The sequence below is a fragment of the Gossypium hirsutum genome, chromosome A13 (assembly GCF_007990345.1).
Source record: "Gossypium hirsutum isolate 1008001.06 chromosome A13, Gossypium_hirsutum_v2.1, whole genome shotgun sequence".
Lineage (NCBI taxonomy): Eukaryota > Viridiplantae > Streptophyta > Magnoliopsida > Malvales > Malvaceae > Gossypium > Gossypium hirsutum.
Genome location: NC_053436.1, coordinates 37,107,606 through 37,179,694, shown reverse-complemented (window position 1 = coordinate 37,179,694; position 72,089 = coordinate 37,107,606). Strand labels below are relative to the sequence as shown.

The following is a 72,089-nucleotide window of genomic DNA, read 5'->3' as shown; positions in this document are numbered from 1 at the left end:
GACAATAATATTCTTGGATTTTTTTTACTATCATTTTAAAAACTTTTTACATTTTAATGTTAAGAATAAGGCAATGTACCGATTTTAACATTAAGTCATCGATTTCATTGCTATGTTGGGTGAAATTAATCGGCTCGTGTTAAAAACGGGACGTCCTTCTAAAAAAACAAAAAAACTTGCAACTTCTCATTTCATTCAATCGTATCACACTTAAATGTCAAATTGAATTCGTATTTTTAAAAATCAAGACAACATGTGTTTAATAAGATACCAATTTTGGACGTCGCGAGGGTGCTAATACCTTCCTTGCGCGTAACCGACTCCCGAACCCTAAATTTTCTCTGGATTTTAACGTAGACCTAAACTCAGCCTTTTATTCGTTTTAATAAGAGATCTAATAGGTGTCCGATCACACCTAGGAAAAAGGATCGGTGGCGACTCCCTGTTTTTTTCAAAAATCAAACGTCAAATTTCAAACTTTTTTCAATAAATCGCCACAATTAGCGACCAAGCTAAGCTAAATTTTTACGTCGCTACATTAGACATAAGGACAGTATTGAATCGATTTGGTACCAATTTTGGGTGTAGTGAGGGTGCTAATCCTTCCTCAGGCGTAATCGACTCCCGAACCCATTTGCTCATATTTTCGTAAGACCAAAATCGTTGTTTTAATAAAAGGAAATATTTTATTAAAATAACCAAATTTCTAGGTGATCCGATCACACCTAAACAAAAAAGGATTGGTGGCGACTCCACATTTTTCATTTTTTAAAGTCGATCCCCGTTTTTCTTTAAATCTAAAAATGGTTTCAACAAGTACTTCATATTATAAAGACAATATCAATTCTGTATCTTTCACATTTAATCATTAAATTTTCATTTTACGTGATTAAGTCTTTTTAATTAAATGGACACTCAAATGATAAAATTAAAGCACAAAAATTTCACATATATAAATTCACCCATAATAAACACTGAAAATAATTTTTAAATATTTTTTTGACTCGTATTCATGGTCTCGAAACCACCATTCTGAATAGGGTCTAAATCGGGCTGTTACAACTCTCCCCCCTTAGGGATTTTCGTCCCCGAAAATCTTACTGGTGAATAAGTTCAGATAACATTCTTTCATTGCATTCTCTGACTTATCAAGCCAGAATACAAATCTGTTCTTCCTCCTACGTCATATCAGACTTAATCTCAATCTTTGGCAGATTAATCACATGTGAGAGATCAGATAGATATCTACAAAGCATCGAAACATGAAAGTCATTATGAATCTTTTTTAATTCAGGTGGCAATAATAGTCTATAAGCAACCGGCCCTATACATTCAATAATTTCATACGGCCCAATAAATCTCAGACTTAATTTGCCTTTACGACTGAATCTGAGTATTTTCTTCCATAGTGAAACTTTTAAAAATACTTTGTCTCTGATCTGAAACTTTTTATCTTTTCTTTTCAAGTCTGCATACGATTTTTGACAATCTGATGCTGTTTTCAAACTTTCACAGGTTACTTTTACTTTCTGTTCAGTTTCTCTGATCAAATCGACCCCGTGTAATTTATTTTCACTAAGCTCAGTCCAATATAATTGTAACACCCCGAAACCATGGCCGTCACCGGGATTGAACACGAGGTGTAATCTGGCTTAATTCATCACTTATACAGCTCAAACAATTTATTTTAAAACTGCTAGACAAACTGTCAATCTGCGTTATAGTCACTTAAAAATTCATATCTTGAGTTCTGAAACTTGAAATTTAATTCCGCAAATGTTTCCTGAAACTAGACTCATATATCTATCTACTAAAATATTTCCACAATTTTTGGTCCGTCCAATTAGTACAGTTTATTAGTTAAAGTCTCCCCTGTTTCAGGGTTCAACTACTCTGACATCTGTGTATTACGAACCAGATATCTCTCTGTACAGAGATTCAATGACTATGTCATTTGTCTCTAATAAAACTAGACTCAATAAGGAATCTTTACATATAAGGTATGACTTCTAATTATCTTTTTAGAAATTATGGTGAATTTCCAAATTCGGAACAGGGGATCCAGAAATCGTTCTGACCCTGTTTCACGAGATTTTAAATATCTCATACAATATAGCTCATATTCTTGTTTTACTTCTTCCATGTGAAAATAGACTCATCAAGCTTAGATTCCATAATTTATTCATTATTTAATTCCATTTATACTATTTTTAGTGATTTTTCAATTTCACATCACTACTACTGTCTGCATCTATTATTAGAGTAAATTTTTACCTATTAGAGTAATTTAACAAACATATCACCAAGTATGATCATGACTAGCCATACCAAAGGCTAATCATTACCAAGCATTTCCTTACTACTCAATAACCATATCGTGAGTGTAACACCGGAAATGATTAGCCATGACAAACGGCATAATAATCAAATAGACTTTAACTATTGCTTATAACTAAGTATCATAAGACCAAATCCAACTTAACATTTATGCCATTTTCGCATGGCTAAAAGTATACATACCAAAGTTCAAACAAAACATAATAGCCTATACATGCCGAAATGTTCTCTTAGACCAACTAAGAAGAAGATACCAAAAAGTTGCAAGCTGCTGTGATGATTTCGACGATGGTCCCGAGCACACAAAAATGGATCAAAGGAACCTAAATAAGTGACAAATAAACACACCGAATGAGTATATAACTCAGTAAGTCATAAGCATTACACTGCTGTCCATTTATAAAATATCATAAAAGAAAACAAATAATGCAAGATTAGGTACTCCATCCATACCGACTATGCTATAATTTCACGCACATTTATCATTACATGCTCTCAACTAGCCAAGCCTCCATTGACATCTCGTATGATATTCGATATGATATTTGATGCATTTCCACACATCATTTTATTTTCGTTTAGATTATACTAATAATAGCATTTCATCTATTCCACAATAATCTTATGTTCCTAACTTCAAATATAATTGTAATATCCTGATTTTGGGCCTAGTCGGAATAGTGGTTTCGTGACCACAAAATTCGAGATAGAAATAATTATTTTATGATTATTTTAAGGTTTATGATATGATTGCATGATTGTGTGAAAATTTCGTGAAGAAATTTTATGCATAAAGTGCTTAAATTGAAATTAGGGACTAAATCGAATAATTTGTAAAACTTGCATTCTAGAAGTTTCTAGTATGAAATTGTTTTGAAATATTAATTAGGATGTCTTAAATAGAATTTTACCAATTTCTAAGTCTTGGACAAAAATTGGACCTGGATGGAATTTTTGGAAAGTTTAATAGTAAGGGCATTTTTGTCATTTAGGGGTAAAATGAATTAAAATACAAAATTAAAAGCCAATTTTGCTCATCTTCAACCCCATGGCCGAATATAGCAAGGAAAAACCGTGGCTAGGGTTTTTCAAGCTTCCAAGCTCGATTGTAAGTCCGTTCTAGCCTCGTTCTTAATGATTTTTACGTTTTTGGAGTCCCAGTAGCTCGATTTAGCTTATGCTAGCAATAATTTAACCTAGGGTTTATATTTGGAAAAATACCCATAGGTGAAATTTGTGTATTTTGGTGTTTTATGATAGAATATGAGGTTTTAAATTATGTTAGACAACTTGTGCTACTCGGTTTTAAGTGAAAACGAGCAAAAGGGCTTAATCGGTAAAAATACCTAATAGTCATAAGTACATGTTAGAGTGAGAATTTGATGTTTCCATAGAAGGGAAAAATGATCAGCATGTCAAAAAACAAAAGAAAATAGGTTGAAGTTTAATTTACGAGCTTTGGGGCAAAAGTGTAAATATGCAAAAGTTTAGGGGCAAAATTGTAATTTTTCCAAAATATGATTTTGGGTCAATTTGAATAATGTGAGTCCTAATTAGACTATATTTTAAATGATAGAGCAAGGAAAACTGAAATTCGGGCTAAACTGGGGAAAATACCAAGTTGTGGACGAAATGGTAAAAGTAGCCATTTTCGCATACGAGGTAAGTTCATGTGTAAATGTAGTAACATAATTGTCATTTTAAGCAATTTAATGTTGTTTATATGATATGATGCCGATTATTATCATGAAATATTATGCTTTGTGGTTATTGTTGAATAATATGTAATTATGTGAATTACTTGATGAGTATGAACTATCACCGAAGTATCGATTTCGATATTTCGTGGAAGACGGCAAAGATGTGAGATCGAGGAAAAAATCCTGTTTGAACCTTAGGAATAGAGTAGGATACAAGTGACATGTCACTGGGATATTTGGGCGTCCGAACTCGTTGAGTTGAGCCCGAGTTCGTGAGATGTAACTAGGCATCCGAGCTCGTTGAGTTGAGTCCGAGTTCACTTATGGATGCGAACGCCCGAGCTCGTTGAGTTGAGTCCGAGTTCGCTTATGGGCGAGTTACATGGTAGCTTGACTACATATGTGGCACTTATGTGCAAACTTTCCATGTATCCGAATTATATTCCGATGTGTTCAACGGGTAAAGTTCTACTAAAATGGAGGAATACTCAAGATGAAAGGGACGTATTGGTAAGTGTTGTGAAATGGGTACTTTGAACAGGTATGTACTTAACCCTTGGGTTGAAAAATCGATATAACAACAATATGGTAAGATGATAAATGAAAATGTGATATGAATGTCTTGGTGATGATTATGCAAATGATGTTTTATGTTTGCTTATATGGTTATGTTACTTGCTTTTTGCATGTGAACTTATTAAGCATTTATGCTTACTCCCTCCTTTTCATTCCTTGTAGTTTTGACAAGCCAGCTCAGAAATCGGGAACGGTCGGAGGCTCGGTCACACTATCCATATACCATCTTGGCATAATGGCTTGTATATTTTGAGTATGGCATGTATAGCATTATAATCATTTTGTATATATGGTCTTATGATATGGTTATTGAGTGGTGTGGAAATGCTTGGTAATGATTAGCCATTGGAATGGCTAATCATGATCATATTTGGTGTTACGTATGTCAAATTACTAGCTAATCCATGGAAACCATGAAATAGGTAAAATTTACCATAAAATAGATTAAGACAGCAGCAGTGACGTGAGTTTGAAAAATCATTAAAAATAGTAGAGATATAATTAGATGATGAATAAAATATGGAACTAAATAATTATGAGTCTATTTTCATATGAATGGAACAAAACAGGTATATGATTTATATTTTATGAGATGTTTAAATTTTTGTGAAACAGGGCCAGAGCAATTTCTGGATCCCCTATTCTGATTTTGGAAATTCACCATAAATTTTACAAAGGTAATTAGAAGTCATTATTTATATGTAAAGATTCCTTATTGAGTCTAGTTTTATTAGAAACAAACGGCATAGTCATTGAAGCTCTGTACAATGAGATATCTGATTCGTAATACCCAGAGGTCAGAGTAGTCAAACCCTGAGACAGGGGAGACTTTAACTAATAAACTGTACTAATTGGCCCAACCAAAAATTCTAGAAAACAATTACTAGATAGATATATGAGTCTAGTTTTAGGAAAAATTTACAGAATTGAATTCTAAGTTTCGGAACTCGAGATATGATTTTTAAAGCGACTGTGATGCAGTTAGACAGCTTGTCTGGAAATTTTAAAATAAATTGTATGAGCTGTTTAAGTAATGAATTAAGTCCGTTAACACCTCGTGTTCGACTCCGGCAACGGTCTCGGGTACGGGGCGTTACAATAATCACCACATTGGTTCAAGACTTACCAAGCTCAGTTCCAAATATAAACATAACGTCTATTCCTTATGAACTCAAAATATCTACTCATTCCGCTGTCCATGATTTACTCGATAAAGTCGCACACTTAACGTTAATAATTATTCGAAAATATATAGTAAGTCCGCACACTTAGTGCTTAATAGTCAAACTCGCACACTTAGTGCTATAAAATTAAACTCGCACACTTAGTGCCAATCTCATTATCGTAAATGTTTATGCCCGCACACTTAGTGCCGAAATCAACAACTCAATACATCTCACTTCTTTTTACAATCGATAATTTTGTCACTACATGCATTTATATATCATCCCATTCGGATAAGTACATAAGTATTATGATTATTTAAATCAATACAAAATATATGCTTAATAACTTACCTTGTGTTGGGTAAAACGGTTCCAACTCGGCTACTCGATGTTCTTTCCTTTGCCTTTGCTTGATTCTCCTCCTTTAACTTCTTGAGCTTAATCAATAAATTAACTAGTTTAACCGTCTTGCTAAATATTTATATCAAAATATTAATGATTTCATATCATAGGAGATACATGACTAATTCTTATCTTCCTACCATATGTTTTTGAGCTATTCGGCTAATAACCATATGCTATCACCCTACTATCAATAATCCAATCACACATGCATATATATATATGGCCGAATGTGCAAAGCTTAGACTCAACATCACCTATGCTCTTAACTTGATGGCCGAATATGCATACATATATATATGATATCAACTATACTATCATCTTTAATTCACCTAAACACAAAATTTCATCTCATGAACACTTGACCGAATTTTTCCTAATCTAGCATGGCTTCACATCTATTTGTAACATCCTATAAATCCACATATACCACATTTCTACATAAATTTTCTTTTACTTTTCCACTACTTCCATTCACAACATCAAAAGCACCATACACTTAGCATTTACCTCTTCCTAACCATATGCCATCTAAGTACCCTTTTAGGTAGAAAATTAACATATGGGTTGTAATAAGACATTGGCTACTAACTAGATTTTCACAAGAATTTAGTAAAAGTAACATAAATCCTACCTTAATCAACCCCTTTTGAGTTGGCCGAATGTCTAGAGCATTTCTTCTTTCCTTCTCCTAACTCACGGCAATTGCAAGAAAAGAAAGAAGATGAATACTCCCTCTTCCTTCCTTATTTTATTCATATTTTCTTTTTAATTCCTTTCTTTAATTTATTTTAATTGCTAACTAATAAAAGAATTGCATTGAAATTCAACCTAGTGGATGGGCATCATGGCTTGGCCGGCCACTACTTGGGTTTTTGGGCAATTTGACATGCAAACCCAAGTTTCCTCACTTTGTTATTATTTGGTCCTTACATATCCCCCTATCATATTTTCTTAAGTTCTCAACTAAGTCAATCACATGAAATTCACATTCATAAGTCTAAATTAAAACATCAAATTTTCACACATGCACTAATACTCATAGAGGATATGCAACCAAATTTTTAAATCAATTTTGGGACTCGGTCTTGTGGCCTCGAAACCACATTCCGACTAGGGTCGAATTAGGACTGTCACAATAATGGTTAACTCAAAAATTTTCGTCCCCGAAAATCTTACCAGCGAATAAATTTGGATAACGTTCTTTCACCGAATCTCGAGCTCCCAAGTAGCTTCTTCGACCCCATGTTTATGCCACAGTACCTTCACTAGTGGGATTTTCTTATTTCGCAATTCTTTTACTTCACGTGTTAGAATGCAAACCGGTTCTTCCTCGTAACTCAAATCCGATTGAATTTCGATCTCAGATGGAGTAATTATGTGTGATGGATCGGACCTATATCGTCGAAGCATCGAGACATGAAAAACCTTATGAATCTTTTCAAGTTCGGGGGTAAAATCAATCTATATGCAACTAGACCAACTCGTTCGGATATTTCATACGGCCCAATGAACCTTGGACTCAATTTGCCCTTACGGCCAAATCTGAGTATCTTCTTCCAAGGCGAAACTTTTAGAAACACTTTATCTCCCACCTGATACTCAATGTCTTTTCGTTTCAAATCCGCGTACGACTTCTGACGATCTGATGCTGCCTTCAGACTTTCACGAATTATTTTTACTTTCTGCTCAGCATCTTTAATCAAATCGACTCTGAAAATTTTACTTTCACCGAGCTCGGTCCAAAACAATGGTGTACGGCATTTACGACCGTACAAAGCCTCGTAAGGTGCCATCTTAATGCTTGATTGAAAACTATTGTTGTACGCAAATTCAATCAAAGGTAAATACTGCTCCCATGAACCACTAAACTCAAGGATGCAACATCTCAACATATCCTCGAGTATCTGAATTATCCGTTCGGATTGACCATCAGTCTGTGGATGAAAAGCGGTGCTAAAATGCAACTTGGTACCCAAAGCTTCTTGCAATTTCTTCCAAAATCGTGAGGTGAATCTCGAATCTCTATCCGACACAATAGAAATAGGTACCCCGTGTAATCTTACAATCTGAGAGACATACAATTCTGCCAATTTATCAAGTGAAAAATCTGTACGGACAGGGATAAAATGAGCAGTCTTTGTCAATCTATCAACGATAACCCAGACCGAGTCTTTCTTATTTTGTGTCAATGGTAAACCAGATACAAAATCCATTGTTACCCAATCCCATTTCCATTCGGGTATCATGATTGGCTGAAGTAATTTCGAAGGCACTTGATGTTCCGCTTTCACTTGTTGACATATCAAACACTTCGACACAAAGTCAAAGATGTCTCGTTTCATACTAGACCACCAAAACTGACATTTCGAATCATTGTACATTTTTGTGCTACCCGGATGGATAGACATTCGGCTATTATGAGCCTCATTCAAAATCATCGAAATAAGTTCCAAATTTTTTGGAACACATAATCGACCTTTGAATGTCAAGCAATCATTGTCGTCAATCCGAAACTCCGATTCCTCATTCGAAGCACATTCAACTCGTTTAGCAACCAATTCATCGTCTACTTCCTGAGATTCAAATATTTGACGAATCCATAATGGTTTGGCCTTTAATTCAGCTACTAGCACATTTTCGGGTGAGACGGACAGGTGAACATTCATCGCTCTCAAAGCAAATAACGCTTTACGACTTAAAGCATCAGCAACCATGTTAGCTTTGCCCGGGTTATAATCAATGATAAGTTCATAATCTTTCAACAATTCAAGCTAGCGTCTTTGTCGCAGATTCAGATCTCTTTGAGTCATCAAATATTTAAGACTTTTGTGGTCCGAGTAAATATGACACCTTTCTCCAAACAAGTAATGTCGCCATATTTTCAAGGCGAACACTATGGCCGCTAATTCAAGATCATGGGTCGGATAGTTTCTCTCATGCGGCTTTAATTGTCTCGACGCGTAAGCCACAACTCGACCTTCTTGCATCAACACACACCCTAGCCCAAGCAAGGATGCATCACTATAAATGACAAACTCTTTACCGGACTCCGGCTGTACTAGTACTGGAGCTTCAGTTAAACAGGTTTTTAGTCGATTGAAACTTTCCTGACAGCTTCCTGACCATTCAAACTCAACATCTTTTTGAAGTAGTTTCGTCAACGGTGCAGCTATTATCGAAAAACCTTTTACAAACCGTCGGTAGTATCCGGCAAGTCCCAAAAAGCTCCTAACTTCAGTAACATTCCTCGGAGGTTTCCAATCGAGTATGGCTGAAATTTTGTTCGGATCAACTTTAATTCCCGATGCGGATACGACGTGCCCCAAAAAGCTAACCTCTCTCAACCAAAATTCGCATTTACTGAATTTCGCGTATAACTGCTTGTCTCGTAAAATCTGTAATACTAATCTCAAATGCTCGACATGTTCAGCTTCATCTTGGGAATAAATTAAAATATCATCAATAAACACAACCACAAACTGATCCAAGTATTGTCTGAAAATTCGATTCATTAAATCCATGAATATCGCAGGGGCATTAGTAAGCCCAAACGGCATCACTAAGAATTCGTAGTGACCATATCTCGTTCTAAAAGCAGTTTTGGGTATGTCTGAGTCTCTAACTCTCAACTGATAATAACCCGACCTCAAATCTATCTTTGAAAACACTGAGGCTCCCTTCAATTGATCAAACAAATCATCAATACGCGGTAACGGATATTTATTCTTTATTGTTACTTTATTCAACTGACGATAGTCGATGCACAACCTCATGGTTCCATCCTTCTTTTTCACAAACAATACTGGTGCACCCCATGGTGAAAAACTCGGTCGAGCAAAACCTCTATCCGTCAATTCTTGCAACTGAATTTTCAATTCCTTTAATTCCGTTAATGCCATACGATACGGGGTTATCGAGATTGGTGTGGTACCAGGTACAAGTTTGATGCCAAATTCTACCTCTCGAACAGGTGGCAACCCCGGTAACTCCTCAGGAAAAACATCTGAATACTCGCAAACCACCGGTACCGATCCGAGTTTCCTTTCCGTCTCTTTGATATCAAATACATACGCAAGATATGTTTCACACCCCTTCCTCACATATCTCCGAGCGATCATCGAGGATATTGTTGCTGGCACTCCCCTTAAATCAGTAGACTCAACTCGGACTATCTCATTATTTGCACCCCTTAAATCAATGGTTTTTCTTTTGCAACTCACCACTGCGTCATATACGGTCAGCCAGTCCATACCAAGAATAACATCAAATTCATCAAATGGTAAAAGCATCAAATCGGCCAGAAAACAGGATTCTCGGATCATCAGAGGGCATCTCTTACACACTTTGTGAACAAGCGCATATTGACCCAAGGGATTTGACACTCGAATTACGAACTCAGTAGACTCAATAGGCAGAGTCTTACTGGATGCTAAAGTCTCACATACATAAGAATGAGTAGAGCCAGGGTCGATTAATGCAATTACATTAGTATCAAAAAGAGTGAAAGTACCAGTGATAACATCAGGGGAGGATGTTTCCTCTCGTGCACGGATGGCATATGCCCTAGCAGGAGTACGGGTCTCAAATCGAACAGCCGTATCAAAAGTCCCTCTCTGACCACCACCCCTGCCTCCTGAAATTCTCGGTGGTCTACCCCTAACCGTTGTTCCACTAGGTCTTGCACCTTGCATCTTATTTCTCTCATCGAATTCCGTGCAATCTCTAATGAAGTGATCCTTCGAACCGCATCTGTAACAGGCCCTGTTAGTGGACTTACCCCAACATTCACCTATGTGTCGCCTTCCACATTGTGGACATTCAGGTTTTTCTTGGCGATTGTTACCCACACTAGCAACTGAAGTAGCTCGTGAGTCTGTTAATGGTTGTGTCCTAATAAAAATTCCCGCAGTCGTCTTCGGTTTGTGAGTGTCCTCCCTGAACTTCTTTATAGCTGAGAACGGAGTTCTACTCGTTGATCTTTTACGAAAGTCTCTAGGTTCAGATTCTACCTTTTTTTTCTCCTTTCCAAGTTCTTCCGCCTTGCAAGCTCGTTCAACTAGTGTTACAAATTCTTTTATCTCTAAAATACCCACTAGTAGCTTTAAATCTTCATTCAATCCTTCCTCAAATCTTTTGCACATAGCAATTTCATCGGCTACACACTCCCGAGCATATCGACTGAGTCTTACGAACTCACGTTCGTATTCTGATACTGTCATGCGGCCTTGCTTAAGTTCCAAGAATCCCTTACGCTTTTGATCGATGAATCGTTGGCTAATATATTTTTTTTGAAACTCTGTTTGAAAGAAATCCCAAGTAACTCGTTCCTTCGGGACTATGGAAATCAAGGTCCTCCACCAATAGTAGGCTGAGTCTTGCAACAAAGATAAAGCACACTTTAAACACTCATCAGGTGTGCAGGACAGTTCATCAAAAACTCGGATGGTGTTATCAAGCCAGAACTCGGCCCTTTCAGCATCATCAGTAACTACGGCTCTGAATTCCTCGGCCCCGCGCTTCCTAATCAAGTCTACAGGTAGTTTACTTGGCCTTACAGGATCAGTATTCGATGGTATTATAGGCTCCTAGGGTGGATTATTTAAATTCGGGAATGGTTGGGCAGCCGGATTAGTGCGGGCATATTGTGCGACCCACTCGTTCATCATAGTAAAGAAGGCTTTTTTTGCCCCCTCATTTTGATTATTCGCAGATGACTGAGGTTCAACAGGCGGTGTCCCTTGCGCAGGAGCAGCCGCTACACTTTCAACGTCATCCGCGAAGGATCTCTCTAAGTCGGGATCCATTTACTAATCAAAACAAAAATTTTAGTCGTCAAAAGTCATCACACTATTAAACACTAACATTAAGGCATGTATAGCTAGACTCATACGCGCTATGGTAGTCCTAGAACCGACTAAACCATAGCTCTGATACCAATAAAATGTAACACCCCGAAACCGTGGTCGTCACCGAGATCGAACACGAGGTGTAATCTGGCTTAATTCATCACTTATACAGCTTAAACAATTTATTTTAAAACTCCCAAACAAACTGTCAATCTGCGTTATAGTCACTTAAAAATTCGTATCTTGAGTTATGAAACTCAAATTTTAATTCCGCAAAATTTTCCTGAAACTAGACTCATATATCTATCTACTAAAATTTTTCCACAATTTTTGGTCTGTCCAATTAGTACAGTTTATTAGTTAAAGTCTCCCCTGTTTCAGGGTTCAACTACTCTGACCTCTGTGTATTACGAACCAGATATCGTACAGAGATTCAATGACTATGTCGTTTGTCCCTAATAAAACTAGACTCAATAAGGAATCTTTACATATAAGGTATGACTTCTAATTATCTTTGTAGAAATTATGGTGAATTTCCAAATTCGGAACATGGGATCCAGAAATCGTTCTGACCCTGTTTCACGAGATTTTAAATATCTCATACAATATAGCTCATATTCTTGCTTTACTTCTTCCATGTGAAAATAGACTCATCAAGCTTCGATTCCATAATTTATTCATTATTTAATTCCATTTCTACTATTTTTAGTGATTTTCAATTTCACATCACTACTGCTGTCTGCATCTATTATTAGAGTAAATTTTTACCTATTAGAGTAATTTAACAAACATATCACCAAGTATGATCATGACTAGCCATACCAAAGGCTAATCATTACCAAGCATTTCCTTACTACTCAATAACCATATCGTGAGTGTAACACCGGAAATGATTAGCCATGACAAACGGCATAATAATCAAATAGACTTTAACTGTTGCTTATAACTAAGTATCATAAGACCAAATCCAACTTAACATTTATGCCATTTTCGCATGGCTAAAAGTATACATACCAAAGTTCAAACAAAACATAATAGCCTATACATGTCGAAATGTTCTCTTAGACCAACTAAGAAGAAGATACCAAAAAGTTGCAAGCTGGTGTGATGACTTCGACGATGGTCTCGAGCACACAAAAATGGATCAAAGGAACCTAAATAAGTGGCAAATAAACACACCGAATGAGTATATAACTCAGTAAGTCATAAGCATTACACTGCTGTCCATTTATAAAATATCATAAAAGAAAACAAATAATGCAAGATTAGGTACTCCATCCATACCGACTATGCTATAATTTCACGCACATTTATCATTACATGCTCTCAACTAGCCAAGCCTCCATTGACATCTCGTATGATATTCGATATGATATTTGATGCATTTCCACACATCATTTTATTTTCGTTTAGATTATACTAATAATAGCATTTCATCTATTCCACAATAATCTTATGTTCCTAACTTCAAAAATAATCACCACATAGGTTCAAGACTTACCAAGCTCAGTTCCAAATATAAACATAACGTCTATTCCTTATGAACTCAAAATATCTACTCATTCCGCTGTCCATGATTTACTCGATAAAGTCGCACACTTAACGTTAATAATTATTCGAAAATATATAGTAAGTCCGCACACTTAGTGCTTAATAGTCAAACTCGCACACTTAGTGCTATAAAATTAAACTCGCACACTTAGTGCCAATCTCATTATCGTAAATGTTTATACCCGCACACTTAGTGTCGAAATCAACAACTCTACATCTCACTTCTTTTTACAATCGATAATTTTGTCACTACATGCATTTATATATCATCCCATTCGGATAAGTACATAAGTATTATGATTATTTAAATCAATACAAAATATATGCTTAACAACTTACCTTGTGTTGGGTAAAACGGTTCCAACTCGGCTACTCGATGTTCTTTCCTTTGCCTTTGCTTGATTCTCCTCCTTTAACTTCTTGAGCTTAATCAATAAATTAACTAGTTTAACCGTCTTGCTAAATATTTATATCAAAATATTAATGATTTCATATCATAGGAGATACATGACTAATTCTTATCTTCCTACCATATGTTTTTGAGCTATTCGGCTAATAACCATATGCTATCACCCTACTATCAATAATCCAATCACACATGCATATATATATATGGCCGAATGTGCAAAGCTTAGACTCAACAACACCTATGCTCTTAACTTGATGGCCGAATATGCATACATATATATATGATATCAACTATACTATCATCTTTAATTCACCTAAACACAAAATTTCATCTCATGAACACTTGACCGAATTTTTCCTAATCTAGCATGGCTTCACATCTATTTGTAACATCCTATAAATCCACATATACCACATTTCTACATAAATTTTCTTTTACTTTTCCACTACTTCCATTCACAACATCAAAAGCACAATACACTTAGCATTTACCTCTTCCTAACCATATGCCATCTAAGTACCCTTTTAGGTAGAAAATTAACATATGGGTTGTAATAAGACATTGGCTACTAACTAGATTTTCACAAGAATTTAGTAAAAGTAACATAAATCCTACCTTAATCAACCCCTTTTGAGTTGGCCGAATGTCTAGAGCATTTCTTCTTTCCTTCTCCTAACTCACGGCAATTGCAAGAAAAGAAAGAAGATGAATACTCCCTCTTCCTTCCTTATTTTATTCATATTTTCTTTTTAATTCCTTTCTTTAATTTATTTTAATTGCTAACTAATAAAAGAATTGCATTGAAATTCAACCTAGTGGATGGGCATCATGGCTTGGCCGGCCACTACTTGGGTTTTTGGGCAATTTGACATGCAAACCCAAGTTTCCTCACTTTGTTATTATTTGGTCCTTACATATCCCCCTATCATATTTTCTTAAGTTCTCAACTAAGTCAATCACATGAAATTCACATTCATAAGTCTAAATTAAAACATCAAATTTTCACACATGCACTAATACTCATAGAGGATATGCAACCAAATTTTTAAATCAATTTTGGGACTCGGTCTTGTGGCCTCGAAACCACATTCCGACTAGGGTCGAATTAGGACTGTCACAATAATGGTATTCGATATTTGTGACCGTACAAAGTCTTGTAAGATTTCATTTTGATACTCAATTGAAAACAATTATCGTACGCAAAGAAAATGATGATTTTCGACTTAAAGCATTAGCAACAACATTAGCCTTTTCCAGATAGTAGTCAATCACAAACTCGTAGTCTTTTAATAGTTCTAACCATCGACACTGTCTCAAATTCAGATCTTTTTGAGTCATCAATATTTTAGGCTCTTCTGATCAGAATAAACATGACATTTCTCACCGATCAGATAGTGACGCCATATCTTCAATGCAAACACAATAACTATCAAATCTAAATCATGTGTCAAATAGTTTTTTCATGCGACTTTAACTATCTCGAGACATGAACTATATCTTTGACTTCTTGCATCAAAATACAGCTTAAACCATTTAAAGATACATCACTATAGATAATAAGTTCTTTACTCGATTCTGGCTAAATTAACACTAGAGTTTCAGTCAAAAGGACTTGCAACTGATCAGAACTTTTCTAGCACTTTTCTGACCACTCGAACTTAACATCTTACTGTAATAGCTTCATCATCAGGGTTGCAATCATAAAGAAACCTTTCACTGATTGTCCATAGTAACCAACAAGTACTAGAAACTTTGAACTCCAGAAACATTTCCCAAAAATTTCCAATCAAGTATAGCTGAAATTTTACTCGGATCAACCCTAATACCTGATGCTGATACAACATGTCCCAGAAAACTAACTTCACGTAACCAGGATTCACATTTCCTGAACTTTGCATACAACTGTTTATCTCGCAAATTCTGTAACACAAGTCTCAAATGTTAGGCATGCTCGGTTTCATCGCGGTAATAGATCAAAGTGTCATCAATAACCACAACCACAAATCGATCCAGATGTTATTTGAAAATTCCATTCACCAAATTCATGAATACAACAGGTGCATTAGTAAATCCGTACCTTGTTTAGAGAGCAGTCTTTGACACATCAGAGTCTTTAACTCACAACTAATAGTAATCTGATCTCAAATCTATCTTTGAAAACACTGTAGCCCTTTTCAGTTAATTGACCAGGTCGTCAATCTGTGACAAAGGATATTTATTCTTTATAGTCACCTTATTGAGTTGTCTATAATCGGTCACGTGGAACCTCTATCTATCAATTCTTGCAACTAAACTTTCAATTCTTTTGATTCAGTAGATGCCATTTTGTACGGAGCTATTGATATCAGAGTCATTCTAGGCACTAACTCAATACCAAAATTTACCTCTCAGATCAGTGACAAACCCGTTAATTCTTCAGGTGACACATTCGGATACTCACACACAACTGGTACTGATTCAATTTTCTTTTTAGTTACTTTAGAATCAAGCACATAATTAAAGTGAGCTTCACAACTCTTTCATATATTTCTGAGCTAACATAGAAGATATCACTGCCGGTAAACTATTCGGATCATTAGACTCAATCTGATTAATCTCATCATTTTGGCATCTCAAATCAATAGTCTTTCATTTATAGTTTACAACAGCATTGTGCAAAATCGACCAATCCATACTCAGAATTATATCGAACCCATCGAATGATAACAATATCAAATCAATCGAAAAACATGAATCTCGAATCATCAACAGACAATTCTTACACATTTTGTCAACCATAATACACCGGAGCAAAGGGTTCAATATTCTAATCATAAACTCAGCAGACTCTACAGGTAAAGTCTTACTGGATACTAAAGTCCCACATACATAAGAATGAGTCAAACCAAGATCAATCAATGCAATTACAATAGTATCATAAAGAGTCAATATACCAGTAATAACATATGTGGTTGAAACCTCCTCACAAGCGTGAATAGCATAATCTCTGGCAGGTGCATGAGCATCAAATTGAACTGTTGTGTCTTTAGTTCCTCTCTGACTAGTACTTACATTTTCCACATTTCTAGGATATCTACTCTTGGCTGAAATGTTACTTGATCTAAATTTTTTCACAATCTCTTGCTCAACCTACTCGAAACAATCTTGGATAAAGTGATCTAAGGATCCACATCTGAAACAAGCTTGATTATTCAATCTACAAATACTCGAATGTCTTTTACCACAATGTTTGCTCTCAGGTCTGTCTGATCTGATATTTTCAACACTAGCGATCGAAGTAGTTGAAGTTTTGAAGCTTGAATGTGATCTAGCACAATCTCTACTCGAGTGTCCCACATTAGCCTTTGAGCAGCTAAAATCATCTTAGAATATCTTTGTTGTAGACTGAAATGATTTACCCGACGATCTCTCACGAAAATCTCTAGCTTCAAAATCAGGTTTTCTTTTTTATTCTTTTCTTTTCGTATAACTTGGGAAGTTACAGGAACTTGAGGGGGTGAAGGTTGTTGAACAGCCAGATTCGTTTGAACAAACTCCATAAACCACTCATTCATTAACTGCAAGAAGGCTTGCTTAGCCTCTCCCTTTATATTACTCGAAATTGGCCTTGAATCAGCCGGCGCTACCCTTGAGCAGAAGCGGGCACATTATCTCCTACGTCATCTGTTATGGCTCGATTAGGATCCATTTCTATAAGAAAATACTTTTATTTAACTGTCAAAAATCATCACACTATAGCAGTTTATAATTATGGCATGTATAGCTAGACTTACGCGTGCTACGTTAATTGTAACACCCCAAACCCGGCCTAGAAGTTAGGCTCGAATCTGGCATGTCACATTGAAGTGTTTTTTAAAAACCAAGTTCTCATTGAAAACCCTTCTTACAATTTAAAACTTCTGGCCATTTTAAAACTTGTGAAAACCTCAGTTTACGTTGGTTTGTTAAAAGTCATTCTCTTGTAAAACATTATTACCTTTAAAACCTTATTTGCTATGGAAGCTTAATTTAAACAATTGCAGAAATGTGATATTTTGAAAAATAGTTATTGGTTTAGGAAAAAGAATAGAGCTTTATTCCAACAGTTTATAAAACAATACATAAAATTCCAAGTTTAGAACCAGAAATTAAAAAAGGCCTTATTACAACCCAGATCAAATATAAGTACTTGTAAGTAGATAACTTAAATGAAAATCGAAAACAATAGCAGTTGTGTGGCCACCTCCGAGTCCCTCGCAGCACCGATCTCCTAATGCTGGGGATTACCTACACAGTTAATAAATGGGGTGAGTTTACAGAAACTCAGTGTGTAATCCCCTTACTAGAGTAACAGTTAGTATACTGAAATAGAAACAGAAACAGTTTGGGCTAGAGCCCGTTAACGATAACAGTACAGACTAGTTCAAAGCATACGTGGGCCAAATCCCATTACAATATCATTTGGGTCGCAGCCCATAATAGAATCAATTGGGCTCAGCCCAAACCAATAACAGAGCAGAATGTGTGAATGCATGGATGCATGCTATCCCATCCAACCCTGCACTTGCCTCCATCCAGCCCTGCACTACCCGTGGGGAATAACTCACCTATGCCATCCTTGCACTTTAGAATTACCACCTGTTGCGGCACTATGCAGTATTTGCAGTAGAGCTGCCAGTATATATACGGCTTTAAGCCTTCAGTAACGGTCTTATTATTGACACAAAGCCATCGGTAACTGTATTATGTTAGGCACATAGTCATCAACTAGAGTAACATAACCGGCACACAACGCTAGGTAAATGTGATCGACACAGAGTTGTCAACAATCATTTATTGGCACATAGCCTTAGGCAAATACTTTTGGCATACAGCCATAATCAGGTTGGCACAGAGCCATATGTAGGTTGGCACAAAGCCATAATCAGAATAATTGCCTTTAAGCCATCGGCAGCTGTATCATGTTAGGCACATAGCCATCAGTGACGGTAATATAGTCGGCACACAGCCTCGGGTAAATATGATCAACACAGAGTTGTCAATAATCATATATTGAGCTTAAAAACCATCGGTGGATCCACAATCATCAAGCAACCATACGATCCTCAATCGGTGGATCTACGATCGTCAAGCAACCATGCGATCCTCAATTTCTTCCTCCGTTTCATAATCCCCACCCATGTGCAACATAATATTATATGAATGCATCAAATATACACACAACATACAAAATCATACAAATCACAGTCACAACAGTCCAATCACAGTCATATTCTCAGTCAAAAGATAGTCAAATTAATCAAATTGTATTATGAGTCATATACCCTAGAGGGGCAGAACGGTCTTTTTAACTATTAGGGGTATTTTAGTCATTTCACCCTACAATGGTGTTTTGGTAAATCTACAAACCAAGGGTATTTTGGTAATTTTTCAAACCAATGGTATTTCTGTAATTTTTGAAAGTCAAGGGTATTTCTGTAATTTTGTAAATCAATGGTATTTCTGTAATTTTCTAAATTAAGGGTATTTCAGTAATTTTCCAGATTAGGGGTATTTTGGTAATTTTACAAATCAATGGTATTTCGGTAATTTTACAAGTCGAGGGTATTTCGGTAAATTTACAGGTCGAGGGTATTTCGGTAGTTTTACAAATCAGGGGTATTTCTGTAACACCCTGAATTTGGGCCTAGAAGTTTTGGGCCTTGAGCATGGGAGCGGTTGAAGGCAGATTATAATATTCTGTTGTGCGTGAAAATTTCATAGTTGAAGGCTTGTTTTATTGGTTAAGTGTGCTGAGAAGTGTTTGAGAAGTCCTGGGTTCAAACCTGGACTCTAGCAAAAATTTTGGTTTAAGGTGAATCAAATCCTGGGTGTAGTAGGTAGGCCTTAAGAATATTGTTGGAGAAATTGTGACACAAAAAGCCTTGTGGCTTAGTGGCAAGTAGCGTGTGGAGCATTTAAGGGGAGGCATGGGTTCGAATCACATGGAAAGCAAAGAGCATTTATTTTGCTAACAGGGGGCGGCAAGAGTTGGTGTTGAATTTAAACTCTGATGATGGAGAGATCCCACATTGGGAAGCTAACATAAGAGTGGATGCGAAGCTGGCTTTAAATAGAGAGAACCATGAGGAGAGTAAGGTACCTTTCTTGGCTGATCCCTTTCGCTTTATGGCCTGCTCGTTTGGGTTGGGCGTCGGCTAAAAGTGCTCGGAGCGTGGATTAACTCTAGTCTCCAATCAGGTGTGTATTTCTCACTACTCTAGCTGTAGGATGGCTACTTCGGGCCGCGATGGGCCGAAAGGGGCCATTTGGGCCCAATGGGCCTACGGGCCCAATTGGATAACTTTGATTGTGTAGTAAATATTGGACTAGGCTAGGTGAATCTCAAATCTGTGGCTAGATTTGGGCTAAAAGGGCCACATGAGCGTGTGGGCCCATTTGGACCGAGAATAGGCTTTAGGGCCAATCGTATTTTTATCCCTGTTTAGAATACTTTAGTGTACCAAATTACCAAAACACCCCTGGTTTGTAAAATTACTAAAATACCCTTGGTTTATAAAATCACCAAAATACCCCTAGTTTGTAAAATTACCAAAATACCCTTGGTTTACAAAATTACCAAAATACCCCTGGGTTGTAAAATTACTAAAATACCCTTTGTTTATAAAATTACCAAAATACCCCTGGTTTGTAAAATTACCAAAATACCCTTAGTTTGTAAAATTACCAAAATACCCCTGATTTGTGAAATTACTGAAATACCCTCGACCTGTAAAATTATTGAAATACCCTCGACTTGTAAAATTACCAAAGTACCCTTGATTTACAGAATTATCATTTTACCCTCGATTTACAAAATTACCGAAATACCCTTGTAGGGTAGAAATACCGAAATACCCCTATAAGGTAGAATTACCAAAATACCCCTATAGGGTAGAATTATTAGAATACCCTTGTAGGGTAGAATTACCGGAATACCCTTGTAGGATAGAATTACCGGAATACTACTGTAGGGTAAAATTACCGAAATACCCCTGTAGGGTAGAATTACCAAAATACCGCTATAGGGTAGAATTACCGGAATACCCCTGTAGGGTAGAATTACCGGAATACCCCTATAGGGTAGAATTACTAGAATACCCCTATAGGGTAGAATTACCGAAATACCCCTGTAGGGTAGAATTACCAAATTACCCCTATAGTGTGGAATTACCGAGATACCTTGTGGGGTAAAATTACCGTTTTGCCCCTAAGGTGTTAAATGACTGTTTTGCCCTTGTGGCCAAGTGACTAACTTGGACTATGTGGTTGACGAATTTGATTGTGAATATATGTTAGTATATGAATGACTTGACTGTGATTGTTTGATTCAAATATGGGCATGACATTCTATATACATGACATGTTGCATGGGTTGGGATTTTGTACGGAGGAAGATCTGATCTGTTAGGATCGCATGGTTGCTTGACGACTGTGGATCCACCGAAGGCTTAAGAGCTGTATATTCGTACTGATTTGATAAGGTCGCATGGGTTGCCCAAGACGACTGTGGACCAATCAATGGCTAAGTGCCGATCATATTTACCCGAGGCTGTGTGCCGACTATATTACCGTCGCTGATGGCTATGTGCCTAACATGATACAGCTACCGATGGCTTAAAGCCTTCTGATTATGCTGTGTCAACCTATATATGGCTCTGTGCCAACCTGATTATGGCTGTGTGCAAAACTATTTGCCTAAGGCTATGTGCCAATATATGGTTATTGACGACTCTGTGTCGATCACATTTACCTAGGGCTGTGTCCCGGTTATGTTATTCTAGTTGATGGCTATGTGCCTAACATAATGCAGTTATCGATGGCTTTGTGCCACGTATTCTGTTAAGTGGCTTTGCCACATTATCTGTTCTGGTGGCTCTGCCACAATATCTGTATCTGGTGACTCTATCACAATATCTGATAACTGAGCAGCAATGCTGCAACTGTGGAGTGTAGGGCTGGGTGGGTTGAGCTATTCCCACATGGAGTGTAGGGCTGGTACGGGTGGAGTGTAGCGGTTGGTTATAGGCTGGATTGGGTTGGGATTGCATTCACATTCTGATTTTTGATTCTGTTACCTGATACTAATTCTGATTTTTTATTCTGTTACTTGATACTGATTCTGATTTTGATTCTGTTACCTGATACTGATTTTGATTTTGATTCTGATTCTGATTCTGATTCTGTCACCTGATTCTGATTCTGATTCTGTCACCTGATTCTGATTCTGATTCTGATTCTAATTCTAGTTCTGATAATGTTTCTTATTCTGTAATGGCTTAAAGCCCATCTGGTACTGTCTGTTATAGTGGGCTAAGGCCCAATTGATACTGAAACTGTAAGTAAGGCTGGGGCCAAACTTTTAATTCTTTTATATGACTAACTGTTCCTTTTATAGTAGGGGATTTCACACTGAGTTTTCGTAAACTCACCCCGTTTATTAACCTTTCTGGTAATTTTCAGCCTTAGACGGATCGGGGCTGCGAGGGGCTCAGAGGAAGCCACACACACTGTTTATGTTACAATTTTGATTATTACTTTTAAATGTTTTATGTGGGTTGTAGTAAAGCCGTTGCAATTTTCTGGATTTCAAATTTGGAATTTTATTTACTGTTCTTATAATTGCTAGTATTAGAACACGGTTTTCCAAAGCAACTAATGTTGTTCAAAACATCACGTAACCACAATTGTTTTTAAATTAAGCTTCCGCAACTGCCAGAATTTTTACAAAGTTGTTAAGAATGTTATTCAGCTGAGGTTTTCTAACAAGGTTTAAAAAGGGTATAAGTTTTTAATTATTAAGAAGGGTTTTTAATGGAAACATGGTTTTCGAAAAACACTTCAATGTGACATGCCAGATTCGAGCCAAACTTCTAGGCCGGGTTTGGGGTGTTACAATTTCGGTAATTTTATAAGCCAGGGGTATTTTGGTAATTTTACTATTCGAGGGTACTTTGTAATTTTGTAAACCAAGGGTATTTCAGTAATTCTACCCTACAGGGGCATTTCAGTAATTCTATCCTACAAATATGAGATTCACATAGTCCAATCCTATATTTACTTCACAATCATACAATTTATCTACTTTGGCCCATGGGCTTATTGGGCCCACATGGCCCATCCCTGCCTATCGCGGCCCAAAGCAACCTAAGCCCACGAGAGCACTCATGGATGCCTCAACCATCACGTCAAAGCTCCCACATATGCCCTTGCATGCTCGTGTGGCTGCCATCACAGTGTGACCGACATTTTGGCATTCCGGTATTTACCGTTCTGCAGCTAGAATAGTGCGAAATACACACCTGTTTATGAGAATGCATCGAAGTCCACGATCACCAACCTTGGTTAAGTAGGTACGAAATAATCCTGCCTACAACCAGTGATCACCGATCCTTGGCACATCCTGCATTGAGTCTCCTCCCCAATTCATTTGGTTCGCTCTATTTAAAGCCAGCTTCTCACCAATTCTCATGTTAGCTTCCCGATGTGGGATTACTTTCAACCATTAGGAAAATTCCTCATTCTTATGACCACTTCAACCATAGAGTTCCAGTTTAACTCCACCTCTTACACAGCTCAAATAGCAAAATAAATACTCCATTGCGAATCTTGAACCTCAGACCTCACAATTACACAACACGGCACCTTGCCACTCCACCACAGGCTCCTTTTGTGTAATATTTTATCCCCAATTAATTATAAGGTCTAAAGGCCAAAGTCTAGGTTCCCTTAAAAAAAACCAGAATAAATTGCAAGAGCTAAAGCTTGAACCCAGGCTCCCATACAACCTTAGTGACACCCCAACCACTAGAACACATGCTTCCTTGTGTCATTTATTTAACACAATAATTTAACAGGCCTTCATCCAAGCATCCAATGTTTTATTCACTTAATACCAAAATTTTTGCTAAAGCCCAGGTTTGAACCCAAGACTTTTCCAACTCCTCTCAGGACCCTTAACAACTTGAGCAGACTTTTAATTGTGTCATTTCCTTGCACAATTAAATACTTATATAAAACCTCTTTATGACACATATTCAAGGCCTAATACTTCTAGGCCCAAATTTGGGGCGTTACAATTCTACCCCCTTAAAGAAATTTAGTCCTCGAAATTTCTAACTATTAGAATAGTCGTACACTCTAGCCTACCATGCTACGCTCTCGCTGTGCACTCTGATACTAATAATACAAGCGCACACCAAACCAACTATCCATCGGAGCTGATAGATATCACATGCAAACCATTTCCAGAACACACACAGAAAAAATACAAACTCAAACTTCAAGTGCAACAATAGAGTCTAATATCTAAAGAAATCACAGTTTTTTAATCCAGTGCTTTTCTATGGAAACAAACAACGATTTCAGAAACTTACGGATTCGGCGCCAGAGACTCGGTGAGCCATACTTTCCAGAACCATACCTCAAAACACTTTACATATTTGAAAAAAACCTCATGAAATACAAAATTTTGAAAACCCATTCCACAGTCGAGTTTTGCAACCTGGCTCGGATACCACTAAATGTAACACCCGAAACTCGGCCTAGAAGTTAGGCCCGAATCTAGCATGTCACATTGAAGTTTTTTTTTGAAAACCATGTTCTCATTGAAAACTTTTGGCCATTTTAAAACTTGTGAAAACCTTAGTTTACGTTGGTTTATTAAAAGTGATTCTCTTGTAAAACATTATTACCTTTAAAACCTTATTTGCTGCAGAAGCTTAATTTAAACAATTACGGAAATGTGATACTTTGAGAAATAGTTATTGGTTTGGGAATAATAATAGAGCTCTACTCTAGCAGTTTATAAAACAATAATTAAATTCCAAGTTTAGAACCAGAAATTAAAAGAGGCCTTATTACAACCCAGATCAAGTATAAGTACTTGTAAGTAGATAGCTTAAAAGAAAATCAGAAACAATAGAAGTTGTGTGGCCACCTCCGAGTCCCTCGTAGCACCAATCTTTCTAATGCTGGGGATTACTTGTATGGTTAATAAACGGGGTGAGTTTATAGAAACTCAGTGTGTAATCCCCTTACTAGAGTAACAGTCAGTATACTGAAATAGAAACAGAAATAGCCTAGGCTAGAACCCATTAACGGTAACAGAGCATATGTGGACCAAAGCCCATTACAATATCATTTGAGTCGTAGCTCATAACAGAATCAATTGGGCTCAGCCCAAACCAATAACAGAACAGAATGTGTGAATGCATGGATGCATGCTATCGCATCCAACCCTGCACTTGCCTCCGTCCAGCCCTGCACTACCTGTGGGGAGTAACTCACCCACGCCATCCCTGCACTCCAAAATTAACACCTGTTGTGGCACTATACAGTATTTGCAGCAGAGCTGCCTGTATAGTTACGGCTTTAAGCCTTCAGTAACGGTCTTATTATTGGCACAAAGCCATTGGCAACTGTATCATGTTAGGCACATAACCATCAACTAGAGTAACATAACTGACACACAGTGCTCGATAAATGTGATCGACACGAAGTCGTCCATAATCATATATTGGCACATAGCCTTAGGCAAATACGTTTGGCACACAACCATAATCAGGTTGGCACAGAGCCATATGTAGGTTGGCGCAAAGCCATAATCAAAATAATTGGCTTTAAGCCATCGGTGGTTGTATCATGTTAAGCACATAGCCATCAGCGACGGTAATATAGTCAGCACATAGCCTCGGGTAAATATGATCGACACAGAGTCGTCAATAAAAATATATTGAGCTTAAAAGCCACTGGTGGACCCACGATCATCAAGCAACCATGCAATCCTCAATCGGTGGATCCACTGTCGTCAAGCAACCATGTGATCCTCAAGTTCTTCCTCCGTTTCATAATCCCCACCCATGTGCAACATAATATTATATGAATGCAGCAAATATACACACGGCATACAAAATCATACAAATCACAATCACAACAATCCAATCACAGTCATATATTCTCAGTCAAAACATAGTCAAATCAATCAAATTGTATTATCAGTGAGTTATATACCCTAGAGGGGCAAAATGGTCTTTTTAACTATTAGGGTTATTTTAGTCATTTCACCCTACAAATGTGCTTTGGTAAATCTAAAAACCAAGGGTATTTCGATAATTTTGCGAACCAATGGTATTTCTGTAATTTTTTAAAGTTAAGGGTGTTTTTGTAATTTTGTAAATTAGGGGTATTTCTATAATTTTCCAAATTAAGGGTATTTCGGTAATTTTCAAATTTTGGGTTATTTTGATAATTTTACAAATCGAGAGTATTTCGATAACTTTACAAGTCTAGGGTATTTTGGTAAATTTACAGGTCGAGAGTATTTCAGTAATTTCACAAATTAGGGGTATTTTGGTAATTTTACAAACCAGGGTATTTTGGTAATTTTACAAACCAGTGGTATTTTGGTAATTTTGTAAACCAAAGGTATTTTAGTAATTCTACCTTATAGGGGCATTTCAGTAATTCTATCCTACAGATATGAGATTCACGTAGTCCAATCCTATATTTACTTCACAATCATACAACTTATCCACTTGGTCCCCTCATTGGGCCCACATAGCCCATCCTTGCCCATCGTGGCCCAAAACAACCTAAGCCCACGAGAGCACTCATAATGGCCTCAACAATCACGTCAAAGCTCTAACATGTGTGCTCACACGCTTGTGTGGCTACCATCACAGTGTGACGGGTATTTTGGCATTCTGGTATTTGCCGTTCTACACCTAGAATAGTGCGAAATACACACCTACCATGAGAACGCACTGAAGTCCACGATCACCAACCTTGGTTAAGCAGGTATGAAATAATCCCGCCTACAACTAGTGATCACCAATCCTTGGCACATCCTGCATTGAGTCTCCTCCCCAACTCATCTTGTTCGCTCTATTTAAAGCTAGCTTCTCACCAATTCTCATGTTAGCTTCCCGATGTGGGATTACTTTCAACCATTAGGAAAATTCCTCATTCTTATGACCACTTCACCCACAGAGTTCCAGTCCAACTCCACCTCCTACACAGCTCAAATAGCAAAATAAATACTCTATTGCGCATCCCAAGACATGAACATCAGACCTCACAGCTACACAACACGCCACCTTGCAACTCCACCACAGGCTCCTTTTGTGTCATACTTTATCCCCAATTAATTATAAGGTCTAAAGGCCAAAGTCCAGGTTCCCTTAAAAAATGAGAATAAATTACAAGAGCCAAGGCTTGAACCCAGGCTCCCATACAACCTTAATGACACCCCAACCACTAGACCACATGCTTCCTTATGTCATTTATTTAACACAATAATTTAAAAGGCCTTCATCCAAGTATCCAGGGTTTTATTCACTTAATACCAAAATTTTTACTAAAGCCCAGGTTTGAACCCAAGACTTTTCTAACTCCTCTCAGGACCTTTAACCACTTGAGTAGACTTTTAATTGTGTCATTTCCTTGCACAAATAAATACTTATATACAACCTCCTTGCGGACCCATACTCAAGGCCCAATACTTCTAGGCCCAAATTCGGGGTGTTACAATTCTACCCCCTTAAAGAAATTTAGTCCTTGAAATTTCTAACTATTAAAATAGTTGTACATTCTAGCCTACCATGCTACGTTCTCTCTGCACACTATGATACTAATAATACAAGCGCACACCAAACCATCTATCCATCGGAGTGGATAGATATCACATGTTAACCATTTCTAGAGCACACACAGAAAAAATACAAACTCAAACTTCAAGTGCAGCAATACAGTCTAATATCTAAAGAAATCACAGTGTTTTTATCTACTGCTTTTCTATGAAAACAAACAACGGTTTTAGAAACTTATGGATTAGGCGCCGGAGACTCGGTGTGCCACACTTTGCAAACCATACCTCAAAACACTTTACATATTTGAAAACAACCTTATGAAATGCAAAATTTTGAAAACCCATTCCACATCCAAGTTTTACAACCTGGCTCAGATACCACTAAATGTAACACCCCAAACCCAGCCTAGAAGTTATGTCCAAATCTGGCATGTCCCATTGAAGTGTTTTTCGAAAACCATGTTCTCATTGAAATCCCTTTTAACAATTTAAAACTTTTGGCCATTTTAAAACTTGTTAAAAGCTCAGTTTATGTTGGTTTATTAAAAGTCATTCTCTTGTAAAACATTATTACCTTTAAAACCTTATTTGTTCGGAAGCTTAATTTAAACAGTTGCGGAAATGTGATATTTTGAAAAATAGTTATTGGTTTCGGAAAAATAAAAGAGCTCTACTCCAGCAGTTTATAAAACAATATATAAAATTCCAAGTTTAGAACCAAAAATTAAAATAGGCCTTATTACAACCCAGATCAAGTATAAGTACTTGTAAGTAGATAACTTAAAAGAAAATCAAAAACAATAGAAGTTGTGTAGCCACCTCCGAGTCCCTCGCAGCACCGATCCTCCTAATGCTGGGGATTACCTACATAGTTTATAAACAGGGTGAGTTTACGGAAACTCAGTGTGTAATCCCCTTACTAGAGTAACAGTCAGCATACTGAAACAGAAATGGAAACAGTCTGGGCTAGAGCCCGTTAACGGTAAGAGTACTGACCAGTTCAGACCATACGCGGGCCAAAGCGCATTACAATATCATTTGGGTCGTAGCCCATAATAGAATCAATTGGGCTCAGCCCAAACCAATAACAGAACAGAATGTGTGAATGGATGGATGCATGCTATCCCATCCAACCCTGCACTTGATTCCGTCCAGCCCTGCACTACCTGTGGGGAATAACTCACCCACGCCATCCCTGCACTCCAGAATTAACATCTATTGCGGCACTATACAGTATTTGCAGCAGAGCTATCAGTATATATACGGCTTTAAGCCTTCAGTAATGGTCTTATTATTGGCACAAAGCCATCGGTAACTGTATTATGTTAGGCACATAACCATCAACTAGAGTAACATAACTGACACGCAGCGCTAGGTAAATGTGATCGACACAAAGTCGTCAATAATCATATATTGGCACATAGCCTTAGGCAAATACGTTGGCACACAACCATAATCAGGTTGGCACAGCGCCATATGTAGGTTGGCGCAAAGCCATAATCATAATAATTGGCTTTAAGCTATCGGTAGCTGTATCATGTTAGGCACATAGCTATTAGTAATATAGTTAGCACACAGCCTCGGGTAAATATGATCGACTCAGAATTGTCAATTATCATATATTGGGCTTAAAAGCCACCGGTGGATCCATGGTCGTCAAGCAACCATGCGATCCTTAATTAGTGGATCCACGGTCATCAAACAACTATGCGATCCTCAATTGGTGGATCTACGATCGTTAAGCAACCATGCGATCCTTAATTTCTTCCTCCGTTTCATAATCTCCACCCATGTGCAACATAATATTATATGAATGCAGCAAATATACACACGGCATATAAAATCATACAAATCACAGTCACAACAGTCAAATCACAGTCATATATTCTTAGTCAAAACATAGTCAAATCAATCAAATTGTATTATCACTAAGTCATATACCCTATTAGGGGTATTTTAGTCATTTCACCTTACAAGGGTGTTTTGGTAAATCTACAAACCAAGGATATTTCGGTAATTTTGCAAACTAACGGTATTTCTATAATTTTTGAAAGTCAAGGGTATTTCTGTAATTTTGTAAATCAGGGGTATTATTGTAATTTTCCAAATCAAGGGTATTTTGGTAATTTTCCAAATTAAGGGTATTTTGGTAATTTTACAAATCGAGGGTATTTCGATAATTTTACAAGTTGAGGGTATTTCAGTAATTTTACAGGTTGAGGGTATTTCAGTAATTTCAAAAATCAAGGGTATTTTAGTAATTTTACAAACCAGGGTATTTTGGTAATTTTACAAACCAGGGGTATTTTGGTAATTTTACTATTCGAGGTTATTTTGGTAATTTTGTAAACCAAGGGTATTTTAGTAATTCTACCCTATAGAGGCATTTCAGTAATTCTATCCTACAGATATGAGGTTCACATAGTCCAATCCAATATTTACTACACAATCATACAATTTATCCACTTGGGCCCACAGGCCCATTGGGCCTATATGGCCCATCCCTGCCCATCGTGGCCCAAAGCAACCTAAGCCCAGGAGAGCACTCATGATGGCCTCAACCATCACGTCAATGCTCCCACACGTGCTCTCGCACGCTCTTGTGGCTGCAATCACTGTTTGACCGGCATTTCGGCATTCTGACATTTGTCGTTCTACAGCTAGAGTAGTGCGAAATACACACCTGCTTACGAGAACACGCCGAAGTCCACGATTACCCACCTTGGTTAAGCAGGTATGAAATAATCCCGCATGCAACCAGTGATCACCAATCCTTGGCACATCCTACATTGAGTCTACTCCCCAACTCATCTGGTTTGCTCTATTTAAAGCCAGCTTCTCAGCAATTCTCATGTGAGCTTCCCGATGTGGGATTACTTTCAACCATTAGAAAAATTCCTCATTCTTATGACCACTTCAACCACAGAGTTCCAGTCCAACTCCACCTCCTACAAAACTCAAATAGCAAAATAAATACTCCATTGTGCATCCCAAGACTTGAACCTCAGACCTCACAATTACACAACACGACACCTTGCCACTCCACCACAGGCTCCTTTTGTGTCATATTTTATCCCCAATTAATTATAAGGTCTAAAGGCCAAAGTCAAGTTCCCTTAAAAAAAACCCAGAATAAATTGCAAGAGCCAAGGCTTGAACCCAGGCTCCCATACAGCCTTAATGACGCCCCAACCACTAGACCACATGCTTCCTTATGTCATTTATTTAACACAATAATTTAAAAAGCCTTCATCCAAGCATCCAGGGTTTTATTCTCTTAATACCAAAATTTTTGCTAAAGCCCAGGTTTGAACCCAAGACTTTTCCAACTCCTCTCAGGACCCTTAACACTTGAGCAGACTTTTAATTGTGTCATTTCCTTGCACAATTGAATACTTATATACAACCTCCTTACGGACCCATACTTAAGGCCTAATACTTCTAGGCCCAAATTCAGGGAATTACATTAATCCTAGAATCGACTAAACCTGGCTCTGATACCAATCAAATGTAACACCCCTAACCCATAACTGTCTCCGAAAAGGGTTACGAGGTATTACTAACTAAACACAACTTTCAGATAATTATAAATACACAGAAATTAATCATCTTAAATTATCACAATCTAACATATATTAAATCAAACCAAATATTACAGGTTACAACCATAAATTAGATAACATACAACCATAATCATTATCAAATGGCCGGATATAAGCACATGGAAATAAACATCTCATTATTAATTACTTAGATCAATCATACATGCAATTCATATGGTCATTTGTTAAATCTTTAACCAAACATATATATAACATGCAAACATATATGTCTTGTTCGTTGTCTACTTCAATTATTCTCAAACATATAAACCTTTTTACTCATCACAAATCTATGCTCAAATAATTATATCAATTTGAATCATACTCGAACAAACATATTAAATCATACCATACATATTTAACATAAACATTTCACCTATTTAATCATATTAAATCATATGACTATATCATCATCAATATGTCAAATATATCATACAGATATAGCATGTTCAATGTTTTCAAAATAGACTTAAACCATAACCATATTTAGACAACCATTAGCAAATGTGCCAACCACTTCACACATATATATATCAAAACTGAAACTTGCTTATGCTTAAACATCATACCTAGCCATATCTATCAACCATATTAACCTCACTTAAGCCAAATTTTATAACCAATCACCTCACAAAATATACCACAAATCATACATCCAAAATGAGCTATTTCCATGGTCGATTATAATTCATCATTAACACATCTCATTTTCAATCATACAATCAACATCACAAACATATCACCAAAACATAAATAATACATCTCATTAAATATGCATACCAAAATAAACTCCAATCATATCAAATATAACCAAAATTTGATTAAACCTTCAAATCGAAGCTAATAAAATAAACAAGCCATTTTCGCATGGCTTAGTATATACTCAAATTCAAACTTAACTAAATATAATCTAGCCTATACATGCTATTGATCCAGGTTTAAACTTATAAAATACCAAAAATAGTCGATAGTGTGATGGACTTTGCTGACGATCCCCGAGCTCGTAATTAGACTCCAAAATCTATAAAACAAAGACAAACATAAACACACACAGAGTAAGCTATCATAACTTAGTAAGTCATAAGCAATTAAATAACTCAATAACATTTATATTTCATTAAAACAAAATGGAATCATTATATTATATTCATATACATTTTCAAACTTGAAAAATAATGCATTTATCAAACATATAACTATGCATCAAATCTAAATAGACTGAATACACATGTAGTTAATATCATAATTATTTTTCACTTCTAAGATCACATATAAACCCTTGGCCGAATATACTTATTCATATATCAATATACATAATTCACATTTACAAGGTCGCATATACTAAACATTTAACCAATTATAATTTTCATATGCACATATACTTTTATTTGCATTATGAATACATCATTAAACCGAATGTATACTTTTACATATGCATATATGTAATTCACAATAACAAATAACATTTATATCATTGATTCAAGTATCTATCTTACCATAATTTCACAACTTAGTATGAATACATACCTGAACCTTATAACTCGATTTTTCATTCAATCTTAACTTATTATTGCCCATTGAACCATTCAGAATTGATTAGGACACTAGGATAATCACAAATACCGTACAATGCCAACGTCCCAGACGTGGTATTACATGTAATCACATATTGATGCCACTGTCCCAGATAGGGTCTTACTCGCACACATATATCAGAGTCACATATTGATTCCAACGTATTAAACGTGGTCTTACTCGCACACATATATCAGAATCACATATTGATGCCAACGTATTAAACGTTTTCTTACTCGCACACATATATTAGAGTCATATATCGATGCCATGGTCTTACTCGCACATTGCATATCGGAATCCTATGTCATAACATATGTATCCTTGCAATTCCTAAGGTTCATACGGGGCTTTCAGATGTCGTAACTCGATCGAATCGAACTCGTAAATTCAATTCTCAGGCATATACACATTCGGTCGTCAAGTATATACAATTATAAAATTCGATTCAGCATTTAGAACATATATATATTCAAAATTATTAACACTTATTTGCTTATATACTTGCCTCATATGATGAGAAACGGAACGGAATGACTAGTCGATAACTTTATTTTTCCCCCAATCCAAATACAATTGCTTTGGTTCTTGATCTAGATTAAGCTTCCAAAGTGCCGAATACCTAAACTTTCTTTTCTTTCTTTCTTTGGTTATTTTCGATCAAAAGTATGAACACATTCACATGGCTTTTAATTATGTTATAATATATTATATATATTATTTACTATTTTACATATTTAACCTTTAAAGTTTAATTAGAAAACCATATAAAACATATCTAAAACTGTCCACACATATAATAAATGGCCTTATTACAACATTAGTACTTCATATTATAAAGACAATATCAATTCGACATCTTTCAAATTTAATCATTAAATTTTCATTTTACGCGATGAAGTCCTTTTAATTAAATCGGCACTCAAATGATAAAATTAAAGCACAAAAATTTCACACATATAAATTCACCCATAATAAACACTGAAAATAATTTTTAAATATTTTTCTGACTTGTATTCGTGGTCCCGAAACCACCATTTCAAATAGGGTCTAAATCAGGCTATTGCAAATATCCACTAGATCATATTAATGAGCTATTTGATCAGCTAAAGGGGGAAACTTTTTTTTAAATAGAACTCAGATCAGGATATTATCAGATGCGAGTGAAAGATTGTGATGTGATGAAGACTGCATTGAGAACCCGAAATGGTCATTATTAATTTTTAGTAATGCCATTTGGATTGACTAATGCTCTTACTGAATTTATGGATTTGATGAACTGGGTTTTCCAACATCAATTGGATAGGTTTGTGGTTGTATTTATAGATGATATACTGATTTACTCTAGTCAAAATCTGAACATGCTTAAGACTTAAGGACTCTACTACAAATTTTATGCGAAAAATAATTGTATGCAAAATTTAGCAAATGTATATTCTGGCTTAAGGAAGTTCGGTTTCTGGGGCATATGGTTTTTGCAGATGGGATATGTGTTGACCCAAGTAAGATCTCATCTATTACCAACTAGAAAGCATCGAAGAATGTCGCAGAGGTACGAAGTTTCCTGGGGTTAGTAGGATACTACCAACTTTTTGTTAAGAACTTCTCTATAATAGACTTACCGATGACCAAGTTATTACAGAAGTATGTTCAGTTTGTTTGGTTAGATGCATGCCAGTAGAGTTTTGACCAATTAAAGAGGATGTTGATAGAAGCGTCTGTATTAACATTACATGAATCTGGGAATGAATTTGTTATTTACAGTGATGCATCACTTAGTGGGTTGGGATGTGTGTTAATGCAGACTAGAAAGGTAATCGCATACTCAAGCCTCACAAAAGAAACTACCTGATACACGGCTTGGAATTAGTTGCTATTGTTTTTGCCCTGAAAATCTGGCATCACTACCTTTACAGTGAAAAATGCCACATATTTATAGATCATAAAAGTCTAAAGTATTTAATGACTAGAAAGGAACTGAATTTGAGGCAACAACGATGGTTAGAATTCTCAAATGACTATGATCTTGTAATTGATTATCATCCGAGAAAAGCTAATGTTGTTGCAGATGCTTTAAGTCAGAAATCAATGTTTTCTCTGAGAGCTATGAATGCACATTTAACACTAGAAACTGATGGTTCTGTTGTAACTGAACTAAGGATTAAACCGTTATTCCTTCAGCAGATTCGGGAGTTGGAAACGGAAGATCCAAAGTTATTCGCCAAATGGAAACAAATCTAGAATGACTTGACTATAGGATTCACTATTAGGGATAATAGTATGATGTATTTTTGTAACAGAATATGTGTACCAAATAATTCAGAATTGAAATAAGACATTTTATCAGAGGCTCATAGTAGTACATGCTTTATACATCCATGTAGTACTAAAATGTATAATTATCTTAAAAAAATTTACTGGTGGCTGGGAATGAAACATGAGGTTTCAAAATTCGTGGCTAAATGCCTAGTTTGCCAGCAGGAAAAAGTTGAACAACAGATACCGTCTGGGTTGCTACAATCTATTACTATTTCTGAATTGAAATGGGAATGAATTATTAGTGATTTTGTAATGGGACATCCAATGACACAAACAAAAAAAGACTTGATCTGGGTTATTGTTATCCAACTAACTAAGTCATCTCATTTCATTCTAATTTGTACTGGTTACCCGTTTGAGAAGTTATCAGAATTATATGTATTAGAGATTGTTAGATTACATAGAGTGCCTTTATCCATTATCACTGATATAGATTTGAGATTTACCTCGAGATTTTGGGGTAAGCTTCACGAGGCTCTAGGATCCAAGATTAATTTTAGCACAACATATCACCTGCAGAAAAATGGGTAGTCAGAGTAGGTAATTCAAATCTTGGAAGTTATGTTACGATGTTGTATCCTCGAGTTTGAAGGTAGCTGGGAAAGATATTTGTCGTTGGTGGAATTTGCTTATAACAACAGTTATCAGTCAAGCATTAAAATGGTGTCGTTTGAGGCTTTGTATGGAAAAAAAATAGAAGGCCACTGTACTGGTCAAAGTTGAACGAATCTAAGCTCGTTGGTGCCAATCTGATACGGGAAATAGAGGATATGGTATAGATAATTTGTAATTGTTAAAACTGACGTATAATCATCAAAAGTCATATGCATATTTAAAATGGATTGATATAGAGTTTACCGTTGGTGACCGAGTATTTCTGAAAGTCTCGTCCTGGAGAAAAGTGCTACGTTTTGGGAAAAAGGGAAAATTGAGTCCGAGATTTATCAAACCATATGAGATTATAGAGAGAGTTGGCTCTGTGGCATATAGTTTAGCTTTACCTTCAGAACTTGATAAGATTCATAATGTCTTTCATGTTTCGATGTTGAGACGATAACAATGAGACACTTCACATTTAATCGCTCTCTGTAAGATTAAGATACAGCTGGACTTATCATATTTTGAAGAACCAATTAGGATTTTGGGAGATGAAGTAAAATAACTTTGAAATAAAAGAGTACCACTAGTTAAAGTTTGATGGAATCATCACAGGGATGAAAAAGCTACTTGGGAAACTTAAGACTCAATGAGATCACAATACCCACATCTATTTACTAGTAAGAAATTTACTAAGAGAGGAGAGTTGTAACAATTTGATTTTCATTGGTGTCGGAAACAGTGGTTTCAAGACCATAATTCTGAGGAAATATTACGTACATATTATTTAATTAGTATATTTATGAGGTCTATAGAGTCATATTAAATTTTGGTTGAGAAATTTTATTATTTGGATAGTTTAATAAGTAAAAAGTACTGAATTATAAAAACTACGAAGGTTGAGTAGTTAAAATTAAAGGACTAAATGGACAATCAAACCATGGAATTTAGTTAGTGGATTGGAATGATGATTTGCTTAAGCAAAAATGGTTTAATTAGGCTTAAGCATCGTTAATTAAGAAAGTAATTATGAAAGTTGTAATAATTACAAAAAAAAGACCTAGCTATATAAAACAAAATTAGAAATTAAAAGATGAAATTGGATGAATTAGCTCATCTTCTTCACGGTAAAGGTGAAAACCTTAGGGTTTTAGGTTCCAAGCTTTGAAGCTTCAATTTGTAAGTGAATTCTAGCCTTTTTTAGTAATTTTTATGTTTTTGAGTTTGTATTAGCTCGATCTAGCTAAGCCGATGATCAATTTGTGAAACTGTTGAACATTATAAATGTTGCCATTGATGAGTTGAGTTATTCTTTGAAGTTTATGATGGAAATATGAAACCTTATTTTTTGGGTGGACTATTTTGTAAAGTGATTTTTAGTGATTTTGATGTTTAGGGACTAAATTGATTCAAATGATAAATTTTTTATACTTGGGATGAAATTATTGCAAATAGGAGCTAATATGAAGATATGGAACAATCGACTAAAATGGGTGTGAAGGAAACATGGATAATTTGTATGATTAGGGCCTAGGGATTAAATTGAATAAAAATGAAAGATTGAGGGGTAAATATGCAAATTTACCAAAAAGGACTAAATTGCATGAAATGGATAAAATTATGTTATTATTCTAATCAATGGAACGAAATTATTATTTTTAGCTCAAGAACGTGCCGATAATCATGGAAAAGGGAAAATGGCGCAGTAGTCCCTGTACTTTGGAATATTCTACAAAATAGTCCAGTAAAGTCGTATATTTAATTAAACTATTAAATGCTTACATTCTTGTTAATACATTGTTAGTGAACATTGTTTCATATACTTGAAGTACGCTCTATCGAGCCAAATCATACCATTATACTGAATGGAGCTTAGTTGAACAAATCTTACTGTTATATTAATTGATGTTTACTTGATCAAACTCTACTATTATACTAAGTGAAGCTCAAATGATTAGAAATCTATGAATATACTACTGAAGTTCAATCGAGGGAGGCTCACTAAGTATATTGAATTACTGAGCTGGTTGTAATTACTGTTATAAACTACGTATAATGGAAATCTCTACACTTGAAGTTGATTAAATCTATCTTTTATTGGAAAGGAAACTTTCCAATAAATTGTTCATTTAGTAGATTACATTTTGAAGGCTAAGAAGATCGGGTCAAGCTAGGAATCATACTATTCGGGAATCTTGGCAGACTTAATTTCTCAATTTTGGTATATGGCATGTACTAGGACCCTATGTATTGTTATGTTGAATGCCTAGTTTTTTAGTAAAATGTTGTGACATGTAGTGCACTTGATCAACTTTTGATTTCGTACTTGCTACCAAAATATTTTTGTAAGTTCATAGTCTGACATGGTTTGCTATAGGTTACCTTAATGCTTGTAATGAAATGGATGTAAGTTTAAAGAGGTAAATGTGTTGTGGTTACAAGTTGAGAATTGATATATGATTATGTTTGACAATGTTTGAAGTTGAATTGTACCTCCCATAAGTGTATTTGTAAGTGTGTACGTACCTATGCAATAAGGGAGTGAGATTGAGCAAGAAATAGGTAAATTGGGGCTCACACAGCCTGAGACACGGGCATATGACTTGATGGTATGAGGCACATGGCCTTGCGACACGGTCCTGTGTCACCTGATGGTCTTTTATATACAAATCAGTAAGTTACAAGGCTTAACACACGGCCTGGCACACAGGCGTCTGGGGTAGCTTCGAGTGTTACACGGCCTGGCACACGGGCATGTGACACGGCCGTGTGACCCTACTTAGAGAGTTACACAGGTGAGGACATGACTAGGACGCGACCATGTGCCCCTAGTTCAAAGGTTACATGGCTTGAGGCATGAGCGTGTCTATCAGACATGTGAAGCAGACAGCCGTGTGTCCCCTGTTTCCAAATTTTGCTATTTTTCCCCAAAATTTTCTAAGTTGATTCAAATTTGTAACGCCCGATTTTGGGCCTAGAAGTATTGGGCCTTGAGTATGGGTCCGTAAGGAGGTTGTATATAAGCATTTAATTGTGCAAGGAAATGACACAATTAAATGTCTACTTTGGTGGTTAATGGCTCTAAGAAGTGTTGGAAAAATATTGGGTTCAAACCTGGGCTTTAGGAAAAATTTTGATTTTAAGTGAATAAAACCCTGGGTGCTCAGATGAAGGCTTTTTAAATTATTATGGTAAATAAATGACACAAGGAAGCATGTAGTTTAGTGGTTGTGGTGTCATTAAAGTTGCAAGGGAGCCTGGGTTCAAGTCATGGCTCTTGCAATTTATTTTGGTTGTTCATTTAAAAGAACCTGGACTTTGGCCCATAGATCTTATAATTAATTGAGGCTAAAATGGTGCCACAAAGAGCCTTGTAGTGTAGTGGCAAGGTGGCGTATTGTGTAACTGTGAGGTCTAAGGTTTAAGTCTTTGGATGCGCAATGGGGTATTTATTTTGCTATTTGAGCTGTGTAGGAGGTGGAGTTGGACTGGAACTGTAACACCCCGAACCCGAGACCGTCACCGGAGTCGAACACGAGGTGTTAACAGACTTTAAACCACTTATAAAAAAAAATTTCCCAGACACTGCCAATCTGCGTACTAGTCTCTTTAAAAATCGTATCTTGAGTTCAGAAACTCGGAATCCAGTTCCGTAAATTTTCCCTGAAACTAGACTCATATGCCCATCTACATATTTCTTTCTAGAATTTTTGGTTGGGCCAATTAGTACAGTTTATTAGTCAAAGTCTCCCATGTTACAGGGATCGACTACACTGACCTTTGCGCATTACGACTTGGATATCTCCCTGTACAGGGCTTCAATACTGATGCCGTTGGTTTCTATAGAAACTAGACTCAGAGAGGAATCTATAAATATATGGCATGACTCCTAATTGTCTCTGGTTAATTTATAATGAATTTCCAAAGTCAGAACAGGAAATCCAGAAACCGTTCTGGCCCTGTCTCACGAGAACCTGAATATCTCTTAATATACTGTCCATATGACCGTTTCGTTACTTTCCTATGAAAATAGATTCATCAAGGTTCGTTTACATAATTTATTAACTATTTAATTCTCTTCGTACTATTTTTAGTGATTTTCCAAATCTACATCACTGCTGCTGTCAGCATCTGCCTTTAAGGTAGACTTTACCTATTTCATAGTTTCCATGATTCAACTAGCCCTTTTAGCATAAATAGCACGAATTATGATAGTGATTAACCATTCCCATGGCCAATCCTTGTTAAGCATATCCACACCTCTCAATAACCATGTCCATACCAAATGATTATAACATTATACTCAAACATATATAAGCCATTTTCGCATGGCTATCCAAAATTATACAAGTCCAAAGGGTCCATGACCCACAACAAAAGGGTAGTCCTATACATGCCATTTCGAAGTTCAACCAAAATTGTACCAAAAGGGGGGGCTTTGATAGTGTGGGCGACTTCGACTTCAAAATCCCGAGTCCGATAGCTGGAGAACCAAAATCTATAAAACAGAGAATCAAGGAGACGGAGTAAGTAATTTATGCTTAGTAAGTTTTGAGCAAGGGATTCCAGCACAACAAAAGTATAGCATTCATGTAGCTAAACGGATAATTTCATATGCACAATTTTTCAATATCATACTTACTTCACATTACCAACCCTTTTATTCATACACAAAGATCAACTTAGCCAAAGGCCGGTAGCTCATTTATCAACTGAGCGAATACTTATTTGTAAGGGCTCAACTAATTCAAAGCACATACGAAACATACCTCAATGTTGGGATGTTTCAAGCGTATTAACTGAAATTTTTACAGCAAGATCATTCATTCCCAAATCACGTACCTTCGGAATTTAACTGGATATAGCTACTCGTTCAAATGCCTTCGGGACATAGCCCGGTTATAGTAACTCCCACAAATGCCTTCGGGACTTAACCCGGATTTAGTAACTCGCACAAATGCCTTCGGGACTTAACCCGGATTTAGTAACTCGCACAAATGCCTTCGGATCTTAGTCCGGATATGGTCACTTAGCACAAAGCCTTCGGGACTTAGCCCGGACATCATTCAAATAACCATGCACATTTAACAATAAATCATGGCACATTCGTATTTGGTTTTCGTTAGCAAAACTCAAACACAAGACACTTATCATTCTTGCAATTTCGGCTCAATAGCCACACAAAGAGCATGATTTTAATTTGCTTAAAACATGATCTAATCAAATCATAATTTAAGCTCTTTTACTCAAGAACTTACCTCGGGTGTTGTCGAACGATTCCGATAGCTATTCGACCACTTTTTCCTTCCCTTTATCGAATTTAGTTCCCTTTTGATCTTGAGCTTAATTAAACAAATAAATTGATTTAATCATTTGAGCATCGAAAAGAGGAACGCAAGGCACTTAGCCCATATTTATACATTAGACATTAAAGTCACATATGTACGGAATCATGAATCAAACTCAACATTTTAGCTAATTTTCCCCCTTGGCCGAATTTTCTAAACCAAGACAAAAGCATCAATATGCTTGCCTCTAACCGAATACATGCAACACCAATCTCCTTCCTATGGCCGAATATGCATGTCTATGTTGGGGCCGATTGCAACACTTAATACATTCTACAAGTATGGTCACTTGTATTGACTAAACACCATTTTGTTTCAAGTTCAAAACTTGGCTAATACACACATATATACACTAGTGAAGCATCCTCTCCCTTTCCATCAATTTAACACATGCATTACTCATTAATATACAAAAATTATATTCGGCCTTAGCACACAACTTGCTAGCCGATTCTTCTCCATCTAGCAACCAATGCACATATGTGCTCACTCAAAAATGCTAAAAAGAAGATTCAAGAATCATCAATCCACCATCACATGCATCATTAACAATCTTCATATTTAGCATGCAATGGCATTAACACAAAATCCACCTAGGCCGAATATCATCCCCATGACATAGCAAAGATTTGAACCATGGGCTAATTAGAACTCAAGCTAGCAACTAAAAAAAAACATGCATGAATCTCATGGCACAACCTCAAACATACCTTGATCTAGATACAAGTATGGCCAAACCTCCTCCTAATCCTCTTCCAAACCAAACATGAAGCAAGAACTCCTTCCTCCTTCCTTACAATTTTCGGCCAAAAGAAGATGAAAAAGGATGAACAAAATTTTTCTTTTCTTTTCTTTTACTCACGGCAATGGGGGGGAAACAACCACACTTTTTTTTTTGTTTTCATCATATTCCCTTTCATTATTTTATGCCCATGCTCCTTATTTTATCATACTTCCCATGACACACTAACTCAACATGTTTATGACATGTTCTTGCCCATCACACTTGGTCTACCATGCTTGTCATGGCCGGCCACTACTAATTAGGGGGGGAATTTGACATGCAAGTCCCCCCTTTTTATTTCATGCACTAATAGGTCCTTATGCTTTGACCTATCACATTTCAAAATTTTCTCACATAAGTCCTATTTACTAAAATTCACCTACAATTAAACAAAATTCAAACACGAAATTTTCACGCATGCACATGTACATATAATGAGCATCAATTATGACGGTTAATTATTTTTATGACTCGGTTTAGCGGTCCCGAAACCACTTCCCGACTAGGGTCAATTTTGGGCTGTCACAACTCTCCCCCACTTAAGAAATTTTCGTCCCCGAAAATCTTACCGGTAAATAAGTTTGGGTATCGATCTTTCATCGAGCTCTCGGTTTCCCAAGTAGCTTCCTCGATCCCGTGTTTGAGCCATAACACCTTAACTAACGGAACCCTTTTGTTTCGCAACTCTTTCACTTCACGAGCTAGGATACGAATCGGTTCTTCTTCATAACTCAAGTCAGATTGAATTTCAACTTCTGAGGGATTAATCACATGTGACGGATCGGATCTATAGCGTCGAAGCATCGAAACATGAAAGACATCGTGAATCTTTTCAAGTTCAGGGGGAAAAATCAATCTATACGCAACCGGACCAACTCGTTCGGAGATTTCGTACGGCCCAATGAATCTTGGGCTCAACTTGCCCTTACGGCCAAATCTGAGTACCTTTTTCCAAGGCGAAACTTTAAGAAACACTTTATCTCCCACCTGATATTCAATGTCTTTTAGTTTCAAACCCGCATACGATTTTTGACGATCTGTGGCTGCCTTCAGACTTCCACGGATTACCTTTACTTTCTGTTCGGCATCTTTAATTAAATCAACTCCGAAAATTTTACTTTCACCGAGCTCGGTCCAAAACAATGGTGTACGGCATTTACGACCGTACAAAGCCTCGTAAGGTGCCATCTTAATACTTGATTGAAAACTATTTTTGTAAGCGAATTCAATCAAAGGTAAATACCGTTCCCATGAACTACTGAACTCGAGGATGCAACATCTCAACATATCCTCAAGTATCTGAATTATCCGCTCGGATTGACCATCGATTTGGGGGTGAAAAGCAGTGCTAAAATGCAGCTTGGTACCCAAAGCTTCTTGCAATTTCTTCCAAAATCGTGAGGTGAATCTCGGATCTCTATCCGACACGATAGAAATAGGTACCCCATGTAATCTCACAATCAGAGAAACGTACAATTCAGCTAGTTTATCCAATGAAAAATCCGTACGCACGGGGATAAAGTGAGCCAACTTAGTCAGTCTATCGACAACAACCCAAATCGCATCTTTCTTACTTGCTGACAATGGCAGTCCGGACACAAAGTCCATTGTGACTCGATCCCATTTCCACTCAGGTATCATGATCGGCTGAAGTAATCCTGAAGGCACTTGATGTTCCGCTTTCACCTGTTGACATATTAAACATCTCGAAACAAAGTCGGAGATGTCTCGTTTCATACCATGCCACCAAAACCAACGTTTCAAATCATTGTACATTTTCGTACTCCCCGGGTGAATTGACATTCGGCTACAATGGGCTTCGTTCAGAATCATCGAAATGAGTTCCGAATTCCTTGGAACACACAAACGACTTTTGAACCTCAAACAATCATCATCATCAATTTGAAACTCCGATTCCTTGTTCGAAACACACTCAGCCCGTTTTGCAACCAATTCATCATCAACTTTCTGGGCTTCACGAATTTGATGAATCAATAATGGTTTGGCTTTTAATTCAGCTACTAACACATTGTCGGGTAGAACAGACAAGTGCACATTCATCGCTCGTAAAGCAAACAATGATTTCTGGCTTAAGGCGTCCGCAACCACATTAGCCTTTCCCGGGTGGTAATCAATGACAAGCTCGTAATCTTTCAACAACTCAAGCCAACGTCTTTGTCACAGATTTAAGTCTCTTTAAGTCATCAAATATTTGAGACTTTTGTGATCCGAAAATACATGGCACTTTTCACCAAATAAGTAATGTCGCCATATTTTAAAGTAAATACGATGGCAGCTAGTTCAAGATCATGGGTCAGATAATTTTTCTCATGTGGCTTTAATTGTCTCGACGCATAGGCCACCACTCGACCTTCTTGCATCAATACGCAACCCAACCCAAGTAGGGATGCGTCACTATAAATGACAAACTCTTTGCCTGATTCGGGTTGCACTAAAATTGGAGCTTCAGTCAAATAAGTTTTCAGTTGATCGAAATTTTTCTGACATTTCTCCGTCCATTCGAACTTAACATCCTTTTGAAGTAGCTTCGTCATTGGTGTGGCTATCATCGAGAAACCTTTTACAAATTGTCGGTAATAACCGGCGAGCCCCAGGAAGCTCCGAACTTCGGTAATATTTCTTGGAGGCTTCCAGTTAAGTATGGCTGAAATTTTGCTCGGGTCAACTCGAATACCCGATGCGGATACCACGTGACCCAAGAAGCTAACCTCTCTTAACCAGGACTCACACTTACTGAACTTAGCATATAACTGCTTATCCCGCAAAATTTGCAACACTAATCTCAGGTGCTCAGCATGTTCGGTCTCATCTCTTGAATAGACCAAGATGTCATCAATGAACACAACTACGAACCGATCCAAATATGGTCTGAAGATCCGATTCATCAAATCCATAAATACCGCAGGGGCATTAGTGAGCCCAAACGGCATCACTAAGAATTCGTAGTGACCATATCTCGTTCTGAAGGCAGTTTTGGGTATGTCCGAATCTCAAATTCGCAACTGATAATAGCCCGATCTCAAATCTATTTTTGAGAACACTGAGGCTCCCTTCAGTTGGTCGAACAAATCATCGATACGCGGTAACAGATATTTGTTCTTTATTGTCACTTTATTCAGCTGACGATAGTCAATGCACAACCTCATGGTTCCGTCCTTCTTTTTCACGAACAATACTGGTGCACCCCAAGGTGAGAAACTTGGTCGAGCGAAACCTCTATCCGTCAATTCTTGCAACTGAGCTTTCAACTCTTTTAACTCAGTTGGTGCCATACGATACGGAGCTATCGAAATCGGCGTAGTCCCAGGTACAAGCTCAATACCAAACTCTATCTCCCGAACAGGTGGTAAACCCGGTAATTCTTCAGGAAAAACATCCGGGTATTCACAAACCACCGGCACAGATTCGGGTTTCTTTTCTAATTCTTTGTCATAAAGTACATACGTAAGGTATGCTTCGCACCCTTTTCTTACATATTTCTGGGCCAACATTGAGGATATTACAGCTGGCAACCCCTTTAAGTCCGTAGACTCAACTCGGATTATCTCATTATTTGCGCACCTCAAATCAATAGTCTTGCTTTTGCAGTTCACAACTGCATCATGCGCGGTCAGCCAATCCAAACTAAGAATAACATCAAATTCATCAAATGGCAAAAGCATCAAGTCCGCCGGAAAACAGGAACCTCGAATTACTAGGGGACATTCCTTACACACTTTGTCGACAAGCACGTAACGACCCAAGGGATTTGACACCCGAATTACGAACTCAGTAGACTCAATAGGTAAACTCTTACTGGATGCTAAGGTTTCACATATGTAAGAATGAGTAGAACCGGGGTCAATCAAAGCAATTATATTAGTATCAAAGAGAGTAAAAGTACCGGTAATAACATCAGGCGAAGAAGCATCCTCGCGGGCACGTATAGCATAAGCTCTAGTAGGCGCACGAGCCTCGGATCTGGTCGTAGCATCTCTAGATCCTCTCTGACCACCACTAGCATTGCCCGTATTTCCAGATGGTCTACCTCGAGCAGTGGTAGCACCCGGTTTCCCACTCTGATTTACATTCTGTTCAGACAACCTCGGGCAATCTTTAATGAAGTGGTCAACTGATCCGCACTTGTAACAGGAGCGGTCAGGGAATCTACAACTCCCCGAATGCCATTTACCGCAATATCGACATTTCGTTCTGTCTCGACGTTCATTCCCAACACTGGCGACCGAAGTGCCTCGTGTACCCACAGGGGGTCGATCACGATCTCGTCTAAAAAGGCCCGAAGTGCCTCTAGAACGGCCCACATCATCTCAAAATTTCTTCGATGCCTGTTGAAGAGACTTTCCCGAGGATCTTTTACGAAACTCTCCAGTTCCCACATCAACTTTTTTTTTTCTTTTCTAAGCTCTTCGGCTTTACAAGCTCGCTCGACAAGTACTACGAACTCTCGTATTTCAAGAACGCCAACGAACATTTTTATATCTTCATTCAGCCCATCCTCAAAGCGTTTACACATGATAGCCTCGGACGAAACACATTCCCGAGCATACCTACTAAGTCTAACAAATTTTCGCTCGTAATCAGTAACCGACATAGAACCTTGGTTAAGCTCAAGAAATTCCTTTCGTTTTTGATCAACAAATCTCTGACTGATATACTTTTTCCGAAACTCAGTTTGGAAAAACTCCCAAGTTACTTGCTCTCGGGGTACAACAGAAGTCAGAGTACTCCACCAATAGTAGGCAGAATCGCGTAGCAAGGAGATAGTACACTTTAGGCATTCATCGGGTGTACAAGATAGCTCATCGAGTACCCGGATAGTGTTGTCCAACCAAAATTCAGCTTGCTCGGCATTGTCGCTATCCGTAGCTTTAAATTCAGTAGCCCCATGTTTTCGGATTCTATCAACTGGGGGCTTATTTGACCTTATTTGGTCAGTTTCCGGAGGTAGTGTAGGCGCGGGGGTTATATTTGTCGGGAATGGAGGTTGTGGAACAGCCGTATTAGTTCGAATGTATTGGTTGAACCAATCATTCATCACGCTATAGAAAGCTTCTCTAGCTTCATCATTCGGGTTACTAGCATTAGGTTGAGAGTCCGTCGGCGCTGTCCCTTGTGCGGGAGAAGGCGCTACACTCTCAAGATCATCAGCTACCGCTCGGTCGGGATCGAGATTCATTACTATAAATAAACACATTTACAATTGTCAGAAATCACCACACTATCAAATAATCACATAAAATGGCATGTATAGCTAGACCCAACGCATTACGGTAGTCCTAGAATCGACTAAACCGTAGCTCTGATACCAATCAAATGTAACACCCCGAACCCGAGACCGTCACCGGAGTCGAACACGAGGTGTTAACAGACTTTAAACCACTTATAAAAAAAATTTCCCAGACACTGCCAATCTGCGTACTAGTCGCTTTAAAAATCATATCTTGAGTTCAGAAACTCGGAATCCAGTTCTGTAAATTTTCCCTGAAACTAGACTCATATGCCCATCTACATATTTCTTTCTAGAATTTTTGGTAGGGCCAATTAGTACAGTTTATTAGTCAAAGTCTCCCATGTTACAGGGATCGACTACACTGACCTTTGCGCATTACGACTTGGATATCTCCCTGTACAGGGCTTCAATACTGATGCCGTTTGTTTCTATAGAAACTAGACTCAGAGAGAAATCTATAAATATATGGCATGACTCCTAATTGTCTCTGGTTAATTTATAATGAATTTCCAAAGTCGGAACAGGAAATCCAGAAACCGTTCTGGCCCTGTCTCACAAGAACCTGAATATCTCTTAACATACTGTCCATATGACCGTTTCGTTACTTTCCTATGAAAATAGATTCATCAAGGTTCGTTTACATAATTTATTCACTATTTAATTCCCTTCCTACTATTTTTAGTGATTTTCCAAATCTACATCACTGCTGCTGTCAGCATCTGCCTTTAAGGTAGACTTTACCTATTTCATAGTTTCCATGATTCAACTAGCCCTTTTAGCATAAATAGCACGAATTATGATAGTGATTAACCATTCCCATGGCCAATCCTTGTTAAGCATATCCACACCTCTCAATAACCATGTCCATACCAAATGATTATAACATTATACTCAAACATATATAAGCCATTTTCGCATGGCTATCCAAAATTATACAAGTCTAAAGGGTCCATGACCCACAACAAAAAGGGTAGTCCTATACATGCCATTTCGAAGTTCAACCAAAATTGTACCAAAAGGGGGGGCTTTGATAGTGTGGGCGACTTCGACTTCAAAATCCCGAGTCCGATAGCTGGAGAACCAAAATCTATAAAACAGAGAATCAAGGAGACGGAGTAAGCAATTTATGCTTAGTAAGTTTTGAGCAAGGGATTCCAGCACAACAAAAGTATAGCATTCATGTAGCTAAACGGATAATTTCATATGCACAATTTTTCAATATCATACTTACTTCACATTACCAACCCTTTTATTCATACACAAAGATCAACTTAGCCAAAGGCCGGTAGCTCATTTATCAACTGAGCGAATACTTATTTGTAAGGGCTCAACTAATTCAAAGCACATACGAAACATACCTCAATGTTGGGATGTTTCAAGCGTATTAACTGAAATTTTTACAGCAAGATCATTCATTCCCAAATCACGTACCTTCGGAATTTAACTGGATATAGCTACTCGTTCAAATGCCTTCGGGACATAGCCCGGTTATAGTAACTCCCACAAATGCCTTCGGGACTTAACCCGGATTTAGTAACTCGCACAAATGCCTTCGGGACTTAACCCGGATTTAGTAACTCGCACAAATGCCTTCGGATCTTAGTCCGGATATGGTCACTTAGCACAAAGCCTTCGGGACTTAGCCCGGACATCATTCAAATAACCATGCACATTTAACAATAAATCATGGCACATTCGTATTTGGTTTTCGTTAGCAAAACTCAAACACAAGACACTTATCATTCTTGCAATTTCGGCTCAATAGCCACACAAAGAGCATGATTTTAATTTGCTTAAAACATGATCTAATCAAATCATAATTTAAGCTCTTTTACTCAAGAACTTACCTCGGGTGTTGTCGAACGATTCCGATAGCTATTCGACCACTTTTTCCTTCCCTTTATCGAATTTAGTTCCCTTTTGATCTTGAGCTTAATTAAACAAATAAATTGATTTAATCATTTGAGCATCGAAAAGAGGAACGCAAGGCACTTAGCCCATATTTATACATTAGACATTAAAGTCACATATGTACGGAATCATGAATCAAACTCAACATTTTAGCTAATTTTCCCCCTTGGCCGAATTTTCTAAACCAAGACAAAAGCATCAATATGCTTGCCTTTAACCGAATACATGCAACACCAATCTCCTTCCTATGGCCGAATATGCATGTCTATGTTGGGGCCGATTGCAACACTTAATACATTCTACAAGTATGGTCACTTGTATTGACTAAACACCATTTTGTTTCAAGTTCAAAACTTGGCTAATACACACATATATACACTAGTGAAGCATCCTCTCCCTTTCCATCAATTTAACACATGCATTACTCATTAATATACAAAAATTATATTCGGCCTTAGCACACAACTTGCTAGCCGATTCTTCTCCATCTAGCAACCAATGCACATATGTGCTCACTCAAAAATGCTAAAAAGAAGATTCAAGAATCATCAATCCACCATCACATGCATCATTAACAATCTTCATATTTAGCATGCAATGGCATTAACACAAAATCCACCTAGGCCGAATATCATCCCCATGACATAGCAAAGATTTGAACCATGGGCTAATTAGAACTCAAGCTAGCAACTAAAAAAAAACATGCATGAATCTCATGGCACAACCTCAAACATACCTTGATCTAGATACAAGTATGGCCAAACCTCCTCCTAATCCTCTTCCAAACCAAACATGAAGCAAGAACTCATTCCTCCTTCCTTACAATTTTCGGCCAAAAGAAGATGAAAAAGGATGAACAAAATTTTTCTTTTCTTTTCTTTTACTCACGGCAATGGGGGGGAAACAAGCACACTTTTTTTTTTGTTTTCATCATATTCCCTTTCATTATTTTATGCCCATGCTCCTTATTTTATCATACTTCCCATGACACACTAACTCAACATGTTTATGACATGTTCTTGCCCATCACACTTGGTCTACCATGCTTGTCATGGCCGGCCACTACTAATTAGGGGGGAATTTGACATGCAAGTCCCCCCTTTTTATTTCATGCACTAATAGGTCCTTATGCTTTGACCTATCACATTTCAAAATTTTCTCACATAAGTCCTATTTACTAAAATTCACCTAAAATTAAACCAAATTCAAACACGAAATTTTCACGCATGCACATGTACATATAATGAGCATCAATTATGACGGTTAATTATTTTTATGACTCGGTTTAGCGATCCCGAAACCACTTTCCGACTAGGGTCAATTTTGGGCTATCACAGGAACTCTGTGGTTGAAGTGGTCATATAAAAATAAGGAATTTTCCTAATGGTTGAAAGTAATCCCACATCGGGAAGCTAACATGGGAATTGGTGAGAGGTTGGCTTTAAATAGAGCGAACCAGATGAGTTGGCGAGGGAAAAAGTGATTAAGACTCAATGTAGGATGTGCCAAAGTTGGTGATCGTGGACTTCGATGCATTCTCATAAACAGGTGTCTATTCACGCCCTTCTTTGTTGGAAGTCAGCAAAAGCTAAAAAGTTGAAACCTCGACATTCAGGCCTCACGAGCGTGCGAACACATGAGGGGAAAACCGAGCCCACAAATCATGAGTGATAGACTGTAGAGGCCGCCACGAGCATTCTCGTGTGCTGGGGCTGTTCTCGGCCTCGGTGGGCTCGCTTGTGTAAACTTCACTGTTAAGTGGGATGTAGATAGACTTGTCATGTCGCACAAACGACTTAGGTAGTTCTAGGCCACGTTGGGCCTAGATAGGTAGTGTGGGCCCAATGGGCTCGTGAGCCCCACATGGACTGAATCTGTAACTTGTGATAATTATTGGACTGGGCTATATAGGTTAGATAGCCATATCTAAATTTGGGCTAAATGGGCCACACGAGGGTGTGAGCCCACTTGGGCTGAGTAATGGGCCATAGGCCCATTTGCACCGTTGTGTCTGTTTAGGTTACTTAAGTCGCTCGAGGTAGCAGTGGACTTTCTGTTGGGTCATTAAGACCTCGGTTTATAAAATCACCGAAATACCCTTAGTGCAAAATGACTGTAATGCCCTTGTAGGGTAAAACGATCGTAATACCCCTGTATGGTAGAATGACAATTATGCACTTAATGTTCTGTATGACTGATGTGCTTATGATTTACATAAATGATTGTACTAAGTATAACTTTGCGTACATGTTTTATTTATGACATAACATACTGCATGGGGTTGGGGTATTATTGACGGAGGAAGTGTATGGCCAGTAGTCATTCTGTATAAGTCTTTCAGGCTTTCTGTGATACTTATGCTTATAGTCGTTCTGTTAACTTGCAGCGTTATTGCAATATTTACGGCCTTTAGCTGTCCTACCTACGATATTGAGTCGTCCTATTTACTGCATTATGCCATCCTGTCTACGGCGTTGAGCCGTCCTGTTGACTTAGTGCCGCAACCAGTTCTAAGCTTGGTGTGTTGGCTGGGTGGGTTGATTTTATCCCTACATGGTGTGTTGGTTGGTACAGGTGGTGTGTTGGTTGGACTGGGCTGGGAATCTGTCTGCATATCTGCATGTGATACTGATTCTGTACTCTGCTTAGGCCCACTTGATTCTGTTAATAGGCTAGGCCCATCTGTTACTAATTTTGAGAATGGGCTAGGCCCAATTGATTCTGATGAGGGCGAAGACCCAAGTGAAATTGTACTAGGCTTTGGCCCACACACATTGTTCTCTTACTGTAATGGGCTCCGGCCTAGACTGATTCTAGATTCTGTCTGTTTACTAACTGTTTTAGTTTAGGAGGGGATTACACACTGAGTTTTCATAAACTCACCCCGTTTATTAACTGTGCAGGTAATCCCCAACATTAGGAGGATCGGTGCTATGAGGGACTCGGAGGTGGCTACACAACTGCTAGTGTTTCTGATTTTCTTTTAAGTTATCTATTTACAAGTACTTATATTTGATCTGGGTTCTAACAAGGCCTCTTTTAATTTCTGGTTCTAAATGTGGAATTTTATATACTGTTTTATAACTACTGGAGCAGAACACGGTTTTCTTTTCCAAAACAATAACAGTTTTCCAAAATATCACGTTTCCTCAAAACTTTAAACTAAGTTTCCGCAGCAAATAAAGTTTTAAAGGTAATAATGTTTTACAAGAGAATGACTTTTAATAAACCAACGGAAATTGAGGTTTTCACAAAGTTTTAAAATGGCTAGAGGTTCTAAATAGAAAGAAGGGTTTTCAATGAGAACATGGTTTTCGAAAAACACTTCAATGTAACACGCCAGATTTCAGCCATAATGTCTAGGCCGAGTTTGGGGTGTTACATTTAATGGTATTAAAGCCAAGTTGCAAAACTCGACTGTGGAATGGGTTTTAAAATTGGATTTTCGAAAGAATTGTTTCAAAAAGGTTTGAAAAGATTTGAAGTATTTGAAATGTTTTTCTGAATATTTTCCTGAAAGTGTGGTTACCGAGTCTCCGGCACCAAATCTGTAAGCTTTCTGTTAGACTATACTTAAAGTTAGATTTTGTATTTATTCAATGTATGTTCTGGAAATTAGATTTTTTTTTAAGTTAGCAACAGTACTGTGATGGATTCCGAAGGAAAGCAAGGTCGCGAGGAATTCCCCGTCTCCTCGGAACATGAGATGGTTCAGGAAACTGTAGTCAAGGTAAGTCTGCCAACTTTGGGTAACAATAACCCGGAGCTTAGTACAAAGGCACTAACCTGGTTAGTAAGGAAAGTGCTGGAAGAAGTGTTCGAGGAAAGAGTTAAGGCGTATGGTGACACACTTCAGGCTAGACGCTTGGAGTGTAGCAGGAAGAGGAATCACAGTCCTCTGAAGTAGGAACCTCATTCTGTGAAATGCGTTAAGACACGTTTGAACTTTCTGGCTTGGGAGCGCTACAAAAGGTGCCATCCGAGCGAATGCTAGAGGAAGTTAGAAGCGTGTCTTAGATGCGGGTCTAAGGAGCATCGGGTTCGGGATTGTACAGTTCCTTTTAAGTCAAGTGTGTTTTGTTTGGATGTGATGTTTGAATATAGAAATTGTATGCATGTGTGGTAAATATCTATTTGCTTCTGTGGTTAGATGTTTGGTTAGGTGTGAGAGGTTTTGAGATTAAGTTAAAAGTGTATTAGTGTAGTTTGGAACTAGAGTGCGCAGCGAGAGCATAGTGGTGTAGATTGAGCTAAGCGCTTGTCCTCTGAAGGGGGTAGAATTGTAATGGCTCGAATTTGGGCATAGAAGTATTGGGCCTTAAGTATGGGTCTGGAAGGAGGTTATATATAAGCATTTAATTGTGCAAGGAAATGACACAATTAAATGTCTGCTTTGGTGGTTAATGGCTCTGAGAAGTGTTGGAGAAATCTTGGGTTCAAACCTGGGCTTTAGCAAAAATTTTGGTTTTAAGTGAATAAAACCCTGGGTGCTTGGATGAAGGCCTTTTAAATTATTGTGGTAAATAAATGACACAAGGAAGCATGTAGTCTAGTAGTTATGGTGTCATTAAGGTTGCAAGGGAGCCTGGGTTCAAGTCTTGGCTCTTGCAATTTATTTTGGTTGTTCTTTTAAAGGAACCTGAATATTGGCCTATAGACCTTATAATTAATTAAGGCTAAAATGGTGACACAAAGAGCCTTGTAGTCTAGTGGCAAGGTGGCGTGTTGTGTAACTGTGACATGGGAATTGGTGAGAAGCTGGCTTTAAATAGAGTGAACCAGATAAGTTGGTGAGGGAAAAAGTGATTAAGACTCAATGTAGGATGTGCCAAAGTTGGTGATCGTGGACTTCGGCGCATTCTCATAAATAGGTGTGTATTCATGCCCTTCTTTGATGGAAGTCAGCAAAGAAAAGCTGAAACCTCAACATTTGGGGCCTTACGAGAGTAAGAACGCACTAGGGGAGAACTAAGCCCACAAATGATGGGCGATAGACTGTAGAGGCCGCCACGAGTGTTCTCGTGTGCTGGGGCTGTTCTGGGCCACGATGGGCCTGATGGGCCCGTGGGCCTGCCTGTGTAAACTCACTGTTAAGTGGGATGTAGATAGACTTGTCATGTCATGTACACTACTTAGGTAGTTCTGGGCCACGTTGGGCCTAGATGGGCCGTGTGGGCCCAACGGGCTCGTGGGCCCTACACGGATTGAATCTACAACTTGTGATAATTATTGGATTGGGCTATGTAGGTCATATAGCCATATCTAAATTTGGGCTAAGTGGGCCACACGAGGGTGTGGGCCCACTTGGGCTGAGTAATGGATCTTAGGCCCATTTGCACCGTTATGTCTGTTTGGGTTACTTAAGTCGCCTGAGGCGATGGTGGACCTTCTGTTGTAAAATCACCGAAATACCATTATAGTGCAAAATGACCATAATGCCTTTGTAGGGTAAAATGACCGTAATACCCCTATATGGTAGAATAACGATTATGCCCTTATGTTTCGTATGACTGATGTGCTTATGATTTACATATATGATTGTACTGAGTATGACTTTGCATACACGTATTATTTATGACATGACATACTACATAGGGTTGGGGTATTATTGACGAAGGAAGTGTATGGTAGTAGCCGTTCTATATAAGGCTTTCAAGCTTTCTGTGATACTTATGGCTTATAGTCGTTCTGTTAACTGGCAGCGTTGCTGCAATATTTACGGCCTTTAGCCGTCCTGTCTACGACGTTGAGTCGTCCTGTCTACAGCATTGAGCCGTCTTGTCTATGGCGTTGAGCTGTCCTGTTGACTTAGTGCCGCAACTGATGCTAAGCTTGGTGTGTTGGCTGGGTGGGTCGATTTTATCCCTACATGGTGTGTTGGTTGGTACGAGTGGTATGTTGGTTGGACTGGGCTGGGAATCTGTCTGCATATTTGCATCTGATACTAATTCTGTTCTGGGCTTAGGCCTTCCTAATTCTATTAATGGGCTAGGCCCAAGTGTTACTGATTTCGAGAATGGGCTAGCCTAATTAATTCTGATGAGGGCTAAGACCCAAGTGAAATTGTACTGGGCTTTGGGCCACACACATTGTTTTGTTACTGTAATGGGCTCCAGCCCAGACTGATTCTGGATTCTGTCTGTTTTCTAACTGTTTTAGTTTAGGAGGGGATTACACACTGAGTTTTCATAAACTCACCCCGTTTATTAACTGTGCAGGTAATCCCTAGCATTAGGAGGATCGGTGCTGCGAGGGACTCAGAGATGGCCACACAACTGCTATTGTTTCCGATTTTCTTTTAAGTTATCTATTTACAAGTACTTATATTTGATTTGGGTTGTAACAAGGCCTCTTTTAATTTCTGGTTCTAAATTTGGAATTTTATATACTGTTTTATAACTGATGGAGTAGAACACGATTTTCTTTTCCAAAACAATAACAGTTTTTCTAAATATCACATTTTCGCAAAACTTTAAACTAAACTTCCACAACAAATAAAGTTTTAAAGGAAACAATGTTTTATAAGAGAATGATTTTTAATAAACTAATGGAAACTAAGGTTTTCATAAAGTTTTAAAATGGCTAGAGGTTCTAAATAGCAAGAAGGGTTTTCAATGAGAACATGGTTTTTGAAAAACACTTCAATGTGACACGCCAGATTTCGGCCATAACGCCTAGGCCGGGTTTGGGGCGTTACAAAATTGGCCTCGAATTACCTCTATGTTATTTTTAGGGCCTCGAGGGCTCGACTTGGAGATAGTATGTATGTGAATGAATTGTTTATGACGTGTTTAAATTAATGAATGATATTATATTTAAAGGTTTTCAATTATACAGTGATGCTCCATAACCTTAATCCGGCGACGGATATGAGTTACGGGTGTTACAAGGAAACTTTTGAATCCTACACTAGTTTGAGAAGTGAGAAACTCATCCCTTATTTCCATCCATGCAGGTAATCCCCAACCATAGTGGGCTTGGAGATGGGAGGGATTCGGAGTGGCCACACGTTCTGCAAATTTCGGTTTTCTTCTGGGGAATTGGACATCTTTTCATTTACTTTTATGATTTTGGTTTTAAGTTGTAATAAGGATGCTTTAATTATTTAAATTGTTTAATATGTTTTATTTAGAATAGATATATTAATCGCTAAAACTGATTAGCTTTAGGGCGCGTTTTTTTTTCAAAACGGTAATTGATTTCAAAATATCTCGATAACAAGCAAAACTTCTGCAACGAAAATGTTTTTCAAAACTTAATCACTTTTCTCAAAATGAACTTAATCGAATTGGATTCCTAAGAATATACATAAAGTTAAGGTGTGGCAATGGTGGTGTGCATGTCTAGGATTGGATCCTAAGAGAGCTTGGTACTTAAGCAGTCCGCTGGACTCACCTCCTCTTCTTCGGTTTCCTACCTGGTGCTCAGCTTCCATTCACCTTAATCTATGATGAAATTATCTTTTAAACGCTAAGTAAGTTTTCTAGATTAAAAATATAAAATGTTTTAATGCTTCGATATGGCACGTTGGATTCGGTCATAACGTCTAGGCCGGGTTTGGAGTGTTACATTTAGTGGTATCAGAGCCAGGTTGCAACAACTCGGCTGTGGAATGGGTTTATGAAAACAAGGGTTTTTCGAAAATAAAATTTTTACAAAGTTACGAAACTCAGTTTTCAAAATTTGGATCTTTAGAAGGTGGCATTCTGAATCTCCGGCCCAAGTCTGTAAGTACTATTTTGAACTTTTCTAAATTTTTTTCTCTCTCTGAATTATCTGTCTGTATAACCTAGTAGGATGATTTTGAAACTATAGGAAATTTTGGTAATAGACTGAGACTGTAGCTAGATTTCGATTATGCGGAAAACAAACTCTGAATTACTATCTGTTCATAAAGCATCTGGGATAAACACTGAAACATTTAACTGATGCATAAAATTCGTAATTAGATAATACGATATGAGTACGAGAGCAACTCGTGGAAGGGGTCGTGGATGTGGCCGAGGTAGTGCACGGGCTGGATCTTCGTCTTCAGGACATATGCCGGCGGCAAATGCACTAGTACCCCCAGCAACAGAGGTGGAGTCTCACGATCAAGGTGCCAGGGATGACGCTCTATCTCAGGCGATGCTTCATGTACTGGAGAGGGTTGCCGGGGTAAGTACTGGTAATGGAATTCGAGGATCTATTTCTAAGCAAGTCTGGGCTAATGAAGCGAAAATCTTTAGGGGCGTGTCTGGTGTAGCCCCGAATGTGGCAGAATATTGGTTGGAGGCCACGGAACGGATTATGGATGACTTGGATTGTTCCGTAGAGCAGAAGCTGAAGGGAGCTGTATCATTGTTGCGAGATGAGGCTTACCAGTGGTGGCTCACTGTGAGAGATGGGACCCCAGCTGATAGGGTAACTTGGGAGCTGTTTAAGATGACCTTCAAGGGAAAATATGTTGAGGCAAGTTATGTGGATGCTCGCAGGAAGGAATTCCTAAATCTGGTTCAAGGGGGTAGGTCGATCACTGAATATGAGTCTGAGTTTCTGAGGCTGAGCCAGTATGCCATTGGGATAGTCACTACGGAGTATGAACATAGTGTGCGCTTTGAGGATGATCTTAGAGATGAACTTAGGGTGCTGATTGCTTCGTAGAGGGAGCATGACTTTCCTGCGTTGGTAGAGAAAGCTAAGATAGCCGAGGAGGTGAAGCGTGCTGAAAGGCAGAATTGTGAGAAGGATCGGAACCGTTTTAGGAGGTATTCAGGACCTTTGGGGGTGCAAATAGGAATATTAAAAGAGCTAGAGTAGAGGAGCCAGCTCGAGCAGTTCCGGTGAATGTTGTTAGACCACAAGTCTGTAGGGACTGTGGTAAGGTACATCTGGGCGAGTGTAGGAAATGTTCTGGTGCTTGCTTCCGGTGCGGATCTATGGAGCATAGAGTTAGGGACTGTCTACAGAAAACAGATCAGATTCCAGTTGTAGAACAGAGGGTTGTTCAACTAGTGAGAGGTAGACTGCAACCACCGAGAGGACGTGGGCAAGGTAGGGGTGGTAATGGAAATGGTCGAGGACGAGGAGAACCTGGTAGGGGTGCCAGAAATGTGGAGGCTCAATAGCCAGCGTTGGTGTATGCAGCTCGTCATCGAGAGGAGGGTGATGCACCTGATGTCATAACTGGTACGTTTTTTACTTATAGCATGTCGTACACTGCTTTGATAGATATTAAGTCTACTCATTCGTATATTGCATGCACCATATCTGGGACATTGGGTGTGCACTCTGAGAAGACTGTGAGTGGGGTACCGGTAGTAAGCCCTTTAGGTCACTCGGTTAGGGTAGACAAACTGTATAGGGGCGTGCCTTTAGAAACTCAAGGGAAGATTTTCTCTGGAGACTTGATGGAGCTACCGTTCGGAGAATTCGACCTCATTCTGGTAATGGACTGGCTAGTTAAGCATAAGTCAACTTTGGATTGTACTGCTAAGCAAATGGTGTTAAGGACCGCGGAAGGTGAGGATGTTATGGTGATTGGTGAGCGAAGGTATTATTTGTCCAATGTGGTGTCGGCATTGAGGGTCGAAAAGTGGATTCGTAAGAGTTGTGAGGCTTATTTGGCATTTGTAAGTCAATCGGAGACTGAGGGACTGACGGTGGATAAGGTTAGAACCGTTAAGGAATTCCAAGATGTTTTTCCAGAGGAGCTTCTAGGATTGCCTCCAAACTGAGAAGTCGAGTTTGGAATCGACTTGCTGCCTGGAATGGCGCCAGTGTCCATCGCACCGTATAGGATGGCACCAAAGGAGTTAGTGGAGCTAAAAGCTCAAATTCAAGAATTGTTGGATAGAGGTTTTATTAGGCCAAGTATGTTTCTATGGGGAGCACCGGTGCTATTCGTAAAAAAGAAGGATGGGACGATGCGCATGTGTATTGATTATCGCTAGTTGAACAAACTGACGATTAAGAATAAGTACTCTCTGCCTAGAATTGATGATCTGTTCGACGAACTTAAAGGAGCCTCTGTATTTTCCAAGATCGATCTTCGATCTGGATATCATCAGTTAAGGGTCAAAGAGGTAGATATTTATAAGACGACATTCAGGACTCGGTATGGTCATTACGAGTTTCTGGTTATGCCATTTGGACTGACAAATGCTCCTACAGCATTTATGGATCTGATGAATCGTGTGTTCCAACCATTTTTGGATTGGTTCGTAGTCGTCTTTATTGACGATATTCTGGTATATTTTGAAACTGAAGCGAAACATGATGAGCATCTCTGCATTGTGCTACAGGTGTTGAGGGAGAATGAGCTTTATGCGAAATTCAGTAAGTGTGAATTCTGGTTGAGGGAGGTAACCTTCTTAGGACATGTTGTCTCTGCCGAGGGGATTAAGGTGGACCCTCGAAAGATTGAAGCAATTTTGAAATGGAAGCCACCTAGGACGGTGTCGGAAATTCAGAGTTTCCTAGGGTTGGCAGGATACTACAGAAGGTTTGTAGAAGGTTATTCTATGATGGCAGCACCTTTAACGAAACTCATAAGGAAAGGAGTACCGTTTGTTTGGACTGAGAAGTAGCAAGAAGCTTTTGAGAAGTTGAAGAAAGTTCTAACTGAAGCACCCGTATTAATTCAGCCGGAGTCTGGGAAGGATTTTACTGTGTACAGTGATGCATCACACGTAGGTTTGGGTTGTGTGTTGATGCAAGAAGGTAAGGTGGTTGCTTACGCATCACGACAGCTAAAGCCTCATGAAGTAAACTATCCTACGCACGATTTGGAATTGGCAGCAGTAATCTTTGCACTTAAGATTTAGAGACATTACTTGTATGGAGAGAGGTGTGTTATATACACAGACCATAAGAGTCTTAAGTATTTGCTGACTCAGAAGGAGCTGAACCTTAGGCAAAGGAGATGGATAGAGTTGCTTAAGGATTATGATTGCTCGATTGAGTACAGTCGATGCTCTAAGTCATAGAGTTGTATCCGATCTGAGAGTAATGTTTGCTCGTCTGAGTCTGTATGATGATGGGAGTCTGTTGGCTGAGTTGCAAGTAAGGCCAACCTGGGTGGATCAGATTAAGGAAAAGCAGTTGAAGGATGAGTCTTTGGTTGCTCGTTTCCAGCAAGTTAAGAAAGGGGAAACCTCTGAGTTTGGGTTGAATAGTGAAGGAGTTCTGTGTTTCCAAGGAAGAATTTGTGTTCCGAGGGACTCTAACTTGAGGCAGTCAACTTTGAAGGAAGCTCATGGGGGACTTTGTGCTATGCATCCTAGAGGGAGTAAGTTATATCACGACTTGCGAGAATTGTATTGGTGGACTGGGCTTAAACAAGAGGTAACAGAGTTTGTGGGAAAATGTCTGACATGTCAGCAAGTGAAGGCTGAGCATCAATTACCTTCTGGACTTTTGCAACCAGTAAAGAGGCCACTTTGGAACTGGGAGAAGGTAACCATGGACTTTGTGAGTGGACTACCCTTGACGCCATCAAAGAAAGACTCGGTTTGGGTGATTGTGGATAGGTTGACCAAATCGGCTCATTTCATACCTGTTCGCACTGACTTTTCACTTCAAAAGTTAGCTAAGTTGTATGTGGTGGAGATCGTTCGACTTCATGGTGTTCCAGTTTCAATTATTTCTGACCAGGATCCCAGATTCACATCTCGATTTTGGCAGAAGTTGCATGAAGTGTTGGGGACGAGATTGAACTTTAGTATGGCTTTCCATCCCCAGACTGATGGTCAGTCGGAAAGGGTTATTTAGATTTTGGAAGACATGTTGAGGGGATGTGTTATTGATTTCCGAGGTAGTTGGGAGGACTACTTGTCATTGGCAGAGTTTGCATACAACAATAGTTATCAGGAGAGTATTCAAATGGCACCGTATGAGGCACTATATGGACGAAGGTGTCGTACCCCTAGTTGTTGGACTGAATTGGGGGAACGACAGGTTCTTGGACCAGAGTTGGTAGCTGATATTGAAGATAAGGTCAAAGTAATTAGAGATCGGTTAAAAGAAGCATCCGATGGCAAAAGTCGTATGCGGATTTGAAGCGTAAGGAGATAGAGTACTCAGTAGATGATATGGTCTTTTGGAAGATTTCTCCTTGGAAGAAAATTTTAAGGTTTGGTAAGAAGGGCAAGTTGAGTCCGCGGTTCATTGGGCCTTATCAGGTTTTGAAACGAGTAGGCCCGGTGGCTTATCAATTGGAATTACCACCAGAGTTAGACAGGATCCATGATGTTTTCCACGTCTCTATGTTAAGGCATTATCGTTCTGACCCTACTCATGTCGTGCCGGTTACAGAGATTGAGGTGCTGTCTGATTCGACTTTCGAGGAAGAGCCTGTGCAGATATTGGACTTAGATGTCAAGGTGTTAAGAAGGAAATCTGTTCCTTTAGTAAAGGTGCTTTGGCGTAATCATGGCAGAGAGGAAGCTACTTGGGAGCCAGAAGAGGCAATGCGTCAACAATACCCTCATCTGTTCGGATCAGGTAAATTTCGAGGACGAAATTCTTAAAGGAGGGTAGAGTTGTAACGCCACAATTTTCAGGATTTTCGGGATTTCTGAGAATTTTAGCGAATTGTAGGATTTCTATGTTTTGATTGCTGGATGTAAGTCTAAGTATGTTAGTGGGCCTTTAGAAGGCCCAAGTCTAAGTTAAAAATTGCCAGATTTAACTAATCTTAATTCCACAAGAAAAAGGGGTTCTGGTAATTTGGGCTTTTAAGAATTTAATAGGTAAAATAAATCACAAGGAAGTATGTGGCAAGGTGGCATGTGGCGCTACTGGGAAGGCTATAAAAGTGGCGTGTGGATAGTTAGGGGGAACTGAGGTTCAAGTCACAATAAGAGCATATTAAGGGGATTATTTTTATGAATAGGAATAGAAGTAATGGAACTCAAGTAAAAGTCTGCCAGGAGGTGTTTGAGCTGCTCAGGAGATTGAGTAAGGAGGGGATAAGGGAGAAGATTTAGGAGCTGATTAGGGAGAGCAGTGTTGGCCGAATGGTGGACTCTTGAGGAGCAAGAGTTGGCCGACCAAGGGTCTCTAGTATAGGGTTTCGGCTAGGTCTTTAAAGGGGGAAATTTCGGCATTTGGGATGAGTGGTGCCGTCCCTAGCAATTCCTTTTCCTTCTATTTCACATTCATTTTCTTTAGTTTGCTGAAATAGGTTTGGCTTAGGGTTTTTTACTCTCTTTTTGGTAATAGCCGAACCTAGAAGCCTCATTGTGCCGTTTTCTCCATAGCCGAATACTACCTCTCATCTTTTTCCTTCTTCTTCCATCCTTTCTTTTCCATAATCTAACCTATACCCTTCTTCCTCTGTCTCATCCTTTATTTTTCCATCTTCAATTTTCCTCAATAGCCGAATCTTGTGGTAGCCGAACTTTCCTTCTCTTACTTCTTTAAAAACTGAAACCTACATACCGGTGGTGAAGGAGGCCGAATCTTTGGTTGTTTGAATCTGCTTCTTCTTGTCACTGCGGTGGATTGGAGATAAAACTCATAGATAGGAACATTCTTCTGAACCGATCGACGTTAGCGGTAGTGTGGACAAGGGGATATACAGCAAAGGGCTTGAGGACTTATTCGGTTGGCTCTCCAGATCTAACCCATATTTCGGCAAAAGGCAGTTCGTGTGTGGATCTCGCCAACGTACCGTCATAAATCAGGTGTGTAATTGACACCCTCTCATAGACTAGATCGGTAAAAGCCGAAAAGTCGAAATGCCAAAAAGCTGATATTTTGTGAACTTGCGAGTGTGCGAATGCTCATGAGATAGATCGATTAACATATTTGGTAATCTTAAGTGGTAAGATTGCAGAGTGCATGATTTCACGCATTCTGATATTTTTAGGCTTAATGGGCCATAATCAGGTTAATGGGCCAACGAGCCCAATGTGGTAAGAATGCTCGGTAAGCGTCTCTGTTAATACGTTATTGGCTGTAATAGGCATGAAAACCCTAAAATAGTTAATTTACTAGAATACCCCTAAATATGGAATTTTACCATTTTACCCCTAGGTGTAAAATTACCATTATACCCCTAGGGTTAATTGTGACTGAAATGCATGATATTCTGATACTGTATGATGTATGCCATGACATGTATATCTGTTGCATGGGATGGGTTATATTGATGGAGGAAGTATTCTGGTGGCTCTGCCACAAATATCTGTTCTGGTGGCTCTGCCACAATATCTGTATCTGGTGACGCTGTCACAATGTCTATTCTGGCAGCCATGCTACAAATTCTGTGGCTTGTAGTGGATGGGTGGGTCGAGTAGTCTCCCCACCTGGTGTAAGGTTGGATTTGGGTTGGGTTCTGCATACATGAAATATTTGTTCTGCATCTGTTATGAGCCTCCGGGCTTGTTCTGAATTGCTAAGGCCCAGTTTAAGCTGTTTCTGTGGTTGAGTTGATTTGGACTATGGTTGGGTTAGTTTACACACTGAGTTCCCAAGCTCATCCCTTATTTCCATCCATGCAGGTAATCCCCAACCATAGTGGGCTTGGAGCTGGGAGGGATTCGGAGTGGCCACACATTCTGCAAATTTTGGTTTTCTTCTGGGGAATTGAACATCTTTTCATTTACTTTTATGATTTGGGTTTTAAGTTGTAATAAGGCCGCTTTAATTATTTAAATTGTTTAATATGTTTTATTTAGAATATATATTAATCGCTGAAACTGATTAGCTTTAGGGCGCGTTTTTTTTCAAAACGGTAATTGATTTCAAAATATCTCAACAACAAGCAAAACTTCCGCAATGAAAATGTTTTTCAAAACTTAATCACTTTTCTCAAAATGAACTTAATCGAATTGGATTCCTAAGAATATACACGAAGTTAAGGTGTGGCAATAGTGGTGTGCATGTATAGGATTGGATCCTAAGAGAGCTTGGTACTTAAGCAGTCCGCTGGACTCACCTCCTCTTCTTCGGTTTCCTACCTGGTGCTCAGCTTCCATTCACCTTAACCTATGATGAAATTATCTTTTAAACGCTAAGTAAGTTTTCTAGATTAAAAATATAAAATGTTTTTAACGCTTCGATGTGGCACGTTAGATTCGGTCATAACGTCTAGGCCGGGTTTGGGGTGTTACATATCTCTTATAGTTCAATTAACCATGATTCACATATATATATCATATCTCATTCTCAATGCAAGTCATTCTTATATCAAATTTTGACAAAGGTACATGTACTTACCTTTCATTCTCAAACATGGTATACAATTCAAAAGTACCTGAATCGAATACACACTCACATAGTCATCCATTTTCTCAAAATTCCCATTGAACCGTTTGAAATCAATATTAATACTCAGATAGCTCGAAAAGCTCATACAATGCCAACATCACAGACGTGGTATTACATGTAATCAAATATCGATGCCACTATCCCAGACAGGGTCTTACATGAAAACACTTACGATGTCGATGTCCCAAACATGGTCTTACATGTAAATCATAAGTCGATGCCAGTGTCCCAGATGTGGTCTTACATGAAATCACATATCGGAAATCCTATGTCATGACATATGTATCTTAACTATTCCTATGGTTCGTACGGGGCTTTTCGGACGTCATCACATTATTGAAACTTTATCAATTTCAAATAATTACTTCTAATACCATTCACCACATTTCAATATCATTTAAACATGGATAAATCAATTCAAATACATTTATTTGTGTACTGACATACATCGTACGGATTTGAATGAATGGAATCAACTACTCGACAACTTTCGACTTTCCCCAGTCTAATTTTGTTTTCTATGGTTCTTGATCTAAACACATTCAAATTTGACTTATTCAATCACACATTCATTCAAATCAATCCATATACACACATTTAGGGCATTTTACAAATTAGCCCTCATATTTTCACATTTTAACTCTTTAGTCCCTAATTCACAAAATCACAAAATACATAAAATTTCCTTTTTCACATGCTTGGATGAATATTAATAGTGTTCATATAAGCCCAAATATTCATTTATTTCACATTTTTGTCCCTCAAAATCTTATTTTTACAATTTAGCCCAAACTGCTCAAATTCATCAAAAATTCAAAGACAAAATATATTAACCCAACACATATCTTTCATTTTCCATCAATTAACTTCACAAAGCTTACAATTATAGGCATGGGCTTAATAGATTACTAAGCAACAATCACAAAAACGTAGAAATTATCAAACCAATCAAAAACACATACTCAATTGATGCCTGCAAGTGTCGAATGTTTGAAGACTTTAAAACCCTATTTTTCTTCTCCAATTTCAGCTAAATTAAGAATAATGGCCTTATTTACATGCTTTTGTTTTATTAATCATCATTATTAATTAGTTTACCATTTTACCCTTGCATTAAAACATTAATAAACCATTATATAATGTCCATCTAAGTCATTTAATGCAAGCCATGGTCAAATAACCACATAAGGACCTCACAAATAATAAGCCATATCAATTAGGCACACTTAACTTATAGCATGTAACTTTTACATTTTATGCGATTAGGTCCTTTTTGCAAATTAAGCACACAAACGATAAAATTTTCACACGAAACTTTCACACATATCAGTTCACATATTATAGGCATAGAAAATAATATTAAAATATTTTTTAACTCAGATTTGTGGTCCAAAAAACAACTGTTCCGACTAGGGTCTAAATCGGGCAATTACAACTATTCCCCGTTAGGGATTTTCGTCCCCGAAAATCTTATCGTTGAACAGATTCGAATATTGTTGTCTCATAGCATCTTCAGGCTCCCACGTAGCCTCTTCAACACCGTGTTGATGCCATATTACTTTTATTGAAGGAAATTTCCTATTTCGTAATTCTTTAAACTCGCGAGCCAATATATGGATCGGTTCTTCTTCATAGGTCATATCGAACTGAATTTCAATCTCAGACAGAGAAATTACATGCGAGGGATCAGATCGGTATCGTCGAAGCATCGATACGTGAAACATATTATGGATCTTTTCTAACTTAGGTGGCAACAAAAATCTATATGCAACCAACCCAATACGCTCGATAATCTAATACAACCCGATGAACCTCGGACTCAATTTGCCTTTTCTGCCGAATCGAAGTACTTTCTTCCAATGAGACACTTTCAAAAACACTTTGTCATCGATCTCAAATTCAATATCTTTTAGTTTCAAGTTTACGTAAGTTTTCTGTTGATCAGAAGCTGCTTTCAAACTTTCTCGAATCACTTTTACTTTCTGTTCAGTCTCATTTATCAAATCAACTGCATATATCTTATTCTCACTAAGTTCAGTCCAATACAAAGATGTACGGCATTTTCTACCATATAAAGCCTCATGCGGTGCCATTTTAATGCTCGATTGAAAACTGTTATTATAAGCAAATTCAATCAATGGCAGATACTATTCCCACGTACCTTCAAACTCAAGTATACAACATCTCAACATATCCTCGAGAATCTGAATAATCCGCTCGGATTGACCATCTGTTTGTGGGTGAAAAGCAGTACTGTTGTGCAATTTCATACCTAAACCCTCTTATAGTTTCTTCCAAAATTGCGAAGTGAATCTTGGATCTTTATCTAACACAATAGACAAAGGTACCCTGTGCAATCTCACAATATCGAAAATGTATAACTAAGCTAATTTACCAAGCTAGTAGTCAGATCGTACCAGAATAAAATGAGCTGATTTCATCAATCGATCAACTACAACCCAAATCTCATCTTTCTTTCTGGGAGATAGGGGCAAACCCGAAACAAAATCTATCGTTACTTTATCCCATTTCCACTTAGGAATCATAATCGGTTGTAACAAACCGGATGGCACCTGATGTTCAGCTTTAACTTGCTGGCAGATCAAACATTTCGAAAAAAAGCCAGAGATATCTCTTTTTATTCCAAACCACCAGTAATGTTGTTTCAAATCATTATACATTTTGTATAACCCGGATGTACAGTTAAACGACTGTTGTGAACTTCATTCAAAATCATTTGAATCAATTCTGAATTTCTCAGAATACAAATTTGATCTCGAAATCTCAAATAATCATTATCATCAAATCTAAATTCTAAATTAGAATTCAACTCACATTGAGCTCGTTTTGCTATTATCTCATTATCAACTTTCTGAGCGTCATAAATCAGTTGAATAAATAAAGTTTTACTTTCAATTCGACTGAAATCGAACCATCATCCGACAAAACTAAATGAGTGTTCATCGCATGCAATACAAACAATGACTTTTGACTTAGAGCATCAGCAACAACTTTGGCCTTTCCTGGGTGGTAGTCAATAACAAGCTCGTAGTCTTTCAATAACTCTAGCCATCTTCACTATCGCAGATTCAAATCTTTCTGAGTCATCAGATATTTCAAGCTTTTATGATCAAAATATACATGACATTTCTCACCAAGCAGATAGTGGCGCCAAATCTTTAAAGCAAACACAATAACCGCCAAATCCAGATCGTGTGTCGGATAGTTCTTTCCATATAGCTTTAGCTATCTCGAACCATAGGCTATGACTTTGCCTTCCTACATCAAAACGTAGCCTAGACCATTCAATGAAACATTATTGTAGATTACAAATTCTTTACCCGATTATAGTTGTACCAATACCGGAGCTTCAGTCAATAGGGCTTTCAACTGATCAAAGCTTTTTTGAAACTTTTCAAACCATTCAAATTTCACATCTTTCTGAAGTAGTTTCGTCAACAGAGTTGCAATCATAGAATAGCCTTTTAAGAATCTTCGATAATAACTAGCAAGTCTAAAAAAACTGTAGACTTCACAAAACATTTCCCGAAGGTTTCCAATCTAGAATAGCTAAAATCTTGTTTGGATCAACTCAGATACCTGATGTTGATACTATATGATCCAGAAAACCAACTTCGCGTAACCAGAACTCACATTTATTGAACTATGCAAATAATTGCTCATCACGTAGAGTCTGTAACACTATTCTCAAATGCTCAGCATGTTCAGTTTCATCACGCCAATAAGTCAAAATGTCATCAATGAATACGACAACAAATCGATCTAAATTGTAACATCCTGAAATAGGGCCTAGTCAGAACAGTGGTTTCGGGACCACAAATCTGACGTTGAAATATTTATTTTATGATTATTATGAGGTTTAGAATATGAGAATATGCATGTGTTAAAGTTTCATTAAGAAATTTTATAAGTAAGGTGTCCAATTGGAAAATAAGGACCAAATTGAATAAATTGTAAAACTTGGATTCTAGAAGCAATTTGTATGAAATTACTTTATATTATTAATTAGAAGGTGTTAAAGAGTAATTTTCTCAATTTCAAAGTTTTTGGACAAAAATGGGCATGTATGGATGAAATTTTAAAGAAAGGGCTTAAGGGCATTCTAGTTATTTGGCTAATTAATGAAATAAAATGGGAAAATAAAGGCAAATAAAGCCATTCTTCTCCATCATCCAGCCAAAATTCTCAAGCCCTCCATAGCTAGGGTTTTCAACATTTTCAAGCTCAAAAGTAAGTGCTCCCAAGCCCCATTTTTAATGTTCTATGTATTTTTGAAATCTCGGTAGCTTACTCTCTCCATTTCTACCCATATTTTAAGTTAGGGTTCATGTTTTCAAAGTGAACCATGTGTGACGTGTTTATAATTTGATGTTTTATGGAGGAATATGAAAGTCGGATGTGTGTTAAACATCTTTTCCTAGGTGATTTTCATGGAAAACCCCTAAAAGGACCTTTTTACAAAAGGTCCTTTATGCAAAAGGTGTAAAATATGTGGTAGAAGTGTGAAATAATGGAAAAATGTGGGCTTCCATAAGAGGGAAAAACATTCAGCTAGGCTTGGGTAAGGTAGAAATTGCATTCATTTCATCATACAAGCCTAGGAACTAAATCGTAAAAATTTGAAAGGTTAAGGGCAAAACGGTCATTTTGTCCTGGGGTGAAATTTAGACTCAACAGGAATAATGTTAGGTATTAATGACTCATTTTTATTGTTATATACCCTAGGGAACAAATTTCGAAGGCCGGTCGAGGAAAACGGAAGGTTTCGGAATAACCAAAACGCAAAAATCGAGACGAATACCAGGTAAGTTCTAATAACTTAAAGTAAACTCACTGATACAGGGTTGCGCGCGGACCAAGATCGAGTTGCCAAGTAACGAGAAACTCCTACGAAAACCCTAAACAATTAGATCTGAAACGAAACAGAAAATTAAAAGATTAGATTTTTGAATTTTCAGATCTGAAATAAAATCCCCAAATCAGCAAAGAATCAAATTGAGAATAGAAATAAGTGTTAGGGTTCTTGAAACCCTCAAGGAGATTGTGATTCTGCCCAATTGAACACCAAGATAGTTTTTCCCAAATTTCGACAATCTAATTTCACCCAAAAAGAGTATGGAAAAACCCTAGAAATTGGGGATTTTTGGGCTGATTCCTTAAGATAGAAAAAGGCTGAAAACACAATAAGAACAGAAAATAGATTAGATAATGATTCAGCACAAGTAGAAATAAAGAAATAAAACAATACAACAAGAAATAAAGATAGTCCTAAAGATCCTTGAAATCCCGAAAGATTTCACAAATCCCTTCAAACGGCTCTAATCTCCCCTCCAAAGAATATCAATGGCAAGAAGAAGGTTGAAGATGGCTCCCACAATCAAAAGATTGTTAAAACAACTTCTAAAGAAAACTCAAGAGAGAAATCTTGGAGAAAACTCAAAGAAAATTCTGCTCTCAACAAATCTGAAATTTTAATAATAATGATAAGTGTTTAACAAGGTGGACAACCATGCCTTTAAATAGGCCTTATAACTAGTCCTAATCTAATTAGAAAACTAAAATAAAAAAAAACTCCTAATTATTTTAATATGGAAATTCGGTCAAAGGTCATTTTATCTGGGACTCTTGGACTGAATATTGACATAAAAATTTAAACTAAGTAAATAAATAAATAAATAAATAAAAATAAAACTTTACAACTTGGGCCACTTTGACAATTTGGCCTGATTTTCAACTAAGTATGGATGGATTTCTTGATTGGGCTGGGAATTTGCTTATTGGGCCTCGCCTTCAAGAATTTGGGCTTTTGTGACTCGTATCATTCCCCCCTTCCTCAAAAAGATTCGTCCTCGAATCTGAAAAATCAAATGAACTCGACTTTCCTCTATCGAACGGGACTAATGGCAATTGAGTCCACTGAAAAGAATAGCCATGAGATAGTAAATAGCAACGAAAACAAGCTTGTAGTCCAATCATAAGCATAACAGAACAGGTATAACGCATGTGAATGGACAGATTCAGATTACCATGCAAACAATCTAATTTACTCACCACTACCTCGTCAAATATTTGAAACAAAGATGGACATGTTTTAAGGCATTCAGTCGTCTCACATTGTTCCCACAAACCATGAATAAATTGCGAGTAATAAATCAAATGGTAAACATAATCGTCACAAGTAGGTATTTGAAAAGATTCACATGGTTCACAGAGTTGCATAATCATACCATGCATTAATCGACGGTCTATAGATTCACTCACACATGCATTATCAAAACAAGAATCTTTTTATCAACCATCAAAACAGATAGATCATCAATAAATAAAATAGGACAGTCAAGCACGTTTCGACTAAGTGTTCATCAACACGATCTTTATCACTATCCGAGGAGTACAAAAGTGTTTCAAAGGTTTCAAGCATCTTACCTCGATAAGCAGAAGAATAAGGATCGATTTTACCTTTTTCATTTAAAACAAACCTTCGCTCATCGGGGGCATAGTGTAGTCGAATCTTCGTTGTTGAGTTAACGTTTGTCAAATGGAACTCAAACTTCATGTACAACCACATAAACTGTTTAAGGCACGAATATAAATTGAAAATAAATTTGGAAAATTTCGTTACCTTATTCTCCAAAACAGATTTGGACAAGTTCAAGGATTTTACACAAGGTAAATCAAGAGAATAACAAATCACGCTTCTTTTCGTAATGACTTTATCAACCACAATCGAAGAGTAACAATTAATCGGATCAAAATGAGAGGATCTTTTAAGAACTAAGTCACCAAAATTTTTATCAATAATTTTCAAATCTGCACTGGACTCGGTTTCTAAAATTTCCTTACCTCGCTTACCTTCGGGATCATGTAGTGTGATTTCATCTTTGCCTAAGTTGATCGTATGAAAGCGTCTTTCATTTGAGAGGTATTGAAGTTGAAAGTTATCTTTCGATCTTTCGGGAACCTGAAAAGTAGCAACACAAGAAAAATTCATATCTTGGTTAGTGGAAACATTCCTCACTACCCTTTCCACGTCTTTTTCTTTGGTTTCTTTTTCTAATTCATTTTCTCTTCTTTCTTCAATTTCTTTTTCACTCTCAATCTCTTTTTGCTCTTTTTCATTCTCTTTTTCTTTTTCCTCACTTGTTTTAACAGAATTTTTCAGTTTGCTTTGGTCCTCATGGACTTGTTCCGGAGTGAGCGGCACTAAGGTGAGTTTCTTTCCTTGATGCTTGAAAGAATACCTATTGGTACGACCATCGTGAGTGACTTTTCGATCCAGTTGCCATGGTTCTCCTAGCAACAAATGGCAGGCTTGAATAGGCATTACGTCGCACACAACTTCGTCTTGATACTTACCGATAGAAAAGGCGATGCGCACTTGTTGAGTGACCCTAAATTGGCCTTTGTTGCTAAGCCCTTGTAGTTGATAAGGTTGTGGATGCTTGGTAGTGGTTAAGCAAAGCCTTTCCACCATCGTCGTGCTGGCTATGTTCGAGCAACTTTCACCATCAATAATAACTCTACAAAGCTTACCTTGTACATGGCAGCGAGTATGAAAGAGATGTTCTCGTTGCTGCTCGCTCTTTGGTTTTGCCAAAGATGATTGTCCACGATCATGAAAATCATCATCCATTCTAGGGACACGTTGAGGGCTGCACCTATAGGGCTGGTTATCCCTATCTTCCTTAATTGGATCTCGATATTGATGTTTTTGATTCACTCGTACCTCATTCAAAGTAGTATTCAATGCTTGAAGTGTAGCATTTATTTGTGTGATTGCAGCAGTATGTTAGTCTAACTGTTGTTGGACTTTCATAAGTGCATCATTAT

General features: G+C 37.8%; 1 protein-coding gene across 1 annotated transcript; it reads left to right on the top strand.

Annotated features, from left to right (window-relative positions):
- The first annotated feature begins 56,942 nt into the window (after positions 1-56,942).
- On the top strand, positions 56,943-58,699 carry LOC107894601 (uncharacterized). The gene is made up of 5 exons (XM_016819858.1): positions 56,943-57,140; positions 57,408-57,608; positions 57,728-57,976; positions 58,262-58,515; positions 58,600-58,699. Exons 1-5 carry the CDS (start codon positions 56,943-56,945, stop codon positions 58,697-58,699), a joined length of 1,002 nt encoding a protein of 333 aa, XP_016675347.1.
- Positions 58,700-72,089: the final 13,390 nt, after the last annotated feature.

Coding starts and splice junctions, on each gene's coding strand:
- LOC107894601 (XM_016819858.1), top strand. CDS start 56,943: ATGAGTACGAGAGCAACTCGTGGAAGGGGTCGTGGATGTGGCCGAGGT. Junction 57,977..58,261: donor AACAGAGGGTTGTTCAACTA/GTGAGAGGTAGA, acceptor CACTCTGAGAAG/ACTGTGAGTGGGGTACCGGT. Junction 58,516..58,599: donor ATGGTGATTGGTGAGCGAAG/GTATTATTTGTC, acceptor GGCATTTGTAAG/TCAATCGGAGACTGAGGGAC.